Source organism: Nerophis lumbriciformis, linkage group LG27 (genome assembly GCF_033978685.3).
Source record: "Nerophis lumbriciformis linkage group LG27, RoL_Nlum_v2.1, whole genome shotgun sequence".
NCBI classification, from domain to species: Eukaryota; Metazoa; Chordata; class Actinopteri; order Syngnathiformes; family Syngnathidae; genus Nerophis; species Nerophis lumbriciformis.
Window position 1 is genome coordinate 11,583,917 of NC_084574.2, and position 60,948 is coordinate 11,644,864.

Below are 60,948 nucleotides of genomic sequence, written 5' to 3' on the forward strand. Positions count from 1 at the left end.
AATTTCGGGAGTCTCCCGGAAAATCCGGGAGGGTTGGCAAGTATGATTCTTGGTGTTGGCTTTTATCAAATACATTTCCCCAAAAAATGCGACTTATACTCCAGTGCGACTTATACTCCGAAAAATAGGGTAGCTCAAGCGTACACACACCAGGTAGGGTAGTCCAATGTTGTACTCACACTTTTATCATTCTTATTTTTGTTCTAGTTTCAACTATACTTAGTTAATACATTTTATCCTGACTTACTATTTAGTGTGTACTACGAAAATGCTCTCGTGCTAAAGCGTTTTTAAAAAGGTGAGGGAACATTCAAACTAGTGCAGTGTTTCTTAACCTTGTTGGAGGTACCGAACCCCACCAGTTTCATATGCGCATTCACCGAACCCTTCTTTAGTGAAAAATAAAATGGTTTTTTTTCAAATTCAAGACAAAGTTATATGTTTTTGGTAACACTTTAGTATGGGGAACACATTCTAAGTAACAAAGACTTAGTTTACAGTTATTTGGTTAGGGTTAGAGGGTTAGGGTTATCATAAGGCCATGCCGAATAAGGCATTAATAAGTACTTAATAATGACTAGTTAAGAGCCAATATGTTACTAATTTGCATGTTAATAAGCAACTAATTAATGATGAATATGTTCCCCATACTAAAGTGTTACCATGTTTCTTTTACTGGTGCACAAAATGAACCGTGCATGAACATCACCTTGTTCAAAGAACAAAACCAACACAGTGTATAAACTCACAACAAATTACACACCTGCAAATCAGTGTGACTTCTGCTGTTGCCGTATCCGTATCCGTAATACGCCGATAGGGAGAAGTTATTTACACGATGAGTCGGGTGTGTCTCGACCTCCGCCGAACCCCTGAGCCCGACTCACCAAACCCTTAGGGTTCGATCGAACACAGGTTAAGAACCACTGAACTAGTGATATAATTGTCAAAGCATGAACATGTGACATCGCCATATGGAATGTTTACAATGAAAAATATTTCAGAATAATTACCGCCAAAAGAGCAATATTTATGGAAATAAGTCTTTAGACCGGCTCCCTTCAAAGACCCATAAATCTCATCTTAAATTAGGATGACATATATCCACATTTTTTAAAAAAAACTCATTCCTCTGCTCACTGCAAGGAAAACATCCACATTGTATTCCTATCACCTCCCACATCCGTTATGTTTATTGCGTTACACAATAGTACTATTGTTCCACTAGCTGGGAAGTGTGTCTCTGGGTCAATTGTGTTGCTATGAGCTATGTTGCAACCCACAAAATAAATACTCAAAACGTTTCATAGCATTTATTATACACCATGTGCAGGAGCATTGGAAATAGGTGCAACAGCGCTCTCTAGTGGTTAAAAACACCATAGCTGCTAGTCTCATTTTCATTTAAAGCAGGGGTGTCAAACTCAAATACAGAGTGGGCCAAAATTTAAAACTGAACAAAGCCGCGGGCCAAGCTTGAACAAATTAACCTTTTAATAGGGACCCAAACAAGTTTTGCATTGAATATTGAACAAGCAAGGCTTATATAACTTTATAGTGACATGCTAAATCGAGTTTCAAATAATAATTAAAAATGGCATATCAAATAAAATTTAAATAAAAATTGAATGCCTCTTTTCTATTTGCAGACTCCTGAGGTAAATATCAAAATAAGCTTTTTCCACAGGCTAATAATACATTTTAAAATAAAATAACAATAATGAATGAATCAAACATTCAAGCCTTGAAGTAGCAAGAGAAAGCCCATGAATAAAACATTAATTATTGCTCAGTTTGCTACACTGATTTGCTTTAACACTGAATATGGAACAAGCAACGCTTACATAACTTAATAGTGCAAAATCAACTTTCAAAAAACAAACGAAAAAACATCAATGGTATATTAAATACAATTTAAATAAAAAATGGAATGCCTCTTTTCTATTTGCAGCCTTCTGAGGTAAATATCAACATTAACTTTTTCCACAGGCTAATAAATTCGAAAATAAAATAATGAATAAACCAACCATTCAGGCCTTTTTACTGCTCAGTTTGACACACACTGATATAATCTGATGTGCCCAAGCCAGATACCTGCCATCTTTTCTGGGATGCTAGTTCATTAATGTCGGGGTTGAGGTAGGCGGGGTTGGGGTTGGGGGGCGGGGTTTGGTGGTGTATATCGTAGCGTCCCAGAAGAGTTAGTGCTGCAAGGGGTTCTGGGTATTTGTTCTGATGTGTTTATGTTGTGTTACGGTGCGGATGTTCTACCGAAATGTGTTTGTCATTCTTGTTTGGTGTGGTTTCACAGTGTGGCGCATATTTGTAACAGTGTTAAAGTTGTTTATGCGGCCACCCTCAGTGTGACCAAGTATGCCTTGCATTCAGTTATGTGTGTGTAGAAGTCGCATATATCATGTGACAGGGGCCGGCACGCTGTTTGTATGGAGGAAAAGCAGACGTGACGACAGGTTGTAGAGGACGCTAAAGGCAGTGCCTTTAAGGCACACCCCCAATATTGTTGTCCGGGTGGAATTCGGGAGAATGGTTGCCCCGGAAGACTTTCGAGAGGGGCACTGAAAATCGTGAGGGTTGGCAAGTATGAGTATTAGCGTTGAATGCGGTGTTACAGCGGCACCACCGCTGTATAATACCGGCGGGCCAGCTCTAATGTTAATTTGATATTGCCTCAAGGGCCAAATGAAATTACACGGCGGGCCAAATTTGGCCCGCGGGCCAGAGTTTGACACCGATGATTTAAACAATTAAGCGGGTTGTTTTAATGCTTTTATACATTTTTTATTGATTGCTTTTTAAAGAACTTAGAAGCTGATATTTTAATAAACAAATTAGAACGATATGGCATCAGGTTTGGTCTTGAACTGGGTAAGAAGCTATTTAACCAACAGGAAGCAATATGTGAAAATGGGTGAAAATATGTCAACACGGCAAGATATAAGGTGTGGTGTACCCCAGGGATCAATCCTGGGACCAAGATTGTTTAATCTTTATACAAAACGACATTTGTAAAGTTACAAAGGACTTAAAGTTAGTTTTATTTGCTGACGACACAACTGCCATGTGTTCGGGAGAGAACACACAGAAGATAATACAAATATTAACAGAAGAAATGAACAAATATATACTACACATTTTGCAGGGTTTGGTGAAAGCCCAAAAACAAATGTAGTCTTCTTTTTATAGTTTGACAATTTATTATTTTGGGGGATTTTGTGTTCTGTTTGTGCTCAAGGCAAGCTTGTTATGAGTTTATAGGAACAATGTGGCAACTCATTTGGGTTAGGGTTCTCTCTCTCTTTCTCTTTCTTTCTCTCCCTCTCAGACAGGGGTCGGCAACCCAAAATGTTGAAAGAGCCATATTGGACCAAAAATACAAAAACAAATCTGTCTGGAGCCGCAAAAAAAAATTAAAAGCCATATTACATACAGATAGTGTGTCATGAGATATAAATTGAATTAAGAGGACTTAAAGGAAACTAAATGAGCTCAAATATAGCTACAAACGAGGCATAATGATGCAATATGTACATATAGCTAGCCTAAATAGCATGTTAGCATCGATTAGCTTGCAGTCATGCAGTGACCAAATATGCCCGATTAGCACTCCACACAAGTCAATAACATCAACAAAACTCACCTTTGTGCATTCATGCACAACGTTAAAAGTTTGGTGGACAAAATTAGACAGAAAAATAAGTGGCATAAAACACGTTCCAGAAAGTTATACATGTAAACAAACTACGGTGAGTTCAAGGACCGCCAAAATTAGTGGGACAAAACGGCGCTCGCCAAATACTCGAATCAGTGAAGCATGTTTAATACAAACAGTGTGCTTTATAACAACTGTGGAGGTTTTTGTCATGTTTGTCCTCCTACAGAAACCATATTAACACAAAAAACATTTTTTTACCCTCATCTTTTTTCATACATTTCCGAAAAAGCTCAAGAGAGCCACTAGGGCGGCGCTAAAGAGCCGCATGTGGCTCTAGAGCCGCGGGTTGCCGACCCCCGCTCTAAGAAAAGCTTAAAATGTTGGCAATTATATGAAAAGTCATAATTTTACTCAACAAAAATCACAATTTTATAAGAAAACTGTAAAATGTTGGCAATATTATGTATATATTACGGATGTCCGGTAATGGCTTTTTGCCGATAACCGATATTCCGATATTGTCCAACTCTTTAATTACCGATACAGATGTATACAGTCGTGGAATTAACACATTATTATGCCTAATTTGGACAACCATGTATGGTGAAGATAAGGTTTTTTTTTTTTTTTTAAATAATAAAATAACATAAGATAAATAAATTAAAAACATTTTCTTGAATAAAAAAAGAAAGTAAAACAATATAAAAACAGTTACGTAGAAACTAGTAATTAATGAAAATGAGTCAAATTAACTGTTAAAGGTTAGTACTATTAGTGGACCAGCAGCACGCACAATCATGTGTGCTTACGGACTGTATCCCTTGCAGACTGTATTGATATATATTGATATATAATGTAGGAAGCAGAATATTAATAACAGAAAGAAACAACCCTTTTGTGTGAATGAGTGTAAATGGGGGAGGGAGTTTTTTTTTTGGGTTGGTGCACTAATTGTAAGTGTATCTTGTGTTTTTTTATGTTGATTTAATAAAAATGAAAAAAAAAAATAAAAAATTAAAAAAACGATACCTATCATAAAAAAAAAAAACGATACCGATAATTTCCGATATTACATTTTAACGCATTTATCGGCAGGCCGATATTATCCATACTCTCCCAAAAAACTCCCGGGACAAATTTTCTCCCGAAAATCTCCCGAAATTCATGCGGACCTGAGTGACGTGTCGACAGCCTGTTTTCACGTCCGCATTCCCGCAAAATAAACAGCGTACCTGCCCAATCACGTTATAACTGTAGAATGATCGAGGGCGAGTTCTTGGTTTCTTATGTGGGTTTATTGTTAGGCAGTTTCATTAACGTCCTACCAGCGCGGCAACAACACACAACAACAGCAGTCACGTTTTTGTCTACCGTAAAGCAGTTTGTCTGCCGTAAACAGCAATGTTGTGACACTCTTAAACAGGACAATACTGCCATCTACTGTACATGCATATGTGACAATAACATCTACAACTTTTAGAGAGTGCAGTGCACAACTGGAAACAAAGTAGAATGCATCATCAGAGAGGGTGTTCAGCATGGTTAGAAAAATAGTGACAGAGAATAGAACAAGGATGGACAATTCAACCCTTAACTCAACAATGAGTAGATGAGTGTTATGTGTGTGTATATGTGTAAATAAATGAACACTGAAATTCAAGTATTTCTCTTATTTTTATTTATATATATATATATATATATATATATATATATATATATATATATATAAATAGCTAGAATTCACTGAAAGTCAAGTATTTCTTATATATACGTATATATATGAAATACTTGACTTGGTGAATTCTAGCTGTAAATATACTCCTCCCCTTTTAACCACGACCCCCGACCCCGCCCCTCCCCCCACCTCCCGAAATCGGAGGTCTCAAGGTTGGCAAGTATGATATTATCGGACATCTCTAGTATGTGTGTATATGTATATATATATATATATATATATATATATATATATATATATATATATATGCAAAGCATTTCGATCGTCATCAAATGAAGCATATTCACCGACCATTGGTGTGTTTGGAGAAACTCGTAGAGTAGATCTTGCGGTTGTGTCTGCTTGCTGTTCTTCCTTGCATGCAGCTTGTTTGGTGAATGACTCTGACTGAACCTCCTTCCTTTTCAGGTGTCTTCAATCAGTAATTTGGCGGCAATTTTCCCTTGGCATTCTGGGAATTGTAGTTTACAATGATTTTGACCATGTAGGGGCATGGATTACCAGAGGTGTGGACTCGAGTCACATGACTTGGACTCGAGTCAGACTCGAGTCATGAATTTGATGACTTTAGACTCGACTTGACAAAATGTAAAAAGACTTGCAACTCGACTTAGACTTTAACATCAATGACTTGTGACTTCACTTGGACTTGAGCCTTTTGAATTGACATGACTTGACATGACTTGCTACTTTCCCCAAAACCCAAAGATGAAAAAGTTATTCGGGAGCGCTCCGTATTTTTCATTGTGTACTTGTCTATCAGCGTGTGTCAGCTGGTGTGGTCTCAGTACAACAGCCAATCAAATTAGATCTACTTTGTTTTCATCACACAGCATTCATCCAATCAAATTGCAGGACAACCAACGAAGAAGACATGTCCAAACCACACGCCAGTGAACAAAAAATGATACCTAAAATAACTTTGTTTGGGTATAAAAATTACGAGGTGGTCAACACAAAACGGTTTGCAGCATGCAACACATGCGGTTCGAAAATTACTGATGGAGAGGCAACAACTTCCAACTTCGTCCGGCATTTGAAGTTGCACAAAGAACGGTAAGTTTTGAATGTAAGATAACGTTTATTGGCTAAGTAACGTGACTTTTATTTGCTGTGTAGTTAAATCAGTGAGGCTGTAAACTCACTGCTAACGTTATAACGTTATTGCAAACACGGGAATCTGTTGCAGTTCACTACCTTATTCATACTTTTTGTTCAGTGATTTTTTTCAAGCAGGGTTACGTCAGTCAATATATCACACGTAACGTTAGACGGCGGTCAGCAGCACCGCATATTTTAGCCACCTAAAAAAAGACAAAAATAGTAAAATAAAGGTCAGTTAAAATGTATACTATATTATGAATATGTGTACCGTTTTAGCTAGCTTTCTGACATACTGTTGGTTGTTTACCTCAGTGGTCCCCAACCACCGGGCCGCGGCCCGGTACTGGTCCGTGGATTGATTGGTATCGGGCCGCACAAGAAATCATTTTTTATTTTTTATTTTTTTAATTAAATCAACATAAAAAACACAAGATACACTTACAAGTAGTGCACCAACCCAAAACAACTCTCTCCCCCCTTTTGTTCTGGGCATTGAACATGAAGACTCTTCCTTCACTGTTCCGAGTGGCCATGAGAGTCTTGGCAGTGCCTGCCTCCAGTGCTCCAGTGGAGCGAGTTTTCAGCCATGGTGGCATCATACTACGCCCCCATCGTGCACAAATGACTGACAGACTCTTGGCTAATTTGGTCTTTTGCAAATGCAATGCAGCATAGGGCCCTGACATATAAAAAGTACAACTTTTTTGTTATGTTCACGTATATGTCATGTTTTTTCAATGTTAACACTTTTGTACAAATAAGTACATTTGCACTTTATTTTTCAATGTGTTTGTTCTGTAAAGGAATGAGTTAATGTTTTAAATGACTGGTTAATAGTGCTATTATAAAGTGCAATGTCAGCACAATTTTCTTTCCTGCAATTTAAAATGCACTTGTTTTAATAAATAAATACAGCGTTTGAAAAGCATACACAATCTGTGTTAATATATTAGTCTGTGGTTAAAAGGACTTGAAAGGACTCGAAACTCAAAATGCAGGACTTAGGACTTGACTTGAGACTTTCCAGTCTTGACTTTGGACTTGACTCGGGGCTTGCCTGTCTTGACTCGGGACTTGACTCGGACTTGAGGGCAAAGACTTGAGACTTACTTGTGACTTGCAAAACAATGACTTGGTCCCACCTCTGTGGATTACTGACACTTCTGAGGTTTTTAACTCCACAGTGAGTTTTACTGGATTCAGATATTTTTGTAAGGTTTGCAAATAAAAAAAATGTGGTTTTACTCAATGTGGAATAACTTGGTATATTTATCACGCTATCTTTAGGCAGTCACATAGCCACAAAAGAACTAAACATTAATGTGTGCAGTAATTTGTGAGTCATTTTCATAAAAGGGTCATTTTTGCAGCTCCTTTGCAGGTTCAGGCCTGGTTAGTACTAGAATAGGAGACGACCTGGGATAACCAGGTGATGTAAACCTTTTACACTTGCGGCACTCTCACAGCAGAGGGCGCTGTTTCTAACTTGCTGAGTAAAAAAATCAGTTGTTTTTAATTAACTTTAAATTCAATTCTTGGCTATTCCATCCATTTTCTACCGCTTATTCCCTTCGGGGTCGCGGGGGCGCTGGAGCCTATCTCAGCTACAATTGGGCGGAAGGCGGGGTACACCCTGGACAAGTCGCCATCTCATCGCAGGGCCAACACAGATAGACAGACAACATTCACACTCACATTCACACACTAGGGCCAATTTAGTGTTGCCAATCAACCTATCCCCAGGTGCATGTCTTTGGAGGTGGGAGGAAGCCGGAGTACCCGGAGGGAACCCACGCAGTCACGGGGAGAACATGCAAACTCCACACAGAAAGATCCCGAGCCCGGGATTGAACCCAAGACTACTCAGGACCTTCGTATTGTGAGGCAGACGCACTAACCCCTCTTCCACCGTGCTGCTATTACTCTATTTGCATTTTTTTTTGCCATTTTACTCAGCCACACAGACTTGCTGTATGCTGAATATGCTATTTTTGACCTCTTTTCTCTCTGCATCTTTTTTTTACCTCTCTTCTTCCCCATTTTTGACAGATTGTTGTTCCCCAAAAAATGAGTTTGACACCCCTGCTGTATACATTAAACCCACTCCCAGTCCCAAAAAGCGTACCTTGACTTAAAGATTATTTTTGTGTATGCAGGTCCACTCTCTCCACCAACATGTCAAACTAACCAGCACATTGTTTGTGTTTCCATCACATTTGACAGTTCAGGGTCGTTTATACAAATCTGGCTGATGAAGTATGGAGGAGTGGTTTACTATATTTTTGTACTGATACCATAAATAATCAGACAATATTAGGTCAGAGTTATTTTATTAAAAAGTAAGTAAGTGAAATACAAAGCAATAATATACAAAACGATATAATTTATCAAATAAAGTGTACCAAATTGTTCTTAAAAAGTCAGGCTTTTGTCCACAATGTCCAACAGTCAGAAAGTCATCCTCTCAGTAAATGATGAATTCATGAGGGCCAGGCGATTCTTTTTGGTCCATTTCAGCTGTAAATAACAATATATAAATAATAAATGTCAGTGTTTATCTCACGCAGACAACACAAACACATTTAGTGTTATCTTCTTAGCATTAACATTCTGTTCACTGGGCTTGAGGCTAATAACTACACAAATGGAGTGTCACTGAGTACTTTTACTACATGTAATCAAGTAAATAGTAAATATTTGATGTTGTTTACCTTTGTTCCACTTGTGTGCTGCCTCCTTTATTTCACATTTATCCAATGAAGTCTCAGAGTAGCAAGCAGCTGATGTCGCAGCTTCGAGTCCGGCTTCATACTCCTCTGTAAATATGTCCAATTTCTTATTGCAACATGTCTGAAACGGAGTAGGAAGAAGCAGAGTTTATTTAATCACAGCTCTTTTCTTTTTCATAGCAACTACTAACACTTTTGATCTCCTGTTCTCAACTTGTAGACAGTCTGAATCCATCCATCCAATTTCTACCATTTGTCTCTCTCGGGGTTGCGGGGGTGCTGGAGCCTATCACAGCTGCATTCGGGCGGAAGGCGGGGTACACCCTGGACAAGTCGCCACCTCATCGCAGGGCCAACACAATATTCACACACTAGGGACCATTTAAGTTGCCAATCAACCTATCCCCAGGTGCATGTCTTTGGAGGTGGGAGGAAGCCGGAGTAACCGGAGGGAACATGGAAACTCCACACAGAAACATTGAGATTGAACCCAGGGCCTTCTTATTGTGAGGCACACACACTAACCCCTGTACCGCCATGCTGCCCCAGTCTAAATCCATTAATAATACATAATATTGTTCTCAATAAACAGTTAAACATGTTGTACTTCACATTATGAAATGAACAAGATTATCTCATTTTTCTATAAGGTTTAAAATGTTTAAAAGGATTCTTCTTCTTTGCACTTTGTAAACACTTTGACTTTGAACAGTTTCTTAAAATGGATCATATTATTACATTGTTTAACTTTGTTGCTTAATCCAGGGATTCTCAAACTGTGATGTGTGTACCATTAGTGGTACGCAGGCTCCATCTAGTGGTACGCCAAAGAATCACTTGATTAATGTACAGTGTTGTATTTTCCTACGTATAAACACAGTGCTACTGGCCAAAAATATTCAATATAATTGTTATATAATACCTCTGCCTTGTTTTTTTTGAATGAATACTTAAGCCTATTATGCTTCTGTATTTTAATGTTGGTCATTATGGTGGTGCTTGCAGAGACAAGTTTTTTTCTGAGGTGGTACTCGGTGAAGAAAGTTTGGGAACCACTGGCTTAATCTTTTCCACAGTTTAAGTCCACTCACTGATATGCTAAAGGTCTTAAATATATTATGTGCATACAAATGTTTTTGAATTACATTTTTTATATTTCTCCTCTTTTGTTGAGAATAAATGTTGTAAATTCGAGAGTAGCAAGTTATAGTTTACTTAGTACATCATTTTAGCTGTTTGCAAATGTACCAAATCGTTGAATTTCAATATGTTACATTAATAAACGGTTTGAATAGCCAACATTATGTGTTATATCCAGGGGCGGATTAAGAAATTTTGGCCCCCTGGGCCTGACATGGTCTTGGCCCCTCAACCCCGCTCGTGCACGCGCACACACACGCACGCACTATGCAAGAAATACTGTATACTGTGAACAGACATGCACACTGTACTGTACAGAAGAGTGCACATACTGCACACACACTTTTAGGTATACCACACAGACAAGCACAGGTTTCACACAGACACAGGTAGGGGGAGGGGATAAATGGCCTAAAAATAAACATTTTGGAAAATGATTACGCCCACTTCAGTGATGGTGCATTGGGTCATTTGAGAGATATTATGTATTGGAAGTTGGTACCTATCATGAAATAAACCCCCCACCCCACCCAAAAAACTAAATTGGACATGATTTTTGCCCCCTTTTCCTCCCTTCTATCATTAAAAATAAAATAATATCTTAGGAAAACACTTTGGCATAACGGCAGCTGTGCAGAAAATTGAGGCTCAAAGTCTGTATCTATTTTGTGGGAAAGCTTGAGGAGGAGAAGGAGAAAGGTAAAATGATAACACATGCATCGGAGAGCACCACAAAGAAAGGTGTAGGCCAGTTCATGGTACAAGGGCTGCATGCAGGTCAAGATAGCCCATTTCCTCTGCCTGTCTTACCCATTCACCGAGAGACCACTGAGGACATAGAAATGCAAGTGGATATGGGGTTCGAAATACTGGCGTCGGTCAGAGGAGTCAATGTGGAGGATGTTTATAAACTTGTAGATGCACATATGACTGACAGCACAGAGCACAACAAAGGCTTTTCAAAGCTGTTGGCAGAGATGAACAACTTGGAAAAACCAGCAGGGCAGATCTTTTGTGGCACCCACACTACACTGGGCTTCAGCAGTGCCATGAATAAAGTGATGCGGTTGGCGGAGGCCGATATGAAGATGGAGCAAGTGCTACAGAGTTTCATGGTGGATCTGGATGTAGACAGCAAGAATGCTATAGTGGCTGGACAGGCACTGGACATGTCCTGAACTCAGTGTCAGACGTGGCTGCCGAATACTTGGATGAAGTGAAGCAGCTGACAGATCTCATGCTGCCCCATCTGAAGACTGTCCTGGCCAGGCAGAGGATGGACTATGGGATGGATGAGGAGACCTTCCCAATGGACCCTGTCAGCAGTGTTGGGTTGGTTACTGAAAAACAGTAACTAGTTATAGTTACTAGTTACTTCATTTCAAAAGTAACTCAGTTACTAACTCAGTTACTTACACCAAAAAGTAATGCGTTACTGTGAAAAGTAACTATTAAGTTACTTCTTTTTTTCTTCTTTTTTTTTTAAAGCTCCAATTAATGCCCTTTTAGCCTTTATTTCAGTACTGTTATTGCACTGGAGAATAATACAATCTGTTGATCAACTTGACATACATTTGTATCACTGAACTCTGCTAAGCAATGTGGTCGACATACAACACACAAAGACAAAGATATGTTACAAAGGCCAATTTGTTTCTGGCCAGAACAAATTGACAAAACTATTTTAAATAGCTGCAACATAACATACATAAGTAACAAACAGCATAATAACAGCATAGCTGTAAAGCAAGAAAGGCACACACTACATACACAAAGTCTAACCAGGCATTTTTTCCTCAAGAAATTCTGACACAAAATCATGTCTGAAGCCCAGAACACTCTACACATTTCCCCAGTTTTAGTTTAGCGATAAGGAAAGATTGGCCTGGCCCACTAGCATCCCTCTTTATGATTGACAGAGTGTGTGTACCTTCAGTTCTGAAATATGAGCAGAGGCAGAGTTAATCCTTACGTGGTGAAGTGTCATTGGAGTCTCTGTCTCTCTTTACTAGCTTCATCGAAGCATGTTGCTATGTAGCTTGTTTCAGCAGATTTGAATTGCTGTTTTGGGCAGTAGATGGGATCTTTGATCCAAAGCACAATTTACATTTAACTAAATTGTTATTTTCTTTGTGCTCGACAAAAGAAAAGTAGTGAAAATATCTCCATGTTAGCAAACTCGACTTCTGGCTCCGCCATGATCAGACACGCACTCTCCCCCCTCTCCTCCCTACACACACTCACACTCACACTCACACACAGAGCGCGTGTCTCTCTCTCTTCTCCGGCTTGTGACACAAGAAGAATCAGAACGACACAGCAGCCCTCCGATAAAACACACTTTATACTACAAAAAAAGTAACGTAAAATAACGCAGTAACGCATCATGTAGTAACGGTAACTGAATTACTGAATATAAAAAAATAACGCGTTAGATTACTAGTTACCGCCGACTCTAACGGCGTTACAGTAACGCGTTACTTTGTAACGCGTTAGTCCCAACACTGCCTGTCAGTGAACAGGCTAGTAACATTGATGGCACCCCTGTGCACAACATTGGGATGGAGAGACAATGTGGCAAGGTGGACTACAGACTGAAGAAGTTGGGCACACTGAACGCAGTCAATAGGTCAATAATTTTACAGAAGAGCCAGGAGCTTCAGAGGTTTCAAGGCAGCAGCACAAGCAAAAAGAGAGGTTGAACTCAACTGGAGTAAACTCATGAAGGCAAAATTTGAGAGTTGGGCTGACGAGAAACAAGAGATGGCTCAAAGACAGGAGAAGAAGAGACTAGACATGCTGGACACACTGAAATCTTTTGGTGGCCCCTTCACGATAGTGGGGAAGTTGAAAAGTTCCTTGTCGATGAAAGTCTGAACAAGAATGCAAAGCTGCAGAGAATGAAGCTTGAGGTTCAGTTTGCCAGAGAAAGCACCAAGCTTCTGCCTAAAGTCAATCCTATCTTCAGAATCCAGGTGACAGACAGTTCCCAGAAATGGCGAAAGTGCAATTCTCCCAGTCATAATGGATACTTAGAATTTTATGGTGGTGGTAAGTAATCATGAAAACAGGTAGCCTAACATTAGTGAATGGGTGAATTCTGGAAATAACAACCTAAAAATCTTACACAGTACACCTTTAAGCAAGGGGTTTCTTTCGTGCTTTCAATTTCGCAAAATCATCCACCACATCATTGAAGTCCAACTCTCTTGTCAGCTCACTCTCAATTGCCATTAGAGATAACACATTTAATCTTTTCTGAGTCATTCTTGTGCGCAGCTCATTTTTGACTCTTGACAAAAGAGAGAATGAGCGTTCTCCCTCACAGTTACTGACCGGTAGAGTGAGAAAAATCTGTAGCGCAATGTATGTATTAGGAAACGTAGGCTGTAGTCCAAAATGTATTATTGTTTTGAGCAGTCCTGAAGGGGTCCTCTCCTCATCAGTGTTGTTGAGCTGTATAAAAGATTTGAACTGTATAAGCTCCTGTCCAAGACTTTCATTGAGGTCAGATGAGTATGATTCAGTGAGAATCTTGGCCTTGTGAAGGACTGAAGCATTGGACTCTGTATCCAAAGAGAAAAGGACACTGAACAAATTGTTCAGATGTTTGTAGGCCTCCAGACGGTGATTAAGGCTTGAACTCAGTTGATCAATAGAGGCAATAAATGTCTCTATTTGAAACAGTTGCCTTCCCTCAAGCACAACATCTGGGGATGCTGATTCATCAGCAAACTTTTTACGTTTCTTCGTCCGTTCAGCCCTGTAAGATGGGGTGCCACCCAACATGTTTAAGGCTTTCTGCTCAAAATGATCAAATAGATCTCTTTGGGAGAGAACAAAGGTGCGCAGAGATTCCAGCAATCTAACTGCTGTACCAAGGTCCATGTCTGCTTTTTGAAGTTGCAGACTTGTGGCCTGAAATCTGGACAGAACAGTGTCCCAAAAGCCTGCCATGAAGGCCATCTCAAGTGAATCCAGCTTCCGCACTAGACTGTCAGCTTCAGTTTGTGTGTCTCGTTTCTCTGTGTCATCAGTGGAAATACCCTGTAGTGCTGCTCTTATTTTACTGTAGTTCTGCCACAGTGCTTTGGTAGATTCTGCACGGCAACTCCAACGCGTGTTGGATAAAGCTTTAAGTGTGAGATCTATGTTGGAATTGCCAAATACCCTGTCCCATCGGTGTGTGGATGCAGTTGTGAAGTTGTAAATAGACTGAATCAAGTCAAAATACTTAGAGACTTCATTTCCTGTCAATGCTGTTGACTCCCACCAAATTCAAAGAGTGAGCTGCACATGGAATATAGTGTATTAATGGGTTGCTTTTCTTTAAGTGAGCCTGCAACCCATTATACCTCCCTGACATGTTGCTGGCATTATCATAAGCCTGGCCCCTGCAATTTGACAGCTCTAACCCTAGATTTTCAAACACAGACATGACACAGTTAGCCAAACTTTCACCTGTATGGCTAGAAATGGGCTCAAAACCCACAAAGCGTTCAACAACACTGCCCTCTTTGCTAACAAAACGGAATATGAATGTCAATTGGTCCACATGAGATAAATCTGGGGTTGAATCCACAATGATAGAGTAGTATTTGCTTGCTTGCAGTTCATCTGCTATAGCCTGTTTGGTTTTTGCACCCATCAATTCAATGAATTCCTCACAAATGGTGGAGGACAGATATGAGGTATTACCTCGACCCATCTGCCCAAACTTTCTGATGTGATCCTTTAGAAAGGGATCAAATTCAGCCAGGACCTCCAGAATACCAAGGTAGTTCCCATTGAGAGGAGACCCTAACGATTCATTTTTACCCCTAAATGCAAGGCCCCTTTCTGCAAGGAATTTAATGACTGCAACAACTCTTTGTAACACCTGCCTCCAATAGCTGCTCTCTGCCTGAAACTGTTTGAACAGGTCTGCATCAACTGTGGCACCTGTGGCGCGGTTCAAGACTGCTTGCATGCAGGTTATGTGCTCAGCACTTCGCTCATGTTCACCAAATCTTTCTGAGTGTTTCCAATCACAATAGCCTGTCACAAAAGAATGCGTTTTTGGGGAAAACAGTTTGCATGCAAAGCAGTAAACATTACCAGTAGAGGGAGAGTACATCATCCACTCTCTTTGTACTCGTTGTCCATTGGGCAGGTGTGAAGTAAAATGTTCATTGTTTAGGCATCGGGTTTTGCCTCCTAGCCCACTGTTCCTCACAGAAGCTGGATAATGGCTGTGACGGTTGTGAAATGATTTTGCACCTCTTTGAATAAGAACTTCCTTCATTGACTCAGTGAGGGTATCAGCCCATTTAGCGGGATCACTAGGTAGAGTTGTCACTGTAGATGGTGTTGCAGAAAGATTCAACTCATTTTCTATGCTGTCCAGAGGTGCAGTGACCTCACATTCATCCGAGCAACTGGCTACTGCTGAGTTGGTTGAATCATTAGCATCCGAAGCATTTGGTTCAGTGCGTACACTTGTAGTGGTCTCAGGATCTTGGGAGCTACATGCTAGCTCAGGTGCATTGCTAACCTTAGCTGAATTTGCAGTAGCATTTATAGAATTGCTTTCAGCAGATGTCTTTGTACTGAAGAAGCTGGAGATATTTGGAACACTCTCAAGTAAAACTGATTCCTTTTTTTTATTTTCTTGCTGAATTTTTTTTCTAGCTCCTCCACTTAGACGTTTATGATCCATATTTCCCTTCTTTCTGTGCACATTGGCTCTTTGCCTATCACAACAGCTTAACCAACTATGTGTGTGTGTGTGTGTGTGTGTGTGTGTGTGTGTGTGTGTGTGTGTGTGTGTGTGTGTGTGTGTGTGTGTGTGTGTGTGTGTGTGTGTGTGTGTGTGTGAGTGATGCAATTTTCAAAACTAGCAATCTAGCATTAACAGTCAAAAGCAGAAATCAGCTGATTTCTATAAGAACTGATAACAGATTTCCAATCAATGCTAAACTCAGACAGCGAAGGTCACTAGATGACGTTTTGAGTCGCCAGTCATGTATGGCCAAAAGTCTCTAAATCGAATGCCAACGTTGCTTAATCGCCAACACACTGGGACTCACTGAAGGACTGACAGTGAATAAAAAAAGATGATTAAGATAATTGTGTACTTTTCTCTTCTGATATTTTCACTAAGGACCCCAAGCTATCTGCATGCAGCAACAATGTCTGACAGACAGGAGAGCGGAGTGGTCAGTGATGAATGGCAAGGGAACCGACTGATTTGTACTGAGGAGAAAGAGAGAGCCAATTACAGTGAAATAAATTCCAAAAGAGCCAAGTGACTAGCTGAAGGCAGGGACAAATGCCTTGGAGTGGCCAACAAGAGTGCAAAGTACCAAATGGCAAAATGTGGGAAGACCAACAGGCAGATCTGCTTTTACCACTTATCTTCACAACCAAAAAGTCGCTAAATGATGTTTTCAGTCGCTAGCCAGGTATGGCCAAAAGACGCGAAATCTAGCGGTAAAGTCGCTCAATCACACTGACAGTGAAACAAATCATTTTTAAAAAGATAGTAATCGTACAATGTCTTGTACTTTTGTCTTCTTTCTTAATATTTCTCAAAGGACACCAAAATGTCGCTATCTGCAGGCAGCTTGCTAGCTATGATGGCAGCAACAATGTACCTTAGAGTGACTGACCAACAAGAGCTCAAAGTACCTAATGGCAAAATGTGGAGAGACAGACACAATAAATTGCATTAAGATGAAGAGAACTGTTGCTATTATTAATTTTAACAACAACCAGAAAGTCGCTAAATGTCACCAGCCAGGTATGGCCAAAAGTCGCTTAATTGGCCACACACAGTAACAGAGAAACAAACAAACAAAAAAAAAGATCATAAAGATAATAGTTGTACAACTTTGTGTACTTTTGTCTACTTTCTAAATATTTTCACAAAGGACACCAAAATGTTGCTATCTGCAGGCAGCTTGCTGGCTATGATGGCAGCAACGATGTCTGCCAGACAGGAGAGAGTGGTCAGTGACGATCGAATCGAGAAAATGACAAAATGGGTCAAAGACCAAAAAGTTATTAACTGACAGCAGTGACAAATGTCAGACTGTAAACTTTTTTGAAAGAAAAGGACAAAATGGGAAGATGCTGATAATAACAGCAAAATGGAAAATATAAGAATTCCCAAGTAATGCTCAACTCAAGTGTGTGTGTGTCGTGTGTGTGTGCGCGTTAAACTTGTTGTGGAATGATTTCAAATTATCTCTGAGTCTGAACTGAGGGAAAGGAAACCAAATTTTGAGCAGTCACTCACGAGTTCAAAGTACCAAATGAGGAGATTCTAAAAGAACAGACCGGTTTATGAAAGACTCGATGGGGGAGGGGCACAGCTAAGAATACTTGAGTGAGATTCTGTGATCCAAATTCGAGATAGAGCTTTTTGATAATGATAATTTGTCAGAGTAAGGTTGTGTAATCAAAATTTGAGAATGAGCTTTGCCAATCAATCAAGAATATTTGCATTAAGTTCTGTGATCAAAATTCAGAAACAACCTTTAATAATTGATAAAGAATATGTGAGTGAGGTTGTGTGATCCAATTTGAGAATTAGCTTTGATAATAATGATTGAGAGCCTCTGGCCCTCTGTGGATCGTGGCCGCGGGGCCAAGTTGGCCTGGCCCCTTGGGGCCTCTGACCCTCTATGGATCGGGGCCAAGTTGGCATGACCCCTCGGGGCCTCTGGCCCTCTATGGATCGTGGCCGCGGGGCCAAGTTGGCCTGACCCCTTGGGGCCTCAGGCCCTCTGTGGGTCGCGGCCGCGGGGCCAAGTTGACCTGGCCCGTTGGGGCCTCTTACCCTCTATGGATCGTGGCCGCGGGGCCAAGTTGACCTGGCCCCTTGGGGCCTCTGGCCTTCTGTGGGTCGCAGCCGCGGTGCCAAGTTGGCCTGGCCCTTTGGGGCCTATGACCCTCTGTGGGTCGTGGCCGCGGGGCCAAGTTGACCTGGCCCCTTGGGGCCTCTGACCGTCTATGGATCATGGCCGCGGGGCCATGTTGGCCTGGCCCCTTGGGGCCTCTGGCCCTCTGTGGGTCGCGGCCGCGGGGCCAAGTTGACCTGGCCCCTTGGGGCCTCTGACCCTCTATGGATCATGGCCGCGGGGCCAAGTTGGCCTGGCCCCTTGGGTCCTAAGATTATTATTTTTGCAAAAGTAGTTTTGCATGCGTCGCGGCCATGGGGCCAAGTTGGCCTGGCCCCTTGGGGCCTCTGGCCCCCTGGGCCTGGGCCCGGTAGGCCCGTTCATTAATCCACCTATGGTTATATCTAACTGACCCTTTTTTTATTACGTGGTAAGTAAATAAAGTTGACTATTGTAGTTACTGTATTTCCCCATATTTCTACACAATAACTCAGATATGGTAACACTAGCGAGCAGTAGATAATATGGAGTGATTTTACATATTTAGCTTTAACCATGATTGAAATATTTATTGCCAATGCTGTATATTTGGAAATGAAAGTGAATGAAAAAACAATTGAAAGAAAGAAAACAGAGCCCTCTGCTGTGAAAGTGCCGCAAGTGTAAAAAGCTTACAGCACCTGGTATTCCCAGGCGGTCTCCCATCCAAGTACTAAGCAGGCCGGACCCTGCTTAGCTTCCGAGATCGGACAAGATCGGGCGTGTTCAGGGTAGTATGGCCGTAAGCTGACAACGTATGCAAATTGTACCTACTTGAATCAAACAGTGGGTAACATTATTGTTTAGCCTACAGCCTCGCACGCATGCGCACATAATGTTGTGTTTGTTGTGGCTGTGTGACTGTTGTCTTCCTTTTACTGCACTTCACGCTGAGGCCATGTCAGGAACAAACACGCTTGGCTCAGCCAATCACAAGTCCAACAACTGACATTAGTCCCGCCCCCTGCCAGCCCAAACATCTGTGTGACGTTCCAAAAATGTCCTGTAGTCAAATATTGGCCAGGTTAGTGGAAATCAAAGGCTATGTCATTAATGGTCATTTAAGGTGACAATCGTACACAGTCCGTGATTGGTCATTTTTAAACATGCAATTTTTAATAAGGCAATATTTTCACAATTTGGGGAAATGAACCAATCAGCGTCTCTTATTCCAACACAACTTTATCAGCCAATCAGCTCCGCTTCTGGCCATTTTTCTTCCAACAAATTGGCCAATGGGAGAGCACCCAGCTGCTTCCGGCCTCATAAGCATATTTATCAATTCACCAATCACCGACTTTTTGGAGTTGCTGCGAGTGAACACTTTAAATTGCTATTAAAGGACAAAGTCTTTAATTTCCTCTAACCTGACTAATATATATTTATCCACAGGTTATTTATGGAATCTCACACCGGTTTGTTGGCTGCCAAGGGGCGGGACTAACGGCAGTTTGAGACTTGTGATTGGCTGAGCCAAGCGTGTTTGTTCCTGACATGGCCTCACGTTGAACCGCAGCAAAGGAAGACAACAGTCACATAGCCACAAAAGAACTGAACATTAATGTGTGCACACGCCATTTGTGAGGCATTTTTGGAAAAAAAAAAGGATCATTTTTGCAGCTCCATACTAGAATAGGAGACGACCTGGGATAACCAGGTGATGTGAACCTTTTACACTTGCGGCACTCTCACAGCAGAGGGCGCTGTTTCTGACATGCTGAGAGAAAACATATGTGGTTTTTAATTAACTTTCAATTCAGTTCTATGGGTAGTTTTTTTTTGACATTTTACTCAGCCACACAGACTTGCTGTATGCTGAATATGCTTTTTTGACCTCTTTTCTCTCTGCATATTTTTTATCCCCCTCTTCTTCCCTCTTCATCCACATTTTTGACAGATTGTTGTTCCCCAAAAAATGAGTTTGTATACAGTAAACCCACTCCCAGTCCCAATAAAGTGTGCCATGAGTCAAATATTATTTTTTGTGTATTCAGGTCCACTCTCTCCACCAACATGTCGAACTAACCAGCACATTGTTTACCATGAATTGATTAACGTGGACCCCGACTTAAACAAGTTGAAAAACTTATTGGGATGTTACCATTTAGTGGTCAATTGTACGGAATATGTACTGTGCAATCTACTAATAAAAGTTTCAATCAATCAATCAATCAATCAAAGCTACAAAGTAGCAATCAAATAATTCACGTGGTCTGGTACTTCTTTCCATGTTTACGACAAGTCATGGTTATTGTTTGCATGTCAGGTGTCACAGCTTTAAGAACCACTTCATAATCTAACACCAAAAAAGATATGAACATTTCATATCATGATTATTATTGTGACCAAGATGATTACGGTCATCATTATTACAGCGGGATTGTTGAATGTGCGCAAAAAGTACAGATACACACTGAAATATTGTAACCAAGTTTTATTTAGAATAAATAACTACAAATAAATAGACAAACTATATACTTTGTGGGAAGAAGAAACAATAAACATTGCCGTATTATTTTATAATGTGTATATTATATAACAATAATGTGTATAAAAGTTTAGATTGGTGTATGTCATTTTTCGGAGGAAAGAAGTTATTGTCTCTGGTTTTTGTGTTAGCATTTAAGCTACCAAGCAAGTTAGCGATAATCGCTTTGGGAGTTTATCAACGTGCTGTTATCAACATACTTGCCAACCCTCCCGGAGACTCCCGAAATTCAGCGCCTCTCCCGAAAACCTCCCGGGACATATTTTCTCCCGAAAATCTCCCGAAATTCAGGCGGAGCTGGAGGACACGCCCCCTCCAGCTCCATGCGGACCTGAGTCCGCTTTCCCACAATATAAAGAACGTCTACAGTAAAGCAGTCCGTCTGCCATAAACAGCAATGTTGTGACACTCTTAAACAGGACAATACTGCCATCTAGTGCATTTGATGAAAGCACTTTTGTGCGTGCCACACAGCAATGCATAATCAGAGAGGGTGTTCAGCATGGTTAGAAAAATAGTGACAGAGAATAGAACAAGGATGGACAATTCAACCCTTAACTCAACAATGAGTAGATGAGTGTTATGTGTGTGTATATGTGGAAACAAATGAACACTGAAATTCCAAGTATTTCTTTTGTTTATATATATATATATATATATATATCCATCCATCCATCCATCCATCCATTTACTACCACTTATTCCCTTCGGGGTCGCAGGGATATATATATTTATATATCCATCCATCCATCCATTTTCTACCGCTTATTCCCTTCGGGGTCGCGGGGGGCGCTGGAGCCTATCTCAGCTACAATCGGGCGGAAGGCGGGGTACACCCTGGACAAGTCGCCACCTCATCGCAGGGCCAACACAGATAGACAGACAACATTCACACTCACATTCACACACTAGGGCCAATTTTAGTGTTGCCAATCAACCTATCCCCAGGTGCATGTTTTTGGGGGTGGGAGGAAGCCGGAGTACCCGGAGGGAACCCACGCAGTCACGGGGAGAACATGCAAACTCCACACAGAATGATCCCGAGCCTGGGATTGAACCCCAGACTACTCAGCACCTTCGTATTGTGAGGCAGATGCACTAACCCCTCTGCCACCGTGCTGTATATGTATATATATATATATATATATATATATATATATATATATATATATATATATATATATATATGAAATACTTGACTTGGTGAATTCTAGCTGTAAATATACTCCTCCCCTCTTAACCACGCCCCCAAACACGCCCCCGCACCCACCCCCCGAAATTGGAGGTCTCAAGGTTGGCAAGTATGGTTATCAATCACGGTTTTACGATAACTTCAGCGGTAGAAAATGGATGATGGATGGATACAAAAACATGCACCTGGGGATAGGTTGATTGGCAACACTAAAAAAATTGGCCCTAGTGTGTGAATGTGAGTGTGAATGTTGTCTGTCTATCTGTGTTGGCCCTGCGATGAGGTGGCGACTTGTCCAGGGAGTACCCCGCCTTCCGCCCGATTGTAGCTGAGATAGGCTCCAGCGCCCCCCGCGACCCCGAAGGGATTAAGCGGTAAAAAATGGATGGATGGATACTAACCATCTGGATTTTTATTGCGGTTATCATTAATACGGTGTATCGCTACATCCCGAGTTAACTACTTGGTGTGTAGCCCCTTGAAAAACTGAATCGTCTCATTTTTAGAAAGAAATGGTATTTTTTTTATTTTTTTTGGTCATAAAAAAACACAGTCATGTGTGCTTACGGACTGTATCCCTGCAGACTGTGTTGATCTATATTGAAATATAATGTAGGAACCAGAAATATTAATAACAGAAAGAAGCAACCCTTTTGTGCGATTGAGTGTGAATGAATGGTTTTTTGGGTTGGTGCACTAATTGTAAGTGTATCTTGTGTTTTTTATGTTGATTTAGTAAAAAAAAATAAAAATATTTGTTTGTTGTTTTTTTTTAAAGGGGAACATTATCCCAATTTCAGAATGGTTAAAATCATTAAAAATCAGTTCCCAGTGGCTTATTATATTTTTCGATGTTTTCTTCAAAATTTTACCCATCACGCAATATCCCTAAAAAAAGCTTCAAAGTGCCTGATTTTAACCACCCGTCCATTTTCCTGTGACGTCACATAGTGAATACAAACAAACATGGCGGAAAGAACAGCAAGCTAGAGCGACATTAGCTCGGATTCAGACTCGGATTTCAGCGGCTTAAGCGATTCAACAGATTACGCATGTATTGAAACGGATGGTTGTAGTGTGGAGGCAGGTAGCGAAAACGAAATTGAAGAAGAAACTGAAGCTATTGAGCCATATCGGTTTGAACCGTATGCAAGCGAAACCGACGAAAACGACACGACAGCCAGCGACACGGGAGAAAGCAAGGACGAATTCGGCGATCGCCTTCTAACCAACGATTGGTATGTGTTTGTTTGGCATTAAAGGAAACTAACAACTATGAACTAGGTTTACAGCATATGAAATACATTTGGCAACAACATGCACTTTGAGAGTGCAGACAGCCCAATTTTCATCAATTAATATATTCTGTAGACATACCCTCATCCGCTGATCTGTCCAGTTTTGGAGTTGATGTCAGCAGGCCAGGGAAGCTAGGGTTGATATTCTTCTCTTGATCATCTTCGGTGGCATAAGGGACGTTGTGAGCCAAGACATCCAGGGGGTTTAGCTCGCTCGTCTGCGGGAAAAAACTGCCGCCATTGCTTGCCATACTACCGAGGTCCTTTGTCCCTGAATTGCTCACACACTCCGGCAGATTCAATGGGGGTCTGGCGGCAGATTTCTTTGACTTTATCGTTGGAAATGCATCTGCTTTGAGTGTCGCAGGATATCCACCATCTCTGTCGTAGCATAGCTTTCGTCGGTAAAGTGTGCGGAACAAACGTCCAATTTCTTGCCACTTTCGCATCTTTGGGCCACTGGTGCAACTTGAATCCGTCCCTGTTCGTGTTGTTACACCCTCCGACAACACACCGACGAGGCATGATGTCTCCAAGGTACGGAAAACAGTCGAAAAAACGGAAAATAACAGAGCTGATTTGACTCGGTGTTTGAGAAAATGGCGGATTGCTTCCTGATGTGACGTCACGTTGTGACGTTATCGCTCCGAGAGCGAATATTAGAAAGGCGTTTAATTTGCCAAAATTCACCCATTTAGAGTTCGGAAATCGGTTAAAAAAATATATGGTCTTTTTTCTGCAACATCAAGGTATATATTGACGCTTACATAGGTCTGGTGATAATGTTCCTCTTTAATTTCTTGTGCGGCCCGGAACGAATCGATCCACGGACCGGTACCGGTGGTTGGGGACCACTACCTAGCAGGGTTGTCAAACTCATGTTTGCTTCGGGGCCACATTGAGGAAAATCTATTCCCAAGTAGGCATTATGTGGTAAAATCATGGTGTGATAATTTAAAAATAAAGACAACTTCAGATTATTTTCTTTCTTTAAAAATAGATAAAGTATTTTCTGTAAAAGTACAAATATTAATGTCTTTTTTTACACTTACATGTTGCAGTTAGTGGCATTCCGTCTTTATTTGTCGCTATTTATACTTTCTGAATAAATTATCTTATAATGTTCATCAGTCAATTAGGTGGGATTGAGTCTGGGTTTCAAAATGCTCCCATTGGTGTTAATATTGCATCCATCAGATCATCAATTGACAGGATTGTATTAATGTAAATTACTCATTTCCCTCAACTGCCGTACTAACATCATGTGGTTTATTCTGTACACATGTAGCATCATCTACAACACAACTTGTGAATTTGGACTCATTTCAATAATCACACATGAAGTTCAAAGGAGATACTTATTATTTTATTAGAAAATGTGTCCTCAGTCTAAGCACAACCTGAAATGTACAGATGATCAAAAGCATTGATTTGTGTAAACATGTCACAGGTTACATTGCCAACAATATCTTTGATGATCAAGGCATGAACGTAACAATCCACATTGTGGATGCTATCACTAATAAGCAGCGTAAGTACGTAGCGGCCAAATATGGAAGTGGTCCCTCTGGCTTTACGCGGCAACTAGCTCCGCCCCCTTGGAAGATGTGTGGCAGGGGATACAAAGAATTGCTATTGCGACATCCAGTGGACACATTTAGGACAGCAGTTTATATATATATATATATATATATATACAATGTATATATATGTATATATATATATATATATATATATATATATATTAAGTACAGTTTTTTAATTGAGCTGCTGCATTTTTTGGTTGGGTTGTTTATTTATTTTGAGTAACTTCTATACATTTCTAAAAGGGGAATAATGTAATAGAGTTATCTATGTTTGTCTGTTGCCATCTCCTGGTGAATGTTGGCTATAGCATACTGGGGTTACTTTTTGGTTGGCCAACGATTTACGTGGTGTTGCGCACCTGACGTCAGTCAGGTCCGCATGGAGCTGTCGGGGGCGTGGCTTCCAGCTCCGCCTGAATTTTGGGAGATTTTCGGGAGAAAATTTGTCCCGGGAGGTTTTCGGGAGAGGCGCTGAATTTCGGGAGTCTCCCGGAAAATCCGGGAAGGTTGGCAAGTATGGATTAAAACCTGTTCCCGGGCCTGAACTGGCGTACTTTTCACACCCCGGTTTATCATTTTAAGTTTGTTTCGAACATGCATACAGTTACAACATGGTGCATCACATTTTTTTAATTTCTCATTGCAACACGTCCTAAAAGAAGTAGGAAGAAGCAGATCTCATTTATTTCTGCCACCTTTTCTTTTTTACTTGGGCGGAAGGCAGGGTGCACCTTGGACAAGTCGCCACCTCATCGCAGGGTCAACAGCCAACAGACAAGCATTCACTACATTGATGATAAACAATAAAGTTCCCAATAAATACTTCAATAGGTTGTAATGCACATTATGAGATGACTAAGATTATGTCATTTTTTGATAAAGTTTAAAATGTTTATTAAGATTCTTCTTTTGTGTACTTTGTAAACACTTTGAGTTTCATAAACTGTATCATATTAGTACTTTATTGGATTTATTTTGCCCCATTCCATCAATTAATTCCACATAGCGATATACTAAAGGTGTTACTCTAAGTGTTGTACATGCATAACAATGTTTTATGTTGGATTTTACATTTCTCCTCTTTTGTTGAGAAGAATTGTTGTACATTCTTGGGTAGCAAGTTTTAGTTTACTTTTACATCATTTTTGCTGTTTGCAAATGCACCAAATCATTGAATTTGAATATTTTTGATACAACAAATAAAAAGTTTGTATGTTGTTAATATCCAACATTATGTATTATTCTGACCGACCTTTTTTTTAGCACAATTAATGAATAAAATTCACTTTTGTAGTTATTTGCTCATATTTCTACACAACAACTCAGATCCAGTATGGCAGGGGTGTCAAACTCAAATACAGAGTGGGCCAAAATTTAAAACTGAACAAAGCCGCGGGCCAAGGTTGAACAAATTAACCTTTTAATAGGGACCCAAACAAGTTTTGCATTGAATATTGAACAAGCAAGGCTTATATAACTTTATAGTGACACGCAAAATCGAGTTTCAAATAATAATAATAATAATTAAAAAATATCAATGCAAATACAATTAAAAAAAAATTGAATGCCTCTTTTCTATTTGCAGCCTTCTGAGGTAAATATCAACATTAACTTTTTACACAGGCTAATACATTTGAAAATAAAATAATGAATAAACCAACCATTCAAGACTTTAAACTGCTCATTTTGCAACACACTGATATAATCTGATGTGCCCAAGACAGATACCTGACATCTTTTCTTGGATGCTGGTTCATTAATGTCGGGGTTCAGGCTTTGAGCTGAGGCAACCTTCATTATCGAACGAAGGTGTTCATCAGTCATTATATCTTGGAGTCCACCCGGACCACAGTCTTGGGGCGTGCCTTAAAGACACTGCATTTAACGTCCTCTACGAGCTGTCGTCACGTCCGCTTTTCATCCATTCTAACGTGCCGGCCCAGTCACAAGATATGTCCGGCTTCTGTACGCACACAAACGTGAATGCAACGCATACTTGATCAACAGCGATACAGGTTACACTTAAGGGTGCCAGTATAAAAAACTTTAACACTGTTAGAAATATACGCCACACTGTGAATCCACACCAAACAAGAATGACAAACACATTTCGGGAGAACATCAGAATCAGAATCAGAATCAGAATCAGCTTTATTGTCATTACGCAAGGTAACGAGATTGAGGCCATTCCATACAGTGCGATGTGTGCATGCTAGAAAAACAATGTGCAAATATATAGAAAAATAAAAAATGTAGAAGTGCAATGAATATGGTGTGAAATGAATATATACATGAAAAAACAAAACAAAAACAGGGTGGTTGGTGGAATGGGTTATTGCACCGAAGAGAAGGCAGTTATGAGGGACAATGGGGCAGTCCGTTCAGGATGGTTATGGCCCTGGGGAAGAAGCTGTTCTTTAGCCTGTTTGTTTTGGTTTTAATGCACCTGTAGCGCTTCCCAGAGGGCAGCAGGTGGAACAGGTCAGAGCCAGGGTGGGTGCTGTCCTTGATGATGGCACTGGCTCTGTTGAGGCAGCGGGAGGTGTAGATGTCCGTCAGAGAGGGGAGAGGGCGGCCGATGATCTTCTGAGCCGTCTTGACCACTCTTTGCAGCCTCTCCCTGTCTGCTGCAGTGCAGCTGCCGTACCATACCGTAATACAGTAGGTCAGCAGGCTCTCGATGGACGAGCGGTAGAAGGTCAGCAGCAGGTCAGGCTTCAGGTTGTACTTCCCGAGGACTCTAAGGAAGTGTAGCCGCTGCTGAGCCTTCTTGATGATTGATGTGGTGTTGACTGTCCAGGAGAAGTCATTAGAGATGTGGACTCCAAGGTACCTGAAGGTGTGGACCCTCTCTACACGCTCGCCGTTGATGTAGAGGGGCAGGGTCGGTGCTGCTCCTCCTGAAGTCGACGATGATCTCTCTGGTCTTGCTGGTGTTGAGAGCGAGGTTGTTCTCCGAAGACCAGGCCGTCAGCTTCAGGACCTCCTCTCTGTAGGCAGCCTCGTCACCCCTGGAGATGAGCCCGACCACTGTGGTATCGTCGGCGAACTTGACGGTAAGGTTGTCACTGTGGGCCGGACTGCAGTCATGGGTGTAAAGGCAGTAGAGGAGGGGGCTCAGCACACAGCCCTGTGGGGAGCCGATGCTCAGCGTGCGGGAGGATGAGAGGTGCGGGCCAAGTCTCACATTCTGGGGTCGGTCCGTTAGGAAGTCCCTTATCCAGGCGTTTGTGAGAGGGGGGAGGCCAAGAGTGTCCAGTTTATTGCAGAGTCTGTCCGGGATTATTGTATTGAAGGCAGAGCTATAGTCCACAGAGAGCATCCGGACGTAGCTCTGCTGCTGCTCCAGGTGGTTCAGAGCAGAGTGGAGAGCAACAGCGATGGCGTCCTCTGTGGACCTGTTCGCCCGGTATGCGAACTGGTGGGGGTCGAAGTCTGGAGGGATATGGTCCTTGATGTGCTGGAGAACAAGTCGCTCGAAGCACTTCATGATTACCGGAGTGAGGGCCACTGGTCGGTAATCATTCAGGCTGGTGATGGGAGACTTCTTCGGCACCGGGATTATTGTGGAGAACATCCGCACCTAAACACAATATAAACACAACAGAACAAATACCCAGAATCCTTTGCAGCACTAACTCTTCCGGGACGCTACAAAATTCAACCCCGCTACCACCGTCTATTTTTGTCAAACCATCTTTTTAATTTGTTCATTTCTTCCGTTATTATTTGTATTATCTTCTGTGTGTTCTCTCCTGAACAATACACGGCTGTGTCGTCTGCAATTAATACTAACTTTACGTACTTTGTAACTTTACAAATTTCTGGTCCCAGTATTGATCCCTGGGGAACGCCACAAGACATATTCAGCTCTGTAGACGTATGTCCGCCCAGCTTCACGTATTGCTTCCTCTTAGTCGCTTCTTATCCAGCTCAGGACCAACCCTCTGATGTGTTCTAATTTGTCATTTAAAATTGTATGATTAATTGTGTCAAATGCTTTAGTTAGACCCATAAACACTGCAGCTGCACACTGTTTGTTTACCAGCTATTGCATTGGTCATTTCCTCTGTTATTTTCAATAATGCCGAATAATATCCGTATTGGTTTTCTGCAAGTGTTCCACTTTTACTTATGAATTTGTCCAATCTGTTGAACATTTTTTAAAAGAATTTTAGAAAATTATGGAAGTAAGGAAACAAATGTAGAATTTGTATTTGTCTCTAGTCTTATAAATCGATGCCACTTTTATTTTCATTTTGTTTGTGTCAGGACTTGGACTATGGCGTGGTTTGTTCTCCCGTGGTGCAAATGAACATTTGGACCAGACATGGCGTGAAGGTGAAGACATGATTTATTTAAACACTATAACTACAAAAAGAACAAACTAAAGGCGCGCACAAAGCAGAAGTACGACTTGGCTATGAAAACAAATACTTGCACAAAGGCAGAAACTATGAACAACAAAAAACACTAACTGTGGCTTAATAAACAAAAACTTACTTGGCATGGAACCGGCATGAAAAAAGAGCAGCAAGGGTCATAAGGGTGTGGAGAGTGTGCAGAAGCATAAATGCGGGGATGTCACCAGAAAGCCAAACTGAAAACACTGAACTTGAATACTACAGACATGATTAACGAAAACAGGTGCGTGACTCAAAACGTGAAACAGGTGCGTGACGTGACAGGTGAAAACTAATGGGTTGCTATGGTGACAAACAAGAGTGCACAATGAGTCCAAACGTGGAACAGGTGAAACTAATGGGTAATCATGGAAACAAGACAAGGGAGTGAAAAGCCAGAAACTAAAGAGTCCAATAACTAAACAAAACATGACTAAGACAAAACATGATTACACAGACATGACAGTTTGGGAATTTGCCTGTTTGAAATGATAGATTGCTGACGTATGTTAAAGGTTCTGGATTTTCTTCAATAACTTTTTTAAAACTATTTTTCATATTAATTCTGTCTGTTGGGGTCTTGAATTTGCATGTATTCACTATTTTGACTATTTCCTCTTCTGTCACTTCTGAGTGTGGACTTCTGTCTATGGTGTCGTTCAAGTCCTCAACCGACCCAGGATCTGGAATCCTTTCCACCAGATGATTTGGTCCGATATTTTACTTCTTCGTTCGTATTGTCATATTAGTATAAGTATTGAGGGTAATTTTTCTTAACACCATTTTTAATAATGCTGTCATTTATTAATCGCAATTAATCCAATAAATATACACCCCTTATATTTTTGGACTGCAAAAATGGAAACCAAGTATGGCATGGCAACCTTGACATTATTGGTCAAATGGTCTTGAGTGACATCATCCCCAGCGTGACCCCCCTTACCAGATGACTCCTTATACTATTTATGAGGAATGAGACATTTTCACAAAAGTGGGGGAAAAGTAAACTTTATCCCGTCTCACACTTAAGAGCATGGTTCCAAGCAAACACTTTGCTAGGTTAATAAGACTTTCCTGAAATTCTTGACCAAATTTTTTCACTCCCCAACTTTCATCGCGATCAGTGCTACTTTGACAAAAAGAAACAAAGAATAAAGTGTTAAATTGTATCTTATCCGCGAAGCAGATCTCCACTCAAACAGTGCGGTCGATGTCTTTGATGTTTTCTGCTAACTTGTCATAGAAGCACACTGTCTAAATGTGGATTAGATACTTCAAATGAGGTGAGGATGTCAGCTAAACTAAATGTTAGAGACCCCTGCTATATGTTCAAATGCACAGAAAGCATGAACAATGTCTGAGAAAGTGGAACAAAGTGACAAGAGGGCAACTTTCACAGTCAAGTGTGTTCATTGACCTTGTGGAAAGAGAAGACGACTGTGTGCTGAGAGAACATGATAACACTACTTGGACCAGATGATGTTCACAGTACAACATTGTAACAGTTTTAATGTATTTCACTGGTCGAATAGTTTGCATGACCTTAACTTGAAAATATTAATAGCCACATAGTTACATGTCCTTTTCCAAGGCACCTTTCAGGCAAGAATACTGTTTGTGTATTCTAATCCACCAGGACACAATTAGGAAGAATTGAACTGTATTTATCACATTTACAACATACTGTGAAATGAATCCCTGCATTCAACCCATGTACATTTAACTGCTTTTTTTTTTTAGACCAGTATGTATTTTTTAGTCTCAATGTGCTTGTGCTCTATTTTCTTTTTGTTTATTTCAAACATATAAATAAAAATACACAGTAATATATTACGTATTTAAAGTTTCACACTTCAGCATGTCCAAAAATGAGTAGGAATAAACAGTACATGGATTTAATATATAATCACCTCATGACATAATTACACAATTGCCTATGCAATTTATTATTGAATCTGATTTTTTTTATTTCAACAAAATATGTTTGGAATATATGTTAATATGATGTTTTTACATTAACATTTAATATTTTTTTTTTCTTCCTTTTTTCAAGACAACATAATCTAAAAAATGCACTTGTATGCAGTACATGCAATTTATTAAAATAACAAATATGTTTAGTAAGAAAAATATAGTGCTTTATTGATGTACATTATTTCCAGGTCAGTTTGACACAAGTGTGGTAGAAGTTTAGAAGGTTTATACCTGATTTATCATTTAGGCTCAAGATTCTTCTCTGTACATTGAAAACACTTGACATTTCAACTGTTTCTTAAAACACCTCACATTAATACATTTGAGTTCTTTGTTTAATCCCTTCTATGATTTAATCCCACATACTGATATACTAAAGGTTTTAAGTGTTGTACGTGCAATTTTTCCATAAGGTTATCTTACTCCTGTTCTTTTGAAAAAAAAATTGTTACACATTATATATTGGGTAACAGGTTATTGTTTACCTTATACATGATTTTATATGTTTTAGTTGTACCAGATCAGTGAACTTCAGTATTTGTGATTTAATAAATAAAATGTTTAAATGTTCTCTATAACCAACATTATATTCTACCCTAACTGACCTTTTTGTAAGACAGTTAATTGATGTACTTTTACTTTGTTCCGCCATATGTCTGCACAATAGCTCAGATATGGTAGCTCTAGCAAACAGTAGAGAATATGGATCGATTTCTGGTCCAGTAATAATTTACTTTTATTGTTTATTTATATATTTCTCCCTACGTTATGTTGAACTTTTCTAATGCAATATTTCCAGCTAATTTTTGTCATGTATTATTATAAAAAGATTTATGTTTTCCTTCATTTTATCAATATCTATAGCATCTATTTGTATTTGTGTTTGAATATCTTGTGTATCTTTTCTGAGTAGCATTATTTTAGTTTTACTTCAATTGAGTGGAACTGTGGACCAGCTCTATACTCTCGGCAGGGTCCTTGAGGGTGCATGGGAGTTTGCCCAACCAGTCTACATGTGCTTTGTGGACTTGGAGAAGGCATTCGACCGTGTCCCTCGGGAAGTCCTGTGGGGAGTGCTCAGAGAGTATGGGGTTTCGGACTGTCTGATTGTGGCGGTCCGCTCCCTGTATGATCAGTGTCAAAGCTTGGTTCGCATTGCTGGCAGTAAGTCGGACACGTTTCCGGTGAGGGTTGGACTCCGCCAAGGCTGCCCTTTGTCACCGATTCTGTTCATAACTTTTATGGACAGAATTTCTAGGCGCAGTCAAGGCGTTGAGGGGATCCGGTTTGGTGGCTGCAGGATTAGGTCTCTGCTTTTTGCAGATGATTTGGTCCTGATGGCTTCATCTGGCCAGGATCTTCAGCTCTCACTGGATCGGTTCGCAGCTGAGTGTGAAGCGACTGGGATGAGAATCAGCACCTCCAAGTCCGAGTCCATGGTTCTCGCCCGGAAAAGGGTGGAGTGCCATCTCCGGGTTGGGGAGGAGATCTTGCCCCAAGTGGAGGAGTTCTAGTACCTCGGAGTCTTGTTCACGAGTGAGGGAAGAGTGGATCGTGAGATCGACAGGCGGATCGGTGCGGCGTCTTCAGTAATGCGGACGCTGTATCGATCCGTTGTGGTGAAGAAGGAGCTGAGCCGGAAGGCAAAGCTCTCAATTTACCCGTCGATCTACGTTCCCATCCTCACCTATGGTCATGAGCTTTGGGTTATGACCGAAAGGACAAGATCACGGGTACAAGCGGCCGAAATGAGTTTCCTCCGCCGGGTGGCGGGGCTCTCCCTTAGAGATAGGGTGAGAAGCTCTGTCATCCGGGAGGAGCTCAAAGTAAAGCCGCTGCTCCTCCACATCGAGAGGAGCCAGATGAGGTGGTTCGGGCATCTGGTCAGGATGCCACCCGAGCGCCTCCCTAAGGAGGTGTTTAGGGCATGTCCGACCGGTAGGAGGCCACGAGGAAGACCCAGGACACGTTGGGAAGACTATGTCTCCCGGCTGGCCTGGGAACGCCTCGGGATCCCCCGGAAGGAGCTGGACGAAGTGGCTGGGGAGAGGGAAGTCTGGGCTTCCCTGCTTAGGCTGCTGCCCCCGCGACCCGACCTCGGATAAGCGGAAGAAGATGGATGGATGGATGGATGGAGTTTTTTTTTAAATCAAACCATTGTTTTCAGTTATTCATCCCTCCTATTATCTCCACTGAGCTCTCTCCTGAACAAAACACAGTCAAATCATCTGAAAATAATACTAAGTACAAGTCCTTTGTGACTTTACAGATGTCTTTTATATAAAGGTGGAACCATTTTGGTCCTAGTATTGACCACTGAGGTACACCACAAGTTATGTTTAAGCTTGTATTCTCTGAGTTTCAAATATCACATCCTCTTCTAAGGTTAAGTAGCTTTTAACCCAAATCAAGACCCCTCTGATGCCAGCCCTCTCAAATGTATTTAATTATTTAATTAGTTATATAAAATGCTTTTGTTCGGTCCATAAATTCTCAGGCAGCACACTGTTCATGATTTATTGCAAACTACATGTAATAAACTAGAAAAGCCCTCAACACCCTTTTTCCACTGCAGCAAACTTTGGTGCCGGAGTAGATTAAGTTCCAAGTCAGAGTTGAACCGTATTTATACGTACAAATGTACACATTAACACGCATACGAACACAAATCCACATGACCAAAAACACAGCACACCACTAAGCTTGATTTACTCTTATTACTATCGTAAGTAGGGATGTATACCGAGTAGCGGTATTTTTTGGTCGGGGTTCCTAATTAGGTTGGTCCATGAGAATCGTGAAGATTCTGCACTAACGATACAGTTATCGCTATTTTCTGTTCCAGCCGACTGACGTTATAATGACACACTGTTACATTGAGTTCAGCTGCCGTTGCTACACATTAAAATCAGCTTTGAATAATGACAAATAAGGAAGCAACACCACAAAAAAAGTTTGTAACATATCAATTCGCACTTTACTCACAAGTCACGACTACATTGGGGCGGTATAGCTCGGTTGGTAGAGCGGCCGTGCCAGCAACTTGAGGGTTGCAGGTTCAATCCCCGCTTCCGCCATCCTAGTCACTGTCGTTGTGTCCTTGGACAAGACACTTTACCCACCTGCTCCCAGTGCCACCCACACTGCTTTAAATGTAACTTAGATATTGGGTTTCACTATGTAAAGCGCTTTGAGTCACTAGAGAAAAGCGCTATATAAATATACTTCACTTAGCATTTTATCAACCGTCCTCCTAGCGATCCATAAATCCACAAGCCAATATTAATCCACTCAAAAAAGTGAAAATCGAGGGAATATAATAATCCATAAAGTTGGTTTGAAGCAAGATAACATCCACAGTGACTGACAGGTCTCTGGTTGCCGTCTGACGTCACTCCATTGCGCCGCATTTTGTTTGAATGTGTTTCAGTTCCTTCTGTCTCTTGACTTCCAACTGGACGATTGAGCATTATACTTGCTCGCTGAGTCTTTTTATTAAAGGCCTACTGAAACCCACTACTACCGACCACGTAGTCTGATAGTTTATACATCAATGATGAAATCTTAACATTGCAACACATGCCAATACGGCCGAGTTAGCTTACTAAAGTGCAATTTTAAATTTTGCACAAAATATCCTGCTGAAAACGTCTCGGTATGATGACGTCTGCGCGTGACGTCACGGATTGTAGAGGACATTTTGGGACAGCACGGTGGCCAGCTATGAAGTCGTCTGTTTTCATCGCAAAATTCTACAGTATTCTGGACATCTGTGTTGGTGAATCTTTTGCAATTTGTTCAATGAACAATGGAGACAGCAAAGAAGAACGCTGTAGGTGGGAAGCGGTGTATTGAGGCCGGCTGCAGTAACACAAACACAGCCGGTGTTTCATTGTTTACATTCCCGAAAGTCAAGCTTTACCATTGGCCTGTGGAGAACTGGGACAACAGAGACTCTTACCAGGAGGCCTTTGAGTTGGATACGCAGACGCGGTACCGTGAGTACGCATGCAGCTGCGGCTTCCAAACATTTGATCGCTTACCCGTACGTGCGTGCCGCTATGTGCATGTCACGTACGTAACTTTGGGGACTTTGGGGAAATATATGTGCTGTATGAACTTTGGGGAGGTGAACGGTACTTTGGGCTGTGGGATTGAGTGTGTTGTGCAGGTGTTTGAGTTGTATTGGCGGGTTATATGGACGGGAGGGGGGAGGTGTTTGTTATGCGGGATTAATTTGTGGCATATTAAATATAAGCCTGGTTGTGTTGTGGCTAATAGAGTATATATATGTCTTGTGTTTATTTACTCTTTTAGTCATTCCCAGCTGAATATCAGGTCCCACCCGCCTCTCACAGCATCTTCCCTATCTGAATCGCTCCCACTGCCCTCTAGTCCTTCACTCTCACTTTCCTCATCCACAAATCTTTCATCCTCGCTCAAATTAATGGGGAAATGGTCGCTTTCTCGGTCCGAATCGCTCTCGCTGCTGGTGGCCATGATTGTAAACAATGTGCAGATGTGAGGAGCTCCACAACCTGTGACGTCACGCTACTCGTCTGCTACTTCCGGTACAGGCAAGGCTTTTTTATCAGCGACCAAAAGTTGCGAACTTTATCGTAGATGTTCTCTACTAAATCCTTTCAGCAAAAATATGGCAATATCGCGAAATGATCAAGTATGACACATAGAATGGACCTGCTATCCCCGTTTAAATAAGAAAATTGCATTTCAGTAGGCCTTTAATGTAATACACACCACACACACATGCATCGGTAGCTGTCAACAGTCAATATGGTTTTCGGTCCGTCACTCAAATACGTCCGTGTGCAACATAAACACAAACAACCATGCCTGTGGTTACAAAACGCACACCCACATAACATGCTAAGTGATTGTATTGATTTATATGATATATTTGATATGATACATCATGCAAAAGGTGTGTGTTTTACACATGCATGCCATATATACATATTATTTCCAGCGGAGTGTAATTGTAATGAATAGAAACAGAGTGATGGATCTGTGTGGTCTTTACAAGAAGATGACATCACTGCATCTCACCTTGCACTGCACACATAGTTGACTTCATCATGTTGGAGGCGTTCAACCTCTTGAGCTACTATGAATGCTAATCAAAATGCATTTTTTCACATGTCACATTTCCACAAATAATAGAGTTTTGATAAATACCTGTATCAATGAGGAATATCAATTAGGGTATTGTATCGATAAACATTTCACATCTCTAATCGTTACAATTTAAAAGTTTATATATTTATCTCCATTCTTTTTTAAATTTTCCCCTTCTTTCTCTTATAAAATACTTTTAATCTAATATATTTATTGCTCTGTTTGAATTTATAGTAATAGTGATAATAAAAGTAAAATATTATCATTCTTTATCAATATTGTTATTGCTCCATTTGAGTTGATGGTAATGGTGCTAATAGAGATAAACATAATTATTATTATGTGTTAATATTGTTGTATTGATGTAGGTAATATTGGATATATATATATATATATATATATATATATATATATATATATATATATATATATATATATATATATATATATATATATATATATATATATATATATATATATACAGTCAAGCACAAAATTATTCATACCCCTAGCAAATTTTGACATAAAGTTACTTTTATTCAACCAGAAAGTTTTGTCTTGATTGGAAATAACAAAGGCATCCTCCAGAAGATAATAAAACAATGTACAAGAGACATCATTGTTGGATAAAAATTTATATCAGGTTTTATTTACATTAAATTAGACAAAAAGTGGCATGTTTAAAATTATTCATAGTCTTAGCAAATTGTCACACACCATGGGAAAATTAAATGTTCTATAACATTCTAAATTCTAAAGCATCCTAATCATCTGCAGTTGGTTTGTGGACAGTCATGGCTCGGACCAAAGAACTCACTGAGGACTTGTGGCTGCACATTGTGGCTGATCACAAGTCAGGAAAGGGCTACAAGGCCATATCTAAATGTTTTCAAGTTCCAGTGGCTACAATGCAAAGTATTATTAGAAAATACAATGCACTGTGGAAAATCTCAGAGGCCGGAAGCCAAAAGTGACACCTGTGCTGGCCAGGAGGATAGTGAGAGAGGTGAAAAAGAATGAATCTGGTAAATCTGGGCTCCACTGGTGGCAACATCTCAAGGCAGACAGTCCAATGAACACTGCACAATGCTGGGTTCCATGGATGCAGACCATGGAGGACACCCCTTCTCCTGGTAAGTCACACTAGAACAGGGGTGGCCAAACTTTTTCCACTGAGGGCCGCACACTGAAAAATCAAAGCAAGCGGGGGCCATTTTGATATTTTTTATTTCAAAAACCAATACAATATATGTATAAAAAATATACATTTAGGTCTCCACTCAGGCTTGATCCCAGGGACCCCAAATGGTTTTGGTCAAAAATATATATAAAACATGTATTATTATTATTATTATTATTATTATTATTATTATTATTACTCAAGGTTTAAATCTCTAGATCAACATTAGGTCTATCTGTCATTATAACGTTAAGGATTTAAGTTGTGTGCCCTTTTTGTCAAAGAAAATCCTGTTTTTTATGGAAAAAACACAAAATATGCAATATTTTCACCCAATAAAATTTTTAAGTGGAATATTTGAGATTATATAATAATTGGAGCCTTAAAAAGGTCAATAACTCAAAACAACATTGATTTTAATTAATTATTATTTTTGGAGCAATGACACTTAAAAAAACAAAAGTCCCACTAACTCATTAAAGTGTTAAAAAATAATTTATACATTTTTTTTACTTTTAACACAATAATCTTGAGATCAACTTCAGATCTATCCGTCAATTATAAGTTATATTGTTGTTTATGTTTTTTGTTTGTTCGTTTTAGGCCCTTCTTTAAAAAAAAAAAAAAAAAAGTTTTTTTATATGGCAAACACAAAATCCATCCATCCATCCATTTTCTACCGCTTATCCCTTTTGGGGTCGCGGGGGGTGCTGGAGCCTATCCCAGCTACAATCGGGCGGAAGGCGGGGTACACCCTGGACAAGTCGCCACCTCATCACAAACACAAAATATGCAACATTTTCCCCAAAAAATATCTCAAAGTGGAATATTTAATGTGACGTTATTGAAGCCTTGAATAGGTCAATAATTCATAATGACATTGATTTTGATTCATTATTATTTTTTAAAGAAAGAAAGTCTGCATGGCAACTTATGTTATTAGAGTCAACAATGCAACATTTTCTTCTTACATTTCACCTGTTTGCTCTTTTATACCACTTTTTATGTTTTGTTTTGTTTTTTATCGTATTTTTAGAATGTGTCGTGGGGCCGTTAAAAAATTACCTGTGTGGGGCAAATGGCCCCCGGGCCGCACTTTGGACACCTCTGCACTAGAGCCTCCTTGGCCTTTGCAAGTGCTCATCTGGACAAAGAAGAAGATTTCAGGTCTTCTGTTTAATGGTCAGGTGGAACATAAATTGAATTGTTTGGCCACAATGACGTATGCTTCATTTGGTGTAAAAAAAAAAGAAACTTCATCTCTAAGAACACCATTCCTACTGTCAAACACGGTGGTGGGAACCTAATGCTTTAGGGGTGTTTTTAAACTAATGGACCAGGGAACCTAATCACAGTAAACGGCACCATGAAACAAGAGCAATACATCGAGATTTTCAACAACAACATAAGGTAGTCTGCAGAGAACCTTGGCCTTGGACCCCAGTTGACATTTCAACACGAGAACGACCCAAAACACACTGCAAAAGTGGTGAAGAAATAGTGAATCCAATGAAGAATCTGTGGAGGAAGCTAAAGATCAGGTTGATGGCAAGAAGACCCTCCAACCTGGAAGAGTTGGGGCTTATCGCTAAAGATAAATGGGTAAAAATACTAGTGGAGACATGCAAAAAGCTGGTCAGCATTTATAGGAAGCGTTTGATCTCTGTAATAGCCCAAATATGGCTTTTTTTTAATTGATTATTGAGAAGAGTATTAATGATTTTGGACATGCCACTTTTTGTTCAAATGTAAATAAAAGCTGACAAACTTTACTTTCCACAATAACGCCTCGTGTACGTCGTTTTATTATCTTCTGGAAGACACCTGAGTCAGTTCCAATCAAGAAAAAAACTTGCTGGTTGAATAAAATTGACTTTATTTGCCAGGGGTATGAATACCTTTGGGCTCTACTGTATATATTTATATATATATATATATATATATATATATATATATATATATATATATATATATATATATATATATGTATGTGCTCGATACCGTAGTAGTGCGCTCTACTACGGTATCGAGCACTATTTTTTGGATAACCTTATTAATACATATATATATATATATATATATATATATATATATATATATATATATATACTTACTGTATTATAACTGTTTACATTGCTTTTTTAATTAATTCTGGTATCATATTTGTAAATAATGTATCTGCCCTTTTGTTGTTGTGTTTTGTTGTTGTGTCCTCTCAGTATTGTCCCCCACAAGTCTTCTTTTTTCTTCTTTCTAAGTCCTCCTGTTGCACCAAACATTTAATGAAGTAAATACTAATAATGTAACAAGAGAAGTATCTCACACTTATCCTTTATAAAGTAAATCTGTACAGCAGATACATCATCCAGATCAGTACATTTTAATCTAAAAAAAAAAATAGTAAAGGTGTTACGACCCAGCTTTTCCCTTCTGCTAGCTGGTACTGGAGGTTCCAGTTGCCATCAGGGGCTGACTGGTCATGAACTGGACCTGCACGGTGATAGACCTGAATGGCCTCCAAACCTTCCTATCCTGCACCTCATCACTGGGGTCACTTTTTAAACCTTCACTCCAGGTTGAGACTGTGCAGGGTTATATTGAAGATATTTACATTTAAAAACCTTTTTAAAAAACAACATTTTCCTCATGTCACATTTTGTATGTTCACAGTCCTGGGTGGCAGATATCTGACGTCAGGGTAAGGGTGACAACACCAGAATGGGGAAGTCACCAGGCTGCGAGAGGAGGAGCTTTCACAGGTATGACCTCCATCTACCGAGTGGTTTGCAAGTCTGTCAGACAACCTGCCAGAGGACAACAGACATCATGAATAGGATTGTCTTCTTTCTTCTGGCCGTGCAAATGCACAGTGTGGTGTCAGGTAAGCCATTTTTCTTTACCACTTTGTCAACTTCTTTGTAACATTTGCTATTCTTATCTAACTTTATGTCATTAAAAACGGTTGTCATGTATATTGTCATAAATCTGCTAGTCATTGTCTTTTGACATCAATTTCATTGAATGAATATGAAGGACCTGAGTAGTCCTGAGTTCAATCCCGGGCTCGGGATCTTTCTGTGTGGAGTTTGCATGTTCTCCCTGTGACTGCGTGGGTTCCCTCCGGGTACTCCGGCTTCCTCCCACCTCCAAAGACATGCACCTGGGGATAGGTTGATTAACAACACTAAATGGTCCCTAGTGTGTGAATGTGAGTGTGAATGTTGTCTGTCTATCTGTGTTGGCCCTGTGATGAGTCGGCGACTTGTCCAGTGTGTACCCTGCCTTCCGCCCGGATGCAGCTGAGATAGGCTCCAGCGCCCCCGCCACCCCAAAAAGGGACAAGCGGTAGAAAATGGATGGATGGATGGAATTGTTTGGTGAAACATATTAAAGCTTCAGCTTGACTATGGGAAGATGCTCCTTATTGCATTAGCCATGGGTGTCACCAGACAACTTTAATTGGGTATTGTATTACTGATGTTGATAGACGTCCCACCCCCCCACCCCCACCCTTGCCCCGCCAAAACAGAGCTAGATAGGGTGGCACTAAGAGGAGATAAGAAAGTGGGAGGTAAATTCTTAAGCTGAGTAGTAACAAGTTATTAGCAACTTTGTTTGAAAAAATTCCTTTGATTTTGTTGCTGCTGAGAATGCTAATCAGGGTGATGGAGAAGGACAGAGAGGAGGAGGGAGTGGATGAGGGAAAGTGGGAGTGGTGGGGTTGAAACAAGTCAGGAAGGATGACAGCGACATGATGAGGCAGCAGTTTGAAGTTGAAGCATCCACAAAGGAGGAGGGGACATTAGTGACTTAAGAAAGGCATGATCGTCCCAAGCAAGTTAAAGGAGGTGTTTGCAACTTGATCACAGTGCATGCCAAACAACGCCCCCTAGTGACAGGACAGTAGACCCAGGCCTTATTTGATCACTGTATTTATTGTAGAATTCTTTATTGAAGAATTACCTGCAAGCAGTTTTAATTTGAAAAACAATTAAACACAAAAGCTTTGCAGTTTTATGTTTTGTATTTAGTTGAATTTTGTTTAACAAGTGGCAGCATTCATTTAGTGTAGCTTATTTTTACTCCTCCGGACATGTTCAATGGTATTACCGGTATTATTATCATCATTATTATAACTATTATTATTAATATTATTATACCATTTTCATTTTGAATATAAGAAACACAAACAAAATATTAACAAATACATACGGTAACCTACAGTATTTTAATTTCATTTAAAAAATAGGTATTCAGTATAATAATTTTTTTTCATTCTCCAATGGAAATGTGTCATAAATGTAACATATTTATTTACAAATGAAAATAGTAAAAAAATAAAAATTCAACCCCCATTTAAAAAAAAAAAATATTTATATATTTTCCACATGTACAAACTCAACAAAACACAGATGACCAATTAAAAATAAAATAATAATAATCGGTTCACAGCTGAGTGTGAAACGACTGGGATAGCAATCAACCGAGTCCATGGTTCTCGCCCGGAAAAGGGTGGAGTGCCATCTCCAGGTTGGGGAGAAGATCCTGCCCCAAGTGGAGGAGTTCAAGTACCTCCGAGGCTTGTTCATGAGTGAGGGAAGAGTGGATCGTCAGATCGACAGGCGGATCGGTGCAGCGTCTGCAGTGATGTGGACCCTGTATCGGTCCGTCATGGTGAAGGAGGAGCTAAGTAAAGGCAAAGCTCTCAATTTACCGGTCGATCTATGTCCCCATCCTCACCTATGGTCATGAGCTTTGGGTGATGACCCAAAGGACAAGATCACGGGTACAAGAATAGAATGGATAGAATAGAATGGACTTTATTGTCATTATATTTGCATATAACGAGATTAAGGACTCCAATTTAAGGTGCGGTAGTGGAAACAAATATGGAATAAAAATAAAACACACAAGTAGTAATAAAGATTTAAAAAATAGTAATTGAAATAAACAGACTACTATCCAATAAGAACAATAAGCAATCCTGTACAATATACAAAATACTGTACAAACAGCCGAAATGAGTTTCCTTCGCCGGGTGGCGGGGCTCTCCCTTAGAGATACGGTGAGAAGCTCTGTCATTCAGGAGGAACTCAGAGTAAAGCTGCTGCTCCTCCACATCGAGAGGAGCCAGATGATGTAGCTCAGGCATCTGATCAGAGACTATGACTCCCAACTGGCCTGGGAACGCCTCGAGATCCCCCGGGAAGAGCTGGAAGAAAGTAGCTGGGGAGAGGGAAGTCTTTGCTTCTCTGCTTAGGCTGCAGCCCTACTTCAGATGAGCGGAAGAAGATGGATGGATGGATGGATGGATGGATCTTGCAGTGCACATCAGGACTTGACTGAAGACTAAACTGCTTAAAAGACTGTTGAACATGAAATAAAATGTAAATAAATAACATGTTTTTTCTTTTTCTTTTAGAGAATTACACTCTGTGGCTTATGCGAGTGGCGGACTATCGAGATTCCAAGCCCTTCGACTATTATGAGGACGGTGGTATGGGTAATGCATACATTTACTCCTACAGCAGCAACACGAGCAGACAAGTAGTACCGGTACAGGACTGGATGAGAAAAATCACAGCAGAAGATCCTCAGTACTGGCAGAGAGAGACCGAGAAGGCTGTTGCTCGTGAGCAGTTCTTCACAAACAGATTTGAAGCTAATTTGAAGATTTTGAATCGAACTGAAGGTTTGTTTATGTTGAACTTTCAACTGTTAAGTTATGTTTGATGTTCTATTTTCATACTTTGTAATACGCACACATTACTTTGTAAAACGCACACATTACTGCACATATATCTTGTCTCTGTCCATCCTAGAATGACCTATGAAAAAATATGATTTGTGTGTGTGTGTGTGTGTATCTCTGTGTTATGGTGTTGAGGTTTTCCTTTGCTTTACAACACTTTGTGTTAGGAATTTGCAGGTTATGAATGACTCCTTCAATACTTGATACTAAATCGTCTCAATTCACCCGTTCCCTTACTTATACCCGCTACAGCGAGCTAGATTAAAAAAGGTAACATGTCATTAATTGAGCAAAGCTACAAATCTGGTCCATGTCTTAAAACGGCTCCTTGTTCTTCTTCCTGCCCAGGCGGAATCATAAACTCAACAACACAATTAATTCACTTGCTCATTTGGCATGTTTCCCTGACTCGCTGACTCGGTAAAGGCTCAAGTTTTACTGACTTAAGGTTACTTGGCAAACACTAAAATGTACTGATTTTACCGAGTTTCACTGACTCCCGAGTAGTTGATCAAGACTCGAGTCCAAGGGGGGAACTTGTTGCATATGTGCAAGTTTCTGCACATGCCTTTGTGACGAGTAACTTAAGTGAAAGAAGTACCCCAATAGACACTTTAGTGAAAGAAGTACCCCAATAGACACTTTAGTGAGTGACTTGAGCCAGTAAAACGAATCAAGTTTCACATAACTATGTCTTGTTACTCTCTCAGGTATTCACTTAGCTGTGTGGATTTCTGGATGTAAATGCAATGATGAGACTGATGAGGTCACAGGTTGGTATTTGGAAGACTTAGGACTTTTCCAAGGCATCATGCCAATGAGGAGATATACAGCAGCAAAAGATCAAGGGGATCACATCAAACTGATCTGGGACGATGACGGAGCTCCCCCAGACACCTTCAAGTTCTACAATGAGGAGTGTCCTTCTTACTTGAAGATGTTTGTGAGCATCTTAACGAGAACAGGTAGAACCTCGCCTTTTACTTTCACCTTTGTAACCATGTTAGCATGTTCTCTATAGCAACATTATTAGCATTACAAACTACACTCTCTTTATACTCTTCCTATTTTCTCCCTTTCCGTCCATATTTACTCCTCCCATACCTTCTCTCCATATTGTTCTATGTTCATGCATGACCTCACTTCCTGTGCAGAGCTTCCAAAGGTGTCCCTACTCCAGGAGACACCATCTTCTCCGGTCAGCTGCAACGCAACAGGTTTCTACCCCGACAAAGCAGTCATGTTTTGGAGGAAAGACGGCGAGAAGCTGCACGAGGGCGTGGACCACGGAGAAATGCTCCAAGACGGAACCTTCCAGATGTCTGTGGACCTGAACGTGACGGCCGACATGGAGGGCAAGTACGAATGTGTGTTTCAGCTGACTGGCGTCAAGGAGGACATCGTCACCGAGCTGGAGAGCAGAAGCATCCTGAGCAACGCGAGCGGTGAAGGTGAGAAAGACACATGTGGTTGATTGGCACATTGATGTAGATTAGGAGTGTAACCATTCATCCATAGAATGATCCATCAATTTATGTTCCTAAGATTCAACTCCATCGATCCGTGCTCGGCATGTTGACCTTCCGGAAAATATATATTGCGCTAACATTGTTTTAAAAGGCAGTCAATCGATTTTATTGATACTAGGAAAAGAAAACATTGGATGTAAGAATGTCCGACTTTATATGAAGTTTAAAATTTGACAATGAGGACGTTAAATGTTACTCAAGTCTGTCTGCCGTCTGTGGCCATCAGTCATCAAAACAAAAAAGGCAGATACTTACGGTGGCCGGGAAACGTCAGAACAAATGCAAACGCCACAAAACAAAAACATAAAGCCGAAAGCCACAACACAACAACTTTCAGCCCAAAGCCACAACAAAAACAAACACCACAACACAATAACATAAAGCCATAACACAACTTTAAGCCACGGAGCAACTTTCGTCGACGGACCAAGTGGCCGAGGCGGGAGATTGAAAACGGTGGAATGAACATAGAGTGTTAGTGTTCATGAAAAAGAAAAAAAAGTTATTTATGACTGAAAAAGTTGTTGACTTTTCCAACTTTGTTCATAACACCGTTTTCAACTTTCTGCCTCAGCCATTGTGGTCCATCAATTCCTTCATGTCTTTTTTATCAATTTATTTGTGTGAAGCACTTTTAACATTGTGCTTGTTCATTCTACTTTCTATCCAGACCTCAATACAACCATCTCTGGTAATAACAGCCAAGCAACCTCACGGCCGACCACCATCACTATCAGAACAACAACCAACGGTACTTCCAATGACAACCAAACTACTTTCTGGCCGAACACAACCATTGAAGCAACCACCCGACCCAGTCTCAACAACTCGGATGCCACCCCACCAACTCCTGGTCACAGTAAGTCCACAGATCATCTGGAAGGTAAACAGACAAAGGGACAATTTTAGACTTTAAATATGAGACATTAAGTCCAGGCCTAAATATATTCTGAGTGGTTATTTAAACATGAGGAGCATCAGTTCAAATAAGATCTAATTCATATTTCATATATCAACTTGATGTATATATGACTACAGCTTTGTTTAACAGAAACGTTGCTGCACTAAAACATAGCAGCAAAAATATTAGATATATTTTAATATTTGTGCTTTAAAAATACCAGTAAATGGAGTCATGAAATTTAGTAAAGAGAAGTTCTAATACAGAGCTAGAATAGAATACTCCTTTTGAATGTTTCACCCTTAATGTGAGTCACCGTAATTCTAAAATATTTGTTTTGTATAATCCTCCATCCTCTTCAGTCTCCTTGTTTGTGGAATTTTTTTTAACACAGGAGTAAGAGAAACGTGCAGTTTTCAAAATAATTGTATATTGTCTGTCTGTAAGGCCAAGAATGCTTTTATGCTGAGTTCTAACTGGGGATTGGATGAGCGCTAAAAAGTCAAAATAATAATCTTACACTTAACTTTGTTATATTCTATGTCATGATGACAATGGTTGATCTTTACATGCAAAGTAGTTATGAAGATTTCCTTGCCATGTTTTGTCAACCCAGTTATGCTTTTCGCTCTCAACAGAAAACTTGAGCGTCAAAGTCGCTGTTGTCACGGTGGGGGTCGTTGCTGGGGCTGTCCTTCTGTCGGCCATCATCTTTGGGATTGTCAAGCGTTACAGACACCGTGAGTTACATTTCTGTCTTTTTCTTGTCTTCTATTACTCAGCGCAGCATCACTCAACTTGTCAAACTGACCATTTCTGACCAGAAAACAGCCTTATTTTGTCTTCATTTTTCTATTTTAATAGTGTCCTGTAGTTTTCCCATCATGCAATTGTATTTTATTTTAATCCTCTCCGACAGCAAAACTATCAGAATGTCCCCTTATTTTCAGGTGACATCACGTGTACACACTTATCTTGCTGACTCATTAAGAGGAAGTAAGAGAGAAACATCAAGTTTCTAAGTCTCACCTCAAAGATCTCATGCGAATGATGAGGAACCTTCTGGACGCACTTTCTTCACCATGAGTGAGGTGTTTGGTTAGCATGAGTAGTCAGCTAACAGTGCGTTTGTGTTTGTTCAACAGCTCACAGTACCTACTGGGACACAGTGACCATTAGGTTTACTCGGTCTGAGTCTGCGTGAGACACAGCAGCTGGCACACAGTGAGTTAACTTACAAGCACTGTTTGCATGTCCAAATGTTTTTGGACTCGGTGTGAAGATGATCTTTAACTTGGATTAACTTTTGTGGGTAATATGCTGTCATCTTCTTCCTCCAGGAACACAAAGATATCTCCATCCCTGAAGGACATCATCCCACATGGAGATGAGATGGAGATGTTCTTTGTTCCTATGATACATATACCTTATACTCACATTTTACTGTTACATCATGCAATGTCTTTTCTGGGTACTAAAAAAATTGAGATGAGATGAGATGAGATGGAGATGAGATGGAGATGTTCTTTGTTCATGATACATATACATTATACTCATATTTTACTGTTACATCATGCAATGTCTTTTCTGGGTACTTAAAAAATGGAGATGAGATTGAGATGAGGTGGAGATGAGATGGAGATGAGATGGAGATGTTCTGTGTTCTTCATGATACATATACCTTATACTCATATTTTACTGTTACATCATGCAATGTCTTTTCTGGGCACTTAAAAAACCCGTTATGATCATATCAAAGTTTTGTCGTTTCAGATTGATTTAGGTCCTAATGTGCGTGTTGCTTTAAATGCAAACTAATAGTAGTGGAATCGCCGCTATTTATTGATGACAATCACATAGTGCCACATTTCTTTCAATAAATTAATTTGTTCATTCCGGCTCCAGAAGAGTCAGAAAGTGATGTTGAGAGAAAAATACAAGAAGAGAACAAGATAAAGATTTAAATTTTCACAGCACTAACTGAAAGCCAATTAAGATGAAAACTGCGAAATAAAAGTAAAACATAGTATATTTTTAACAGATATTACTTTAAATTAATTACAATATTGATATGCCAAAACATGGATTTGTCAAAATTGAAGTCGAATGTTCTATTGGCAAACACACATTCAAAGCAGTACCATTGCAGTGTGACCACAGTGTTGTCACTTGATTGGTAGTTAAGTCATTTCATGGTTTTACCTTCGACCAGTAACCTTTAACAGTTAACATTTTTTACCAGAGTGTTAAAAAGTGACATGTCTGCATTACTCCAGTGTCATTTATCGTCACATTTAAGATGTTTTATTTTTGGACTGGTAAGCTTTCTTTAAGAGAACTGCACTTTTTTGAGAATTTTGCCTATCGTTCACAACCCTTATGAAAGACATGACAATGAATGGATTTCTTTTTTTTTTTTAAAAGCATTCCAACCCGTAAATAAACGTGAATAAAAGTCTACTTACAGTGGAGCCCAGTCCTCTATTCTGCCCATAAAACCCAAATAATAATTATCCAAAAACCACCAACAATACCCCATTTACATTTCCATCCATCCATTTCCTACTGCTTGTCCCTTTCGGGGTTACGAGAGTGCTGGAACCTATCCCAGCTGCATTCGGGCGGAAGGCGGGGTACACCCTAGACAAGTCGCCACCTCATCGCAGGGCCAACACAGATAGACACATAACATTCACACACTTGGGACCATTTAGTGTTGCCAATCAACCTTTCCCAGGTGCATGTCTTTGGGGGTGGGAGGAAGCCGGAGTACCTGGAGGGAACCCACGCAGTCACGGGGTGAACATGCAAATTCCACACAGAAAGACCCCGAGCCCGGGAATCGAACCCAGGACCTTCGTATTGTGAGGCACATGCACTACCCTGTTCCACTGTGCTGCCCCATTTACATTTTGCGACTTGAAAATTAACCAAATATTAGTGACATTGGTATTATAACGCAGACAAACTATTAATCACAAGATTGTGTGTAATGTTGACATGATCGACTGATCAGCTGCTTCCTCGTTTCCGTGCTCGTCAAACTTTATTGTAGATCATAAATCATGCCTCTCAAATGGATAAAATAAGGCTGAGGATGGTACACTATTTTAGACCCGGAAATGGCAAGAACGACACAAAAAGACGCTTGGTTTCCCCCACCTTTTTTTTGCGAAGACTATGAGTCATTCTTCATCTAACTCTAATCTCTCTAATCTAACTAGCCTCCATTGTAAGCGGACTTTTGATCACATGTATTTAATATTTAGCATGCATAAAAATACATCTGTCATCATGTCTTTCATGATTGCGAATAATAGGCAAAATTCCGGAAAAAAAGTGCAGTTTCCCTTACAACTTGTATGAATAATCTTGAATGTACATGTTAATGTCTGTACCATTATTAAAAATGTTTTGATTGCAATCTCTGTTTCGTTGATTTCTGTTGTTTCCGATGTATAAGAAAAGATGAGAGGCAGCAATACATTATCTTCCATGATAGTGAAGACTTCCTTCCATCTTAATTTTACTGTATACCAGACAGTTTACATTCATGTTCATCTGAGGGAACTCTCCTGAAGGAATCAATAAAGTACTATCTATCTATCCATCCATTATTTCCTCCTCACCTAATCCTGGTTGTTGGTTGCAGATACAGCAGTCTGTCAGCAGTCCCTGTCTCCGACCACTTCCTAAGGTGTTATTTCGTCAGTGGGACATAGTCCTCTAACTCCACTCCCAAGGTCGATAAGTTGTTATATCACTAGTGGGACATAGTCCTTAAAGCATGTCCTACACTGTAAGAAATGTCACCGTTTAATTACAGTAACCTACTGGCAGCTAATGGTTCCAGTATTAAACTGTTTTTCTACAGCACACATAATGTGATTTATCACTACAGTTTATTACTGTAAAAGGCATCACAGTACTGTGCTGTATCAAATATACGTTTCACAGCATAATACTGTCATCTGTTTAGTGGCATTACACTGTTATTTTAGTGTATCTACTGTAATATACATGACAGTTAATTACAGTAAAATAATTGTAAGTACTATAGACTGAGTTTTACAGTATAATGCCACTAGAAGTTAATGAGTTGAACTTTTAATTTTTCAAAATCAAAACCCCTGCAATCTGCTGGCATTAAAATGACTGGAGAAATGGCCTTGCAAGTTTATGCTTTTATTAACCAATTATTTTAAAGCGCATCAAATACATTCAATGTACATTTAGTGCATTCTTCAGTGAAGCATTTTAACTATTAGAACAATGTTAAGCAACTATAGCATCAGAACAGTCCATAGAACTAGATAATCAAAATGAAAATGTCCATTTAGATATCTCCTCACCAGGACACACCCACACCCCCAAACATAGTGCCTCTGTTGCACCATCCGAGAGAGCACACACATTTTAAGTTAACATTTTAACATTTAAAACAATGTTAAGCAACTCCTGCAATCTGAACAAACAATGGCATCAGAGAACATGGTTGTACATCCAGATAACAATCAAAACGATCAAAATGAAGATGTCCATTTAGATATGATGGTAACATCCCCCCCACACCCACCTCCATACATAGTGCCTCTGTTTCACCATCAGAGAGGGCACACACATTTTCAACGAACATTTTAACATTTAGAACAAAACATAAGTTAGGATCATGTGCAATAGAAACATTTGTAAAACAAAACTGAACAGCAGAATTGACTAAACTAACTGAACAGGACATACCCAGTGTTCAGTTGTCGACTTCATTTCAAACTGGAGACAAATAACTGAACACGAGTCCAGTGTTTAGTTGTCGGCTACATAAAGCCCCACTCAAAGTCTGAGATTCTTTATAAGGGTGGCTAAGTGAGGATTTACAGTTGCTGCCTTTTTCTGGACCAGCTTCCCGGTCTTCTTGGACACCACCTTTCCCTGGCTAGCCTTTGTTCTCCTCTCAGGGTTAATGTCAATGAATCGCTTAAAAAACAGAGAAAGCATATAAGATATTCTGTTGTGATTGAAGATTACTTGCAGTCGATACAGAACTCCCCTCACATTGTTAATTTATGAATATGCACTGCACAAATATTCATATCAATTTTAGGATATATGTGAGCCTATACCATAACCACAGCTGAAGATGAGTGAATGCTCTAAAACCCATGAGTAAAAATTCAGAGAGGAAGGCAATGCTAAAGCCTCCCCAATCCCTCTCTCTATTTATGTATTTCTCTCCGTCTATCCTCTGCCATCTCTTGATAGCACATTTATAATTCCTTCATTGGCAGACAAAACAATGTAATGACATTGTGTATCTGGCATATTACTGCATAGGAGCATGCAACATGGATACTTCTTAGACACGTTTACATATTTACCTCTGCCTAGGAGGTTATGTTTTTGTTGATGTTAGTGCATTTGCAAAATATGGAAACAGCTCAAACGTATTTTGATCATATATTTGCACAAATCAAATCAAATCAACTTTATTTATAAAGCACATTTAAAATTTACCACAGGGGTAGCCAAAGTGCTGTACAATGGACAGGTTAAAAGATAAAACGAGTACCGAGCAAACACAACACAACACAAACAGAACACGATAAAAAATAAATAAATAAAATAGAATAAATAAAAACATAAAAACAGGTTCACAGCAGGTGTATTATGGGGCGCCATTGCAGGATGGATATCACTCAGTGTTAAAAGCCATGGAATAAAAGTATGTTTTTAAGAGAGATTTAAAAACAGGAAGAGAGGAGGCTTGTCTAACACTCAGGGGTAGGTCATTCCAGGGCTTGGGAGCAGCAACGGCGTAGGCTCTGTCACCTCTAAGCTTCAGCCTTGTGTCAGGGACCGTCAGTAGCAGCTGATCGGCTGATCTTAAGGATCGGGTGGGGCAGTAAGGCTGAAGGAGGTCTGAGAGATAGGTTGGTGCGAGGTTGTTTAGACATTTAAAAACAAATAAAAGGAGTTTAAAATGTATTCGATAACGCACAGGGAGCCAGTGAAGGGACGCTAAAATAGGGGTGATGTGCTCACGTCTGCGGGTCTGTGTTAGCAGACGAGCAGCAGAGTTCTGCACGAGCTGCAGGCGGGCGAGGGAGGCCTGGCTAATGCCTACATACAGGGCATTACAGTAGTCAAGACGAGTCGAGATAAAAGCGTGGATTAATTTCTCAAGATCATGTCCTGATAGAAGCGGTTTCACTTTCGCCATTTGGCGTAATTGATAAAAGCTTTTTTGTACGACGCTGCTGATTTGTTTTTCGAATTTAAAATCTGAGTCAAACTTTACTCCCAGGTTTGTGACACAGTCGCTGAGATACGGGGTCAGAGTGCCGAGGTCAATGTTGGGGGAGGGAGAGCGACTTGGACCGAACAACATAACTTCTGTTTTATCTTCATTTAGGCTCAGGAAGTTAGCTGAAAGCCAGACTTTGATGTCGTGCAAGCAGTCAATAAGACGTTGAACCGTGTTATTTTGTGCCATGGGAAAATAAATCTGGCAATCATCGGCGTAAAAATGAAATGCAATACTGTACTTCCTAAAAATAGAACCAAGGGGGAGAAGGTAAAGCGCAAATAAAATTGGGGCAAGGATTGAGACCTGGGGGACCCCATGTGGTAAAGGAGCTGTGGAAGACATAAAACTGTCTACTTTTACACAAAAACTCCTGTCGGTTAGGTACGACCGGAACCAGTTGAGGGCGGCGCCCTTAATGCCCACACAGTTCTCAAGACGAGTGATTAAGGTGGCGTGGTCGACGGTGTCGAACGCAGCAAACAGATCTAAAAGCACCAGGACAACATATTTCCCAGAATCAGTTGACAGGAGGATATCGTTAAAAACTTTTAGAAGCGCTGACTATGTGCTGTGGAGGGCTTTAAAACCTGGACTGGAACAGCTCAGTGATACCATTATCCTCTAAGAAGGGCAACAACTGACTGTAGACAACCTTCTCTAATATTTTGGAAATGTATGGAAGATTAGAGATAGGTCTGAGGTTAGAGAGGAGAGAGGGGTCGAGGCTTGGTTTTTTAAGTAGAGGTCGTACCACTGCATGTTTAAACTCTACTGGAACTATTCCAGAAGAGAGGCTACTATTGATAATGTTAAGGACACTTGATCCAATAGTAGCAAGTACTTCCTTAAACAGGCGAGGTGGGAGGGCATCTGCAGGAGAACCAGAGGGCTTCATATGACTAACTGTGTCACTTAAAAAAGAAAAGGACACCGGCTCAAACTGATGGAAAACAGAAGAGAAATGCAGGGGAACAGAAGGGTCATATGAAGGCTGAGATAAACTGGCTCTAGTTGACACAATTTTGTCAGTGAAAAAATTGAGACAATTTTCACAGAATTCAAAAGAAGCATCAAAACCAACAGATTTGGGAGCATCAATGACAGTGTTAATAGTTTTAAACAGAACTCTGGGGTTGTTACAGTTAGAAGATATAATCTGAGATATATATATATATTCATTTCTGCTTTTACAGTCATCTGAAAGGAAAACAGGCTTTCTTTAAAAATGGCAAAGGACATAAGATGAGTATCCAGATAAAGAACAGATTGTTAGATTTTGGTGGAAACCCAGATCACTGTTTGGATCCAGTATTTTCTTTTTAAGGATTCTGCCAGAGACCCCACTGTTATAAGCTGTGATAGAGGCTAAGAGCCAGAAGGAGTACCCAGCGCACTAGAAAATAATTTCCTAACTAAGGTCATATCTGGACACACCAAAATGTCGCTGCCAGTGACCCTATTGTGGTGGTCTGCACTCTCCACATTATTTTCTAGTTTGTTATGTAGTGTTTTGGAAACTTACCTACTGTAATACAACTTACGGTAATCTGTTGTTATGCATGCCAAAAAAACAACAACAAAAGGCACGGTATCAAAAGAGGGAGGGCAGAGACAGATTCATTCTCTTCACCTGGCTTTATGTCCATGTCAAAGCACAACCCGCCTCATTTTGGTAACCATGTTGGTCGACTGGATTGTTCAGACTGGTTGGAACAAGTTGCACAAAGATGAGGTAGCTGTGGTTTGAGATGCTGATATGTTTGACAGACAGTCTGGTGGCCAGAAAGAATTACTCTAGATCAAAAAACATAATGTGTTAATAATTCATTCACACTGAATCCAGCATCACACTTTGGATGAACATGCCATTTTCAACTTGCTATCAAAAGAAACATGTGCATACCTGCCAACTTTTAAAATCAGAAAAACCTAGTAGCCAGGGTCCAGGGGCCGCAGGCCCCGGTAGGTCCAGGACAAGTTCCTGGTGGGGGGTTCCTTCGCCCCCCGACGCAAAATGATTATTAGCATTCAGACAGGTTAAAATGTTGCTAAAACCATCACTTTTCTATCAGTCACAATGACTTTTCAAAACAAAAATATTACAGCAAAAATCATATGGGTTGATTGACATGTTTATTCTGTAAACTAACTTCAATAGTTTGAAATTATTTTGACAGTTAATGCCAGTTATCCTGTCAACCTTTCACAAGACTTCAATTTGTTAATTGAAAGTATAAACAGTATAAACACTTTTTACAGTAAACAAATGGTAAAACAGTACTAAACAATTCCATTAAAAAAAAAAATTGGTGTCATTATTAACTTTCTGTCCAAGCTTGTATAATCTGCTGCCTTGTTCAATTGTAAAAAATATTCTGTGCCTAAAATTCACATTTCTATCACAATTATCATACTGTAAACATGGTAAGCTAACTTCATTAAAATGAATAGTCTCGTCAATAGCATGGAATTACAATTCAAATGTAGTTTTTTGTAAGCCTTTCAAAAGAATTCAAAATATGAAAAATTAATGAAAATTAATTTAAGCCATCAGACACTTGAAAAGTGGCACATCACATCTCTAATGTAATCATTTTAACTTTTCAACAGAAATAGCACTGCAAAAATATTAAGGACATACTTCTGTATTTTGGTAGTTATGCTGTCAACATTTAACAAGATTTCTTCAACTTGGACTTGAAAGCATAAATAGTATAAACACTTTTAACAGTATAACAGTACTAAACAATTCCAATAGATAACATTGGTGTCAGTACCTTTTTGTTTGCTCAATTATTGCCTCCGTAAATAAAACTTCGGCATTTATCACATCCAAAGAATCTGTTTGGGCGACGAAAAACTTTGAAAGCTTTCCACTTGTATCGCTAGCAACGGCATTAGACTTGTGTTTTTTTGTCCCAACGTGGTCTTTTACATCGCTAATTCCTCCGTGTCCGATCGAAAAATCTTGTCTGCACAAGGTGCAATTCGCGTAATTTTCACCCTTTTTGGAACGGATAATTATTCCCGGATAGGCTTTTGAATATTCTTCACGGAATGACTGCAGTTTTCTTTTCGGTTTAAGACTCGTATGCGATTTTTCTCCGGCTGATTCCATGATCGTTCGCTCGTTTGGAAACAATGGCCTCGTGCTTGGCAGCGGTGCTATAAATAGCCTCGCGCGTGGCATTCGGAATGGCTCGATAGGAAGTTACGGGAATCAGTGTCGATTGTCATTGTTGTTACGCGATTTTGTGAATAAAACTTAAAAAAAAATTATTTTTTTTTAATTAATGAAAAACCGTATTTTTTATCACTGCAACCGTAACCCGGAATAGGTTGATGAAAACCGTACTAATAACGGGAAAACCGGAGTAGTTGGCAGGTATGCATGTGTAATAAGAAGGTCCACAAAGGAACAGAAGAGTCATTGATTTAAGGCACAAAATTGGGGAAATGACAAGTCAAATTCCTGAACAGAGGTGAGAAAGGGGGCAAAATATCCTAACAGTATTTAACAGTATCAAGAGGATTTACCTTTGAACAAATTCCAATGTCTGAGCACCTTCCTTTTGGTATCCCAAGTTGAACACATAGTAGGTGGCAAGAAGGGCAGCAAGCCCTGAGATGAAGCTAGGTTGGACGCCTTTGCAGATGACATCACCTTCCATGCTGATCATCCAACGTTTTATTGTGACTTTGTCACCAGCAACTGGTACAGTCAAGAAATGCAGTTTATGTTCCTAAACAGTATCCAATATGGGTAGCATTTTAAAGGTATTTGGAATGGCCACCTCACACCCAAGAATATATCGCTCTCTCTTTACTCTGTTTACATCTAGTCTCCTAAGGTGTACTGCTGCAAATCATTACTTTCCAATGTTCGGAATGACAAAAACAACGATACAAATACATCCGCAGGAGAGCAGAGTATACATACGTTTAGGACAAAACAGACTTATGTTCTGCGCTCCATGAGACACTTACCCAGCAGTATCAGTCGTGGACTGGTCGGGAGGGTCAGTGTCCGCTCCACATCGGCTGCAGTGGCAGACATCTATAGAAAAAATAGGTCACCATGATGACTTGTAACAAAATATAACATGGCAGTTGGGAGCATCATTTAATTATAATGTAAGAACACAATATTTCTGCATAATTTGGTGGGTAAGAGATTGAAAAACAGTAACAAAAAAACATTGAATTTTAGAATATTTATAATAGTAATTTAGAGGTAGGTATGCTTTTATAGCTTAATAGTGCTAACTTACATCTGCAAGGAGTATCAGTGCATCTCTTCTTTCATCAAAATAGGCCATCAATAGCTGGATGATGCGAAGAGTCAACTCCCCATCTTCATCCACAGGAAGGGTAGACTGAGCATTATGGTTCTTAGCTTTAGGACAAACAAGACTTTTGTTCTGCGCTCCATGAAACACTTACCCAGCAGTATCAGTCGTGGACTGGTCAGGAGGGTCAGTGTCCGCTCCACATCGGCTGCAGTGGCAGACAACTGTAGAAAAAATAAGTCACCATGATGACTTGAGACAAAATATAACATGGAAGTTGGGAGCATCATTTAATTAAGACCTCCATGTCTTCATAGCAGGAATATCCTGAATTCTCAAGTTGCATATCACAATAGTCATCATCAGTGTTAATAACACAGGAGCTGCTTGGATTTGCTATTCAGCAAGTCAAACTTGGTTCAGTGTAGCTGTAGTGCTTCCTTGACACGTGCGATGTGAAAGTAAACTTGACTGTAAATCTTTTTTCACATTGACTGAAGGGGCACGTAACTGTCCTACCTTCGGTAATATGACTTTTCATATGCAGGAGAAGGCCCCGTATATCATCGCACTTCGCGCTACATGAAACAATATTACAAGGTAAACCTTCTGCGCTATACAGATCAGTCCTACTCTTGCCATATTTACTGTATGACGACGGCTGTGAGTTTTGAAGGCTGAGAAGTTGGAAAAAACTCTTGTGCATTTAGGGAAAGCACACTTAAACGATGCATTAGGCATACAACTATGACTTTGCATGTGTGTAACATACGCAAATACATTGCTGCAAGTCGTAGCACATATGTTTCAAGTTATCATCTTTTTCAGATGACTATGATATTATAATCACTATGACAAAAATGAAGAAAACTTAGCTAGCTAGCATGTGGGGGGTACATGTGGTCAACGATAGTGTCTGTGATGCTGACTGTGACGCTATGTCATTTCGGACTTTATAAAAAAATATATAAAGCAATTCTAACAGAAAATGACACATCAAGGTACAAGTGACTCTTACCTTGTTATAAAAAACACACCAGTAGGATGGATTTAGCTGCGGCGGCCAGGTGAAATGAAGCTCGGTTGGACGAATTGTGGGCGGACCCAAGAAACAAGTCTGAAAAATACTGAATTATACTGTAGGTTTTACAGTAACTTACTGCTGGTCGATATTTTTTGTAAAATGCAACCAAATTTACAGTACTTAACTGCATTTAAGAAGAACAGTATATAACTGTATTTTTTTTTGTATTTTTACAGTAATTTCTTACAGTGTAGGTCTACAGGCTGAATAGGGCCTTAAGCAGAAATATGTTTGGAGGCCGCCACCATTACAAAATATTTTCACACTTTTTGTGAAATGATTTTTCTACTTTTTAAATACATTTTCAGAATGCAGCTGAGATAGGCTCCAGCACTCCCGTGAGCCCGAAAGGGCCAAGCGGTAGAAAATGGATGGATGGAAAAAATATAATTTGATGCAGGTTTTGTACTAAAATTAATTCACGAGAAATACATTGTTCAATTTTAGGATATAAAAACCAAAATGTTCTGATCTTTTAATACATTTTCGACTGGGATTCAAACTAGGGATGTCCCGATCCGATATTTGGATCGGATCGGCCGCCGATATTTGCCAAAAAATGCGTATCGGAAAGGCATGGGAAAATGCCGATCCAGATCCAGTTTAAAAAAAAACCTCCGGTCTATGTTTTCCAACGCACTGATTTAAATAATACATTCCACTTTTCTGCTGCTCCCTAATTTCCGTTCCGCATTTTCTAGCACACCTTCAACACATCCACAGGTCTGTGAATTCTCACGCAGTTGCTTTTAGCTGCTGGCATTACACGACAGGCTCTTCTCACTCTTTCCTGTGTCTCCCTCTCACAGACAAGAAGCGCACCTTCTTACACACGTCACATACTGTCACGTCATACGTGTCATACGTATCTGCCCTCTCCCAGCAGAGGTAGCAGCATGGCTAACGTTAGCTGTGATGCTAGCGCAGCCGTGCGAGCAACGTTCCCTCTAAGGTATGCGCCTGTGCAATTGCGCACTGCTCAAGCGTCCTCTGAGCACGGCAAATATAAGCCAAGCACAAAATCAAATAAACAAATAAGCGCATAACAATTTTCGACACGACGCGACAGAGAAAACAGTTTGTCATCATTGTTCAAATATAGTAACGTCTGTCGAGACGCTTTGATTACATGAATTCCATTGATCACTTTACTGAGCAAAACTCTTTATTGTCGGCCATAAACATCACCAAAACATTGGTAAAAAAAAATATATCTAGCTAAAGTGGTCATTTTCTGCAGTACAAACCAGACCAAAAGCAATTTTGTTATATCAACAGCAGCCGCTCGCTCTTTCTCACTTGCGCCAACACATTCCCATATGACACTTAGCCAGTGATGCGTTTACAACCACACAAAAAGTCGGACAACTCCAACACCACACATAAAGTGTAATTCCAGGTCGTTACACTATGATTTACCAATCAAATGTGTGCTTATTCTAGTGTCATTTATTAGGAATCATAATTTATAAATGCGTGACTGCTCGCTGTTTCGAAAAAGCTAAGTATCGTTCTATTTCTGTGCTTTTAATTGTTCTGCAGCTTTCTTTATTACTTTCTCAACATATTTAGTAGTACTATTTAACTTGCAAATCACCCGATCTCTGTCTCTCCACCCCTCCCGCAGCTAGCTGCTAAGCTAACGAAGCTAGCGCGGAGAAAGGCGTCGCCGGTCAGAAGGAATCTACTCCTGCACACCGTGACCAGGACTTCTCGGAAGACAGCAGGAACTTCACTCGGTGACAGAAAACACCGTGAGTATGGCTTCCTGCGCGTCTTGCACCTTACTCACGGAGAGGCTGGCTCTGCTAGAGGGCCGTGTCCGCCAGTTAGAGCAGAGTAATCTCGTAACTTTAGATGTTGCGGACACATCTGCTAGCGTTAGCTGTAGCGAGCTAACTAGCCCAGCCTGTAGTAGTCCTAAGCGGCCTACAAGCTACGGTGTACCGGTTGTGACGCATAATAGATTTAGCTCTTTAGCTAGTCCTACACCCCAGTCTACCGGGCACCACACCTTAGTCATAGGGGACTCCATCACCCGAAACATAAAGCTTAGCAAACCAGCCACAATTAAGTGCATCCCCGGTGCCAGAGCACCTGACATTGAGGCTAATTCTAGGGAGCTAACTCGCAACAGGCCTAGTAAACACGTACGACAGGCTAATCGCACCACTAGTTATGCGAATATAGTTGTACACGTTGACTCCAATGACACTAGAATGAGACAGTCAGAGATTACAAAGAGAAACATAGCCAGGACTTGTGATCTCGCTAGAAAGATGTCCAGGCATCGAGTAATTGTCTCTGGCCCCCTGCCTGCGAGAGGCAATGATGAGAGATATAGCAGATTAGTCTCGCTTAACAAGTGGCTGGCTAGCTTCTGTAGACAACAGGGACTAACGTTTATTCATAATTGGCCCTCTTTCTGGGGCAAACCAGGCTTGCTGATGAGAGACGGCCTTCACTCTAACCAGGAAGGCGCCATCATCCTGTCTAAAAACATAGACTACTGTTTAAGTCACATTTGACTAACTACACTAGAGCAAGCCCGGTCACAGGCAATTACAGAGCCTGCTAGTCCGGGTGAGGAGTCAGTTAAGCTAGAACTAGCCAGCACCAGGCTGGATAATTCCTGTACGCATAGCAATTTTCTTAGAATAACACACAACTCACATAATGTGTTTTCTGTTGTGAATGTGTCCGGGGTAGATATGCATTCTACTGAGGTGGCAAATCATGATACGTTCAGTCGATCGCAGCATCAAGCAAACAATCTGAAAATTCCCGTCGTATCAATTCCTAGATATGGTCGAAACTATTTAAAGTGCACTACGTATAATAAACGCAACATTATTAATATTGCTACTACGGATAATTTAAACAAAAACTCGTCAAAACAGCCCAATACTTATAATATGGGCTTTTTAAACATAAGATCATTGTCTCCCAAAACATTATTAGTTTATGAGGTCATTAGAGACAACAATCTTAACGTCATTGGTCTTAGCGAAACCTGGCTCAAACCAGACGATTTTTTTGCGCTAAATGAGGCATCTCCTCCTAACTATACGAATGCGCATATTGCCCGTCCCCTTAAAAGGGGTGGGGGTGTCGCACTAATATACAATGAAAACTTTAACCTTACCCCTAACCTAAATAATAAATACAAATCGTTTGAGGTGCTTACTATGAGGTCTGTCGCACCGCTGCCTCTCGATATGGCTGTTATCTACCGCCCCCCAGGGACCTACTCGGACTTTATCAATGAATTCTCAGAGTTCGTTGCTGATCTAGTGACGCACGCAGACAATATAATCATAATGGGGGACTTTAATATCCATATGAATACCCCATCGGACCCTCAGTGCGTGGCGCTCCAGACTATAATTGATAGCTGTGGTCTTACACAAATAATAAATGAACCTATGCATCGCAACGGTAATACGATAGATCTAGTGCTGGTCAGGGGTGTCACCACCTCCAAAGTTATGGTACTCCCGTATACTAAAGTAATGTCCGATCATTGCCT

At 40.3% G+C, this 60,948-nt stretch overlaps 1 protein-coding gene, 2 long non-coding RNA genes and 1 other non-coding gene across 4 annotated transcripts in view; 1 reads left to right on the forward strand and 3 right to left on the reverse strand.

Annotated features, from left to right (window-relative positions):
* The window catches only part of LOC133570163 (uncharacterized), an 8,493-nt gene extending 2,727 nt beyond the window's left edge, over nt 1-5,766 (reverse strand). Inside the window, exon 1 of the long non-coding RNA XR_009810058.1 lies at nt 5,700-5,766. This is a non-coding gene — a long non-coding RNA (uncharacterized lncRNA). The remainder of the gene's footprint in view (nt 1-5,699) is intronic.
* A 3,169-nt stretch (nt 5,767-8,935) lies between these two features.
* LOC133624392 (uncharacterized) lies at nt 8,936-9,634 on the reverse strand. The gene is made up of 3 exons (XR_009818001.1): nt 9,433-9,634; nt 9,224-9,362; nt 8,936-9,029 (listed from the first exon to the last, which is right to left on the reverse strand). It is a non-coding gene; the product is annotated as an uncharacterized lncRNA (long non-coding RNA).
* Nucleotides 9,635-18,932: 9,298 nt separating this feature from the next.
* LOC133570344 (5S ribosomal RNA) lies at nt 18,933-19,051 on the reverse strand. Its single transcript, XR_009810118.1, has one exon. It is a non-coding gene; the product is annotated as a 5S ribosomal RNA (ribosomal RNA).
* Nucleotides 19,052-40,278: 21,227 nt separating this feature from the next.
* LOC133570301 (H-2 class I histocompatibility antigen, D-D alpha chain-like) lies at nt 40,279-49,172 on the forward strand. The gene is made up of 8 exons (XM_061923145.2): nt 40,279-40,441; nt 42,983-43,252; nt 44,023-44,277; nt 44,467-44,763; nt 45,512-45,700; nt 46,381-46,482; nt 46,888-46,966; nt 47,083-49,172. The coding sequence occupies exons 1-7, from the start codon at nt 40,279-40,281 to the stop codon at nt 46,944-46,946; spliced, it is 1,335 nt and encodes a 444-aa protein (XP_061779129.1). The 3' UTR covers nt 46,947-46,966; nt 47,083-49,172.
* Nucleotides 49,173-60,948: the final 11,776 nt, after the last annotated feature.

Bases quoted from the DNA above. Each gene is read 5' to 3' on its own strand.
- LOC133570301 (XM_061923145.2), top strand. From the start codon at position 40,279: ATGGGGAAGTCACCAGGCTGCGAGAGGAGGAGCTTTCACAGGTATGAC. The intron at 44,278-44,466 runs GTAGAACCTCGC...CTTCCTGTGCAG, and splicing joins GAGCATCTTAACGAGAACAG to AGCTTCCAAAGGTGTCCCTA. The intron at 46,483-46,887 runs GTGAGTTACATT...TTTGTTCAACAG, and splicing joins TGTCAAGCGTTACAGACACC to CTCACAGTACCTACTGGGAC.